The 70,523-nt window shown below is 37.3% G+C and overlaps 1 long non-coding RNA gene, 1 other non-coding gene and 1 pseudogene across 2 annotated transcripts; 1 reads left to right on the forward strand and 2 right to left on the reverse strand.

Annotated features, from left to right (window-relative positions):
• Nucleotides 1–5,682: 5,682 nt before the first annotated feature.
• LOC132529808 (uncharacterized) lies at nucleotides 5,683–33,772 on the reverse strand. Its single transcript, XR_009543579.1, has 6 exons — nucleotides 33,736–33,772; nucleotides 29,975–30,144; nucleotides 28,435–28,495; nucleotides 27,194–27,428; nucleotides 7,351–7,535; nucleotides 5,683–5,877 (listed from the first exon to the last, which is right to left on the reverse strand). It is a non-coding gene; the product is annotated as an uncharacterized LOC132529808 (long non-coding RNA).
• On the reverse strand, nucleotides 7,872–15,055 carry LOC132529210 (large ribosomal subunit protein eL43-like; annotated as a pseudogene).
• A 32,933-nt stretch (nucleotides 33,773–66,705) lies between the features above and the next one.
• LOC132530127 (small nucleolar RNA ACA64) lies at nucleotides 66,706–66,826 on the forward strand. Its single transcript, XR_009543684.1, has one exon. It is a non-coding gene; the product is annotated as a small nucleolar RNA ACA64 (small nucleolar RNA).
• Nucleotides 66,827–70,523: the final 3,697 nt, after the last annotated feature.

Below are 70,523 nucleotides of genomic sequence, written 5' to 3' on the forward strand. Positions count from 1 at the left end.
TAGATGTTAATAAGCAGTCGAGTGTGGAGCAGATTGGCAGATTGTCTATGGGTGAATTTCAGGGAGTTTGTAAAGCCTGAGAAAACAAATATAAAATGTAGTATACTTGTTGCCTAGTTGTCTTTTTTCTTCTTCTTCCTGGTGCTGATGTCTTTCATTAGACTCTGAGGGGCCTCTGGTAACTCTCTAGCAAAGTTTGGCTGGAGTTAAAGATTTGGGACTCATCCAGAAAATGGTTGAAATTATACTCTGGAATGTGTGTATGGTAAGAAGAGAAGAGAAGAGGGCTAAGAAGAAGTAATTGGAGAAATAAACACAAAATATTTTGGGGAGACAGAAACAGGAAAGTTTCAGAAAAGAATGCTAAACCTTCAGAGGAGTCAAGTAGATTAAGGCCTGAAACAAGGCCATTAAATTTGGTGACTGGTAATCTAAGCAGGTCTGGAAGCCAGGCTTCAGTGGGATTTAAAAAAAAAAAAAAAAGGAAGATTAGAAAGTGAGGGCAGCATGAGTGAGCTATTTTTGTGGGTTGTCTGAGTCTGAGGATTAGGATGAAAGATTGGATTTTAAGGAAATTTGGGGGAATTATTCAGGATGATAAGAGACTTGACTATGTTGGAAATTGAAAAGGAGATACCAGAGGAATAAGGTAATTAAAGATGTTATAATAAGGGCAAAAGTTATGAATGTGTGAGTATTCAGAGCATCTTTAAATTCCTTACTTCTCCCGACCCCAGGCCCCATGCCCTCATCTCCACCCTAGCCTTATCAGCCACATTGCGGGAATTGTTGGAGAGGAGAACCAGATAAGAGATTGAAGGGTAGGGAAAAAGAAAGAGAAAGGATAGAAATTTACTGGAGAGAGCATAGGATAAATTTGAAGGAAAAAAAAAAGTAGAAAAAGAAAAAGGCCGTCACCATAGGCAATTTATGATGGGAATTGAAAGTCTGGAGGTAGAGAGAAAGAGGTACCAAAGCAGCAAGTGAGAAAGTGGTAGAACAAGAGGAACAGTGGAAAGTGGATTTAAAGAGTGGAACTGTGTATTTTATTTATTTATCTGGCCATGCCATGCATCATGCAGGATCTTAGTTCTCGGACCAGGGATGGAACCCGTGTCCCCTGCAATGAAAGCATGGAGTCTTAACCACTGGACCACCAGGGAAGTCCCTCGATTTTTAAACAAGACTTCCTTTCACGATGTTTGAGAACTGAAAGTAAAGATCTGGATTCCTTTTCACTCCCATCGTTTGCTAGAGTGTGTTTCTTTGAGTATCGTGCAATATTTAGACTGGACTTCTTGGGGCTGTAATATTTATTTGGGTTACACAAAAAATGAGGAGGTTACTTAACAGTACAGCTCTGAGTAGGACCAGAATTTTCTCTTCCAGAAGGTACTTTGTACATTCAAGGCCCCAAATCCCAGCACAGTATAGCAGTAGTGTTTAGGCTGACAGGATGGACAATTATGAAGCCATTGGTAGAAAGGAGATACAAGTGTTGAAAAGAAATTTTACATGTTCTTTACTTCTCATTCTAAAGGCCAGGAGAGTTGAAGGAAAAGAAAGATGGCGGAATGATTGTCTTCTATGGATTACTACTTCTGACCCCTTCCACCCTAAGCTTGGGGAAAGAGAACAAAGATTGGAAATGGGGAGGTGGGTTGGGAGATGGGAACAGAACATCTATGAAGCAAAGCTAAGAATGAGGAGAAAAGTAGGAAAAATACCATTTGGCCAACTGTTCTTTCCTCTTTTCCTTCCCTGGAAACCAATCACATTGACATTCCTGTCCAACCCAAACTATTTTAGAGAGCGATAAGGAAAGAAGAAAAGAAAAGGGAAAAGAGAAGATAAAACCTAAAGGGTAAAAACACTTATTTAACTTCTCCTTCCATTTTCTTCTTCATTTTTACTTGGCACCATCCATGCCAACCTCAACCTGGAGCCTCCGTCCACCAAGACTCTGTTTGACTTGTGCCTATGTCTGCTGCTTAATGCCACACTGCTCTACTTCAAGATCCTAGAGCCAGCACCAGTGGCTTGAGAAAGTCCATCTTCCTCTGGCTGTCCCATAGGAAGTGTTCTATAATCTAGGACTAAGATTGCAACAGGCAAGACATGCTCCTGATACCTGGAACTTAAAGTACAGAATTCCTGTTCCCTTATTCACATTGTTTCTGCCCTAGATTCTTTCTGATTCAGACAATACCTAGTATAATATATGTGGGAGAGGGATAATCAAGAGAAGAGGGTGTTGTTTATATTTCAAAGGCCTCAGTTAGTTTTCTAACCATTTAGTAAAACACTTTGTTTGACCTCATTGCTTTTTTATATTTACTTAAAATTCAGCATTAGCGAAGTACCACTGTGAATTGTTTTATGTTTCCCTTTGTAATTTATCAACGACTGTTTTTAGTTGTATGAGGCTTTAGGGGCTACATGCAAGTACCTATTTTTCATTACATTTTAATTTATGCAAACACTACAGAAAATAGGAAGATATTATCTCAATAAACGGTAGCTATAAAAATTTGCGGGTTAAAACTCCACCATAGAAAAACATCTTTGAGGTTACTTTAAGCAAAAGGTATAATCCCACACAATTGCGCATATTCACTAAGTTTTGGGACAGATAATTTCAAGATTTTCAACTGAATTAAAACTTGGAGATTCATAGTTTGGTCTCAAGTCACCCTAAATACCTGAAAAGCTTACTAGCTTAATGGAATGAGTCTACATAAAAAAAAAAGTGGATCATAATTTTTTTGTCCTGGCATAAAATCTTTTTATAACCTACCAGAAAAGTTAAAAAGCCATATTCATAAAATATTTGCTATCATTTGCCTGTGTGTTTCTAATTATTTCCATATCTTGGAAGCAGTTTGTCTCCTGCAATCACATAAAATAAACAGCAAAACATGGTTTTTATTTGTTCAGATTTGAGCTGTAGACATTGCTTCTTAGTAATATTAAATAAGTTATTTAATTCGTTTCTGTTTAAATATTGATAAAGTTTATTATTTGTACTCCAGATTCTTCCACAACCTAGAATAATTTAGATAATTAATAGAATTTTTGATACATTTTAGAATAAGTTAAATTAATATTTAATTCACAGTTCTGTTTGATATCATAAAAAGTAATGATAAATATGAGTATTTTGGCAACCCGTAATTCTTTAATAGCATTCTCTTATGGAGATAAAATGTTTAAATATTAATTAATTTAGTACTATCAGAACTGCATAGTTATTAGGCATTTCCAAATTTGGAATTTTCATTACACAGGAACTGGGTAATGAAAAAAGAAAACTAAAAGTCCTCCTCTAGTCCTTATAGGGGACAGATCAAATGAAATTTTCTAATAATCTGGACATGTTTCATAATTGAACACTTAGTAGTCATTTCCAAAATAACAAATATAAGGCTTCATTATGGCCTAGGATTTTCAAGTATATCCACGTCTGTCTCTATACCAAATAGGTTTTCATTACTCAAGTAGCATATGGTAGTAAATGAACCAAAAAGGAACATGTTGCATTATTTTTCTGCATTAAGTGCCGACATTATCTTTTTCACACTGTGTGTGTGGTTTTATGTAATGAGAATCCTTTTAGAGACAGTTTGGAGGTACACGCTCTATTCTAGCTGATACCTTTTTGAAGGAGCCCATTTTCAAAGTAACAGACAGTGTGTGAATTATGCCCAATCTAATTATCATGCAGTACTTTGGGAATTTACTCCTAAATGGCTGCTATTAACATAAACAAGTCAATTTACATGTCACAGTGAGGTTCAGGTTAAAAGAAAATATATAATGGATTTCTGTTTAACTATGCTTTTATTTAAAAGAAAAAAAAAGAAGATAAATATACTGATTTTTCTCCATATAAACTTTGCTCTTATAATAGCCATATGAAGAGTTAGTGGTAGTTTTCACCATCAGTCACATATACTTTTTGAGTGCCTACTATGTGTAAACATTGTTCTGGACAAAGGCCTTCAAAGCAGATAGGTCTCTGCTCTGGTAACAACTACTCTGAACTAATTTTGCCTCAAATCTCTGCAATAACAACTTTAGAAATCTAGAGGAAAAAACACTACCGTCAAAGGGCAGGGATGACTGGCATACAAAGAGGGTATTTTTCCGTTTTGAAATGAGACCTTGTAATATGGAAGAAACCTTAAGTGTAAGGCAAGTTAAATTTTTTTAATAAATTCAAATTTAAAACATTGAAATTGGTTGAAATGTGTCGTTAAACTGATGAAGTCAGCAAGAAGATAGGCACTATGTAGTTAAAGGAGAAAAAATTTACAACATGGATATAGAATCATTAACCCAAATTTTCCTCGATCTTTTAAAATTAGGATGATTTACCAAGCTCAGGGAGGAAGGCCAGAAGGAGTTATAAACATACTTTTCAGAGTGGTAAATAAGTATCATGAAAAAATGTTAGATTAATCTTGATGAGTGAGTCAATTTGAACATTAAAGATATATGGTTATTCAGTTGTAATGTCTTTTTCCTGGCATTGCACCAGAGCATAGGCTATATTTTCAGGGAATTTAAGTTCTATGGAAGGAGGACATTTGACAAAGAAACATTTCCAAATAAGACAGTCGCAGGATCTCCTTTTCTGGAGGTATGTAGGGAAAAGCATTTTGGTTTTGGCTGTTTCTATAAAGCAGCCACATAAACTGAAAAATAAAACCTCATTCAAGCAAAAATTAGGGGTTCCTCATCTAATTCCAAATAACTGCAGTGGTTATTCTCTCTAGTTTTATCATTATTACATAGACATGTCTCTTGTTCTATCAAAAAGCCCAAGAATGGTTTTGGTTGGTGGCTTTCAAAATCAGAGAACCTTTATATGCACAAAAGCTGAACCTGACTATGACATCAACTTTTAATTATAATCTAAGGGAAAAAAATAAAAGAGAATGTATGTTGGTTGGAAGACCATGAGCTGTTATCAGGGGGTATGACATCTAATTGATTCATCCATTCAATCATTCATTCTTTCAACAAATACTCATCGTGCATTTACTAAGGTAGGTGGGCAACAAACAAACTTCTTCAAGAAGTCTAACTTACATTCTAGGGCAACAAAATGGAGAGCAAAATAAAGATATTCTCTGCTTCAGGGACTCCAGGTTTGATCATTACAATAATAGCAAGAGGGGGAGAAAGAGGAAGATGAGGCAGAGAAGGAAAAAAGGAAGGAAATATTAATCTTCGCATATACAGTAAGGCTGAGAACAGCACTTGTTACCATGAAAAACCTCTTCTTTTCTAGTTTATTGTTGCCTCTGAGTCATCTCAACCAAATATTTTATATTTTCCAACTATAGTGGTTACATTTTGCTTAATTTTCAGCACATTATTTTAATGGCACAACTTTGAATTTTGTTTTGAAACAAAAGCACTGCTACAGGATTAAGCTGCAAGTGTAGTTTTAAGATAGAAGGAGAGTGAACTCGATTTGGAAACAACTTTTCCAGCAACGGTATTTTTTTTTAATTATGAATTATTTAAGAATAAAGTCCAAACTCACTTCTGAAATTATCCCCTAGAATTCTAGCCTCCTTGAGATTTTCAGAATCTCCTTTGTAAAGATCCAAAATGACAATCAAACCCTTTTTACATCTATTCATACCTTTATTATTTAAAAAAAAAAAACCCTTTTAAACTTAACTGATTTATTTCAAACACTCGTACAACTGAACTAAGAGGGCGGGGAGGGGGGGAGGGAGTGTTTCTCCAGTAGCCTTAAAAAGAATGTAGCGCTATTGTGTTCATAGTTTAATCTGCTGGGATTCCATAACCGAGGAAAGATGGGTGTCAGATCTCCACGCATAATCTTCAGTACATCCGGACCTGAGAAACGGAGGTGGAGAAAACGAAAACAAGATAAAACTGAAGCAAGCTTGCCTTTAACTTTGTAAGAATGTGAATCAAATAGTGTAGGGAAAAAAAAAAAAAGGCGTCATCAGTTTCAGGATTGGGGCTGAGACACCGACTCTAACTGGGTTCCCTGTTTCTGCTCTGTGCAGATATAGCTAATGCACCACTGAAATGGGAGGCAGGTGGACGGCAAAGCCAGAGAAACTTTTTTTTGTCCTCCATCAGATTGAAGTGAGAACAGGAGCCATACTTCGACAAAAAAAATAGAGAAACAAATGGGGACAGAACACCCACAAGTGCAATGGAAGCCCTTCACCCAGTCCTGGTAGAATGTTCTGGATCTGATACCCTCATAGTTATCTCAGAGCAAGATAAGTGTCGCCTTCAAGATTAAATATTCTTTTATAGGGAAAAGATATGGCAACCAATACCCCTCACTTCATCCTGCTTGATTAAATGGAGACTAACGATTCAAAGTAAATCATTTTTAGGTATTTAGACGCCAAGTTAAATAAGTAAGTTTTTCATTAGCATAATAAAAACACATGAAAATGCTGTTGTTACTGTACCCAATTTGAAGAAAACACTTAAATGGGAGAGACAATATATCAAAAACTGAAAGTTCCTAAAAAATCACATTAAGAAGTAACTGAATTACTTTTTTGCAAAGTATCCAAAAGGCTCTCAGTAAATATAAATTTTAAGAGAATACTTTAAAATATTTTTAGATGTATTTTCACTGCAACTGTGAACTTTTTTTCTGATGACCCTTTAGATCTTAATACAATCCACGTCCTTATTTTCATCACCTGAGTCTCTCTTTTTTTTTTTTTTTTTTTTGCGTTATGTGGGCCTCTCACTGTCGTGGCCTCTCTCGTTGCGGAGCACAGGCTCCGGACATGCTGGCTCAGCGGCCATGGCTTATGGGCCTAGCCGCTCTGCGGCATGTGGGATCTTCCTGGACCAGGGCACGAACCCATGTCCCCTGCATCGGCAGGTGGACTCTCAACCACTGCGCCACCAGGGAAGCCCTGAGTCTCCTTTTTAAGTCAAACATTGGTTTCAGATTCTAAAAGTGCTGCTTTAATGTTCATAAATAGTGTAACACACTATCTGAAATAGAGATGGGCAGTTCGGTTTCTAGACTGTACAGATTTTGGCTTGTTTCTTTTTCTGTTTGTGTATGAGCTACCTGGCTTACCAGTTACTGGATAAAACTGGATTTTCAATTACTTGTATTAATACATTTCAATTTATTTTAATCTCATTTCATGTTTTATTTCATCATCCAATCAAACATTTTCTAACTACTTTCTGAATTTGTTACCAAACTTTGATACCAAACATCATTTCCAAACTTTGCTTTTCCTTTTCACTTTACCATATATACAGTGTGAAGGTGCTGTGGTCTTAATTCCATCCTTCTCTCTTGATTTCAGACCATACCTTTAAAGTGTCCTTATTACTTGCTTTTTGTTTCTTTTCCACTTGTTGCTGTTGCTTTCCTGGGTTTGGTCTTAGTTTTTGTTTTTTGATGCTTGTTAACACTGCCTCACTTCGCTGGTTCAAAAAGAACTATTATTTGCTCTATGAGTTTTCTGTTTCTCTTGGTGACTATCAGCTTCTGTTTCCTATTTTGGGGCAGAAAGGAAAAAGCCTGTGAATGATGGGCTCTGATTTCAAGACTAGCCCTTTAGAGCAACTTTCTAAAGTGCCAACCATTTAATTCAGAATCACTCAGAAATCTTTCAAGGAATGCAGATTCCTTGGATCTCACCTTTTCCTTCCTGGCATAAGATGGATTTTTTTTTTCTTCTAAGAAAACAAAGGTTATTCTTAGATAACAGCTCCCAGGTTAGTTCCTTTCTATAATCTATTTCTTTCTCTTTTAGCAGTCACTAAACTTTAGAAATCTCTGAGGATACTTATTGGGGGGGGGTTACATAAATGAATCCACTTATTACAGGCTAGCAGTGTTTCCCATGGTGGAGCTTCTGATCTTTCCATTCCTTCTGTCTTCTGAGGATGGACTTTTCTGTGACTGCAGAAGTGGTATTGTAGGGTCAGTACCACCGGCTACCATTTTCATGCAAGAACCACAGTGCCAGACGCCCACAGCTAGCTCTCCCTCTTGGCTTTGTGACAGAAGGAGCAAGCGTACTTGGTGTGCTGGCTCATTTCAATTTTCTTCACCATTTTCCTGAGGGAGACACCACAACAGGTCCTGTATTTACGGACAATTGCAACCTTCTTGGTGCATTTAGCCTTGTAGCCGTAAATTAGGTCCAAGATCAGAGATCTCTGAGGTTTTATCAGTGTTGTTGTTGATGTTGTTATTTTAACGAATAAAAACTATATGATCATCTCAATAGATACAGAAAAAGCGCTTTTGACAAAATTCAACATCATTTATGATAAAAACTCTCGAGAAAGTGGGCATAGAGGGAACCTACCTCAACATAATAAAGGTCATATATGACAAACCTACAGCTAACATCATACTTAATAGTGAAAAGCTGAAAGCATTTCCTCTAAGATCGGGGACAAGACAAGGATGATGACTCTCGCTACTTTTATTCAACATAGTTTTTTTTTTTGTTTTGTATTTTTTTTTTTTTTTTTCGCTGTACGCTGGCCTCTCACTGTTGCGGCCTCTCCCGCTGTGGAGCACAGGCTCCGGACGCGCAGGCTCAGCGGCCACGGCTCATGGGCCCAGCCGCTCTGCGGCATGTGGGATCTTCCCGGACCGGGGCACGAACCTGTGTCCCCTGCATTGGCAGGCGGACTCTCAACCACTGCGCCACCAGGGAAGCCCTTTTTGATGATAGCCATTCTGACAAATATGAAGACACCTGGCAACCAACCCGACCAGGGGCCAATCAGCTTACCAGACTGCCCACATAGTCAGTCTGCCACAACAGAAGGACTCACGCAGCCCTCCTAGGGGAAATCTCTGGAATGTAAAGCTTGGGTGATGAGAGGGAAGTGCACTGCAGGGACACAGAGGGCACTTCTCCAAGTTCGAGACATGTAACTAACCTACTACATACATAAAAATACCAGTAGCAAAGAATGAACTAATGCCATTTGCAGCAACATGGATGGACCTAGAGATTGTCATACTGAGTGAAGTAAGTCAGACAGAGAAAGACAAATATCACTTATTCATGTTCTCTAAAAAAATGGTACAAATGAACTTATTTACAAAACAGAAATAGAGTCACAGATGTAGAAAACAAACTTATGGTTACCAAGGGGGAAGGGAGGGAGGCATAAATTGGGACATTGGGATTGACATATTCACACTACTATATACAAAATAGATAACTAATAAGGATCTACTGCATAGCACAGGGAACTGTTCTCAATACTCTGTAATGACCTATATGGGAAAAGAATCTAAAAAAGAGTGGATATATGTATATGTATAACTGATTCACTTTGCTGTACAGCTGAAATTAACACAAAATTGTAAATCAACAATATTCCAATAAAAATTAAAAAAAATAAAATCCATGTTGTAAAAACAATAAATAAATAAAAATTTTAAATTCTTCCTGTTTAAAAAAAAATACCAATAGCAACTTAGACAAAATGAGGCAGCAGAGGAATGTGTTCCAGATGAAGGAACAAGGTAAAACCCTAGAAGAAGAACTGAGCAAAGCAGAGATAGGCAATCTACCTGAGAAAGAGTGGTCATCATCTTTATACATTAAGGAAACAAAGCCTTAGAAAAGTATATTTCCCAACACCATACAGCTAGTAAGTATTTGGTACAACCAGAATTTTAACAAATGTTTGTTTTATCTCAAAGTTAATGCTTGTTTGTTGTTGTTGTTGTTTTGTTTCCCTGGTCAAAAAGGTCATATAAATATAGACAAAGTAAGAATTGTTATGACTTGCCTATGGAACAAATGAATTCTATTTTAGTGAATTAGAAGCCAGTAAATAAGGACCAAAGGCAATCTGGCTTCTGTTTGACGATAATTTTCAACTACACTGTAAATTCTAGACACAGGTTTTTTTAAAATATTGACATGTGCCAATGGAATTTTAAAGCATACTTGGATGTCTGGAAAAGGAGACTCTATGTAATATACTAGTAAATGCTTCTAATGGGAAACTGGCTTATATTAATAGCCATCAAGGCCACCTCCCCTGTAAGGTCTCTGAGCGGTAGAGATGCATAACCTGTAAAGGTGATATCATATAATATAACCTCTAATTACAATTAAACATTAATTAAATATTTTTCCAATTTTGTCCATTTCCTTGCAAAGAATTTTATAGATTAGCCTCTTCCTGTTTTCATAGTCCAGCTCTTAAAATTAGTAAGTAATTGCTGTTAGTCTTGTTTAAACTTGTTTGAATACAAAGTGCACAGTGAGATATTATTTTTGTAGATATTATGCTTCAAATCAGATATCCTCTCAAAAGAAGGTATCATGAAAATTGAATCTACCAGACCATCAACATGCATTGCAGAGACATCTAATATTAAAAAATAACAATAAAGGAAATCCTGTGCTTTCCACATGACATATTCTGCATTCATAAGCGTGTAAAGGACAAGCTTCTTTTTTTGTGAGTAATACAATATTTCTTAAAAGCATGCATTTTTATATTCTTTATTGTTAATCAGAGAGCATACTGCTATGATACCATTAACTCACAAGAGATTTCTGACTATATTTCTATATTGATGACACAGTATCCAGCACTAAGCCAGTTGAAAACAACAGGCACCCTCTTATGTTAAAGTGAATTGGAATGATTTGGATCAAAGGCAGAGATATTTAGATCGAGGAACTAAATCCCCCCTTGAGACAATCTATAAAGGTTCCCTTCTAAACCTAGATATTGAAGCTAAAATTAAGCAGTTCTTTTAGCTTAAATAGAATGTGCTCAAGCTGACATAAAGTTTCAGAGACGACTCCTGTCTGTATCCCCCAAAGTTTGAAAATTCTCATGATCTGAAGTTCGAGATGGAACAGATTCTTCAATGTTTGTCTTCAAATGGCCTGTGACTACTTGAGGCTAAGTGGGTACAAAGCTAACCTGAGACAAGAGGTTCTAGGAATTTCCTGACAATATCCCTATTCAAAACTTTGGTCTCTGCCATGGCCAAGTGAGAAGAGTTTTTAAACCAAAATTCTTCTAATCCATTTTATAAAATTTCTTATTTGTCATTGCTATATCAGGACTTCACCAACTGAAGATGGCCAGAAGCTAAATTCAAAATAATTTAAACCAACACAAGATTGTAAGTCAACTATGCTTCAATTTTTTAAAAAATGGAGTTAAAAACACATTTTAAACCAGTTTCACAACCTTTACTCTATCAGAGTTACCTGGAGGGCCTGTTAAACTTTTGGACCTATCCCCAAATGTTCTGATGCAGAAATGAGCATTTCTAACAAGTTCTCAGATGAAGTTAATGCTGCTGCTCCTGGGGTCACTGACTTGAACAAGTAAATAAAAAACAAAAAAAGCTCATGTGATTTTTAAGTCCAGTGGTCGGAGTCCTATTGCTGCTTCAGGTCTGGGTGGCCCAAAGGGAGGAACTTAAATACTGTAACGAGAGCTCTAACTCTCCAATTATTAGTCAGATTCACTCTGTGTGAGCATTCAGTGGTCTCTAGCACACCCGTAATCATGGTATACAAGATAAGCAAATTCATCACAAAGAGACAGTCTTACCCAATTCTCTGTAAGGAAAGTTCTGGGGAAGGCTCTGTTTGGTCTTAGCTTATTCACATGCCTATTTCTGGGGGGAAAAAGATGACTGAGCCTAGGGTGAATTGTGATTGTGCAGGTCTAGGCCATGTGCATGGCCATGTGTCCAGAAGAAGTTCCTTCAATAGGCTTGGTCATTTCAATCCTATTTATTTATTTATTTTTTTTTAACATCTTTATTGGAGTATAATTGCTTTACAATGGTGTGTTAGTTTCTGCTTTATAACAAAATCAATCAGTTATACATATACATATATCCCTGTATCTCTTCCCTCTTGCGTCTCCCTCCCTCCCTCCCACCCTCCCTATCCCACCCCTCTAGGTGGTCACAAAGCACCGAGCTGATCTCCCTGTGCTATGCGGCTGCTTCCCACTAGCTATCTATTTTACGTTTGGTAGTGTATATATGTCCATGCCCCTCTCTCACTTTGTCACAGCTTACCCTTCCCCCTCCCCATATCCTCAAGTCCATTCTCTAGTAGGTCTGTGTCTTTATTCCCGTCTTACCCCTAGGTTCTTCATGACCTTTTTTTTTTTTTTTTTAGATTCCATATATATGTGTTAGCATACGGTACTTGTTTTTCTCTTTCTGACTTACTTCACTCTGTATGACAGACTCTGGGTCCATCCACCTCACTACACAAATCACTCTAAAAGAAAGAGGATAGCATGGAATCCTCTTTCTTTTAGAGGAATTCGTGTCCATAAAATTCCTCAGCCCTTCATGTGCGTATGCTTTGGCATGGCAGCTCCTTGGCAGGATGATGCCTGCAAACGTCCATATCTAGTTTGGAAAGACAGTCTTGACGCTATAGCCCTGGGACCTACACGTAAATATAGAGTTTAAATTACCTTAATGGCAATTTTTTAATCCTTAGTAATGTTCTAATTATGACAGTAGCAAATTTTAAACAGTCTCTGACGGTGTTATTACCAGTCCAGAGAAGAAAGAATTCAAACAGTATGAAAATTGGTGATGCAGATGAACACAGACTTGTAGTTCAACAGTTCGACTGATTTCTCTCCTAAGCATAAGGTAAATTCGTTCACATTCAGAGGCTCTTTAAATGACATGATTTAATGTGACTAAAAGATGTACAGATGGCACTACACTGCCTCTACTGGGAGGAGAGGTCAGACAGCAATTGGCTCTAACACAACCCATACTAATGTATAGCTACAAGCTGCCACATCAGGGTCCATCCTTCCAAGAGCCTGTTAGGTGAAATAATCGAGCACTGTGACAGTACTCCCCAGATGCAGGAAAACATGGTGACATTAACTACCCTGAGTAATGTCAGACACTCACAGAATGACTATTCAGGAGCAAGTTTTAAAAAATTGATTACCTATTTATTTGCCTAATAAGAAACCAAATATTATAGACTATAAAAAAGAATATATATAGGTATATATATAAAACAGAATCACTTTGCTGTACAGCAGAAATTAACACAACATTGTAAATCAACTATACTTCAATTAAAAAATAAATAATTTTTTAATTTAAAAAAGAAAGCAAATACTATAAATATTAGGTGAGAAATCTAATATGAATCCAGCATCCTACCGATCGTTGAATTTTTTCATAGGAGCACTGAAGGATGACATTTAAAATCACAGCAACATTGGTATTTATACTTTTAATACATATTATCAAATGTAATTTGTATACTACATACTTTAAATAATAAGAATGAGAGAATTAGACCAATCAAACAACACAAAATTCCATTGATATAGATAAAGGATAGTTGGTACTACCTTGATATTCTAAACTCAAACTTGGCCTCATAAACTAATGAGTGCCTTTTGGAAAATGACTATTGAAACACTGTGGCTTTCAAAATATTAAAGACCAGAAAAAGGTCATTGTCAAGAAGAAAAAGTTACTGATCATTTATTTCATGAAAGAATCTGTACAAAATACAGGTGTGCAAGGACCAAAGAGACACATTCATTAGGCAGAATATGACTAGATATAATTCCATCTAAAAGAAATGTTAAATTTGGTGATATGATTTGTGATGGAAGTAGCCCAACCTACAGTTGCATCTGAAAAGCAAAATGTAAAATACTTAAATTTTCCAGTTTAGAAGCAATGCCTCTTCCAACTAACAGGAGATAAGGGGCATGTTCTCCTACCTCCTCATTATTGAAGAGAGAAAAATGGACAATGAAAGGCAAAACGAGACATGGAAAGGACAAGTGACTACTGAGAATCGCCAAAGAAACTAGCAGTAGAATCAGAACAAGAATACAGGTCTTGTCTTCCAGATCTGTTCTCATTCTACCATAACGTTCTTCTATGTCTCAGCCATCTGCTTGTGGGCTAACTTAAAACAATTAATTACAGTACTTAGGATTATTAAGTACTGTGATCATTTACTTCCAGCTCCCAGTCAACAAGCTGTGATGTATTTTCAGTTCCATTTTGCACATAAGGTAATTGGGATCAGGTGATATGTCAAATACTAAACATCTGGTTGGTTATGAAAGGAAGACCGTAAGTCAGATCTCCTTTTTCTGCTGCAGTATGTTGTCTTTCAAAATAACTATGCCCCTAACTGGGCTTGAACCACCAACATAGCAATTAAAAGCAAAACATACAAATAATTGTAAAGAGATTTTGGTTAAAGCTCACATTACAGGAGATGTTCAACTTCATACTCTCTTAGAGCCACTCCCCTCATTCTTTTAAATTCTGTTGGTTACTGTGATATTGCTAAATAAATTGTTCAATCTCTCATTTCTTAATTCATTAGCAATAAAATATATTTTCAACTTCCTGGTACTGAAGGTGGGAATGTAAGTCACATTCTTTCATTTCTCTTTAGCCCATTCTCCAGGCAATTTAAAAATTATTAGTTAAATGCTTCCATCATTCCCATTGTAACTGTAAATAGTATATTTAAACCTCTAGTACTTGTTCCAGCAATTATAGATGGTATGACTCCAGTGGTGTCCCTGCTATATTAAGATGATGTTAATACACTTACTCTTTTCTTCCTGTCTCCTCTTTAGCCCCTTCATCATATCTATAATTACCCATTGCATCTCTGTGCTTCACTGAGATAGGCCATCATTGACTGTATTGTTTTCATCTAGTTTTGATATCAAAATATGCTAATCTGATAAAAGCTAGTTGGAAAGTCTCTCCTCCTTTTCTCTTCTCTGGAAGAGTATATGCAAGACTGAAATTATTTGTTCCTTGAATATTTGGTAGAATTCAACTATAAAATTATCTGGGTTTATTGCTTTTTTGTAAAAAAAAAATCTGATTTCTTTTATTGAAAAACCTGTTCTGGTTTACATGCTCAACTGAAGGTGAATATCCAGACCTCACACACAACTGGTCTTCTGGAACAGATTTTCCTGGGAAGACTTCACAGTAGCTAACCTGAGTTTCCACCATTGTTCTATGTAGTCTGGAGCAGTATACAGGATCTTGCAAGGCTATACATCAAATATCCATACGAGAAACCCCGGTCCCTAGGCTTCGAAGTTTTTAAGTTGCATGATTAGGGAAGAACCAGCCTCCTTGGTGAAAGCACAGAAGAGTCTATAACAGCAAAAAGATATGGTAGCTTCTTCAACATTCATGGTCTGGAAGAGATGTGATCAAGAGCTGGCATTCAAGCCCTGAAATTACAGCAGTGTGATCAAGCGGAACCTTTGTGCCCTGTACTTTATGACCACCTTAGCTTTTAAAGATTGGGGAGCACCAACTTTTTCCCTGGTCGGAATCCCAAAACTTGTGATTCAGCTACATGATATGATGAACCAGCATCCCGATCTACTCTGTCAGCATTCTTCCAGAACTGATTATATTAAGCACAAGGCTCTGATCAGTTTTCATGGAATTTTCCTTGAGACCAGACTCCTTTTCTGGGAAAGCCAGGCCGTAGGAAATGAGTCTTGGACAAGTTGACCCTTACCTCTTAGGTTTTCTGTTTTTTCTTAAATCACTTTTTCTAAATAGCTTTTTTTAAAGGAATTTATTTCATTGAGTTTATCAAATTTCTTAGGACAAAATTTTCATACTATTCACATTACTTTTTTTTTTTTTTTTTCGGTACGCGGCCCTCTCATTGCTGTGGCCTCTCCCGCTGCGGAGCACAGGCTCCAGACGCGCAGGCTCAGCAGCCATGGTCCACGGGCCCAGCCACTCCGCGGCATGTGGGATCCTCCCGGACCGGGGCACGAACCCGTATCCCCTGCATCGGCAGGCAGACTCTCAACCACTGCACCACCAGGGAAACCCTTCACATTACTTTTAAAATTTCTCCTTTTAAGAAAATGAATTTGCCAATTATTTATTTTATGTTTTTCAAAGAAGCAGATTTTTAACTTTGTTTTTCTATGACTGTAGCTTGTTTTTACATTCACTGATTTCATTTACCTAACAAATGTTGACTGAGTTCCAACTATTGGCTAAGCATTCTTCTAGGTACTGGGAAAAAATAGTTTAAAAATCCCTCATGTACGGGCTTCCCTGGTGGCGCAGTGGTTGAGAATCTGCCTGCTAATGCAAGGGACACGGGTTCGAGCCCTGGTCTGGGAGGATCCCACATGCCGCGGAGCAACTAGGCCTGTGAACCACAACTACTGAGCCTGCATGTCTGGAGCCTGTGCTCGGCAACAAGAGAGGCCGCGACAGTGAGAGGCCTGCGCACCGCGATGAAGAGTGGCCCCCACTCGCCACAACTAGAGAAAGCCCTCACACAGAAACGAAGACCCAACACAGCCAAAAATAAATTAATTAATTAATAAACTCCTACCCCCAACATCTTCTTAAAAGAAAAAAAATCCCTCATGTGATCAAATATGCCATTCTAATGTAAATGACACAAACATGTAAGGTATATTCTGTGTTAAATGGGATATATTCAATGGAGAAAAATATATCAGAGTAGAGGAGTTAAGAAGAATGAGAATAGAGGTGTAATTTTGTAAAAGGGAGTCGAGAAAGGCCTCATAGAGAAGATCACATTGGGGAAAGACCTGAAGAAGAGCAGGAAATGAACCATGTTTCTCTCAGAAAAGCATTGTATGTGGAAGTGTCAGCATGCTCCTGGTGTGAGAGCAATGTTCGGTGTTTTTGAGGTTCATCAGAATCCTTGTGTGACTGGTGTGGAGGAAGCAAAAGAGAAAGAAGGGAATGAGAGGGAGATGTTTGCTCTTACTTCATTATTCCTTTTCTTCTACTTTCTTTGGATTTAGTTTGATGATACTTTTTCTAATTTCTTTTTTGGGCCTCTCACTGTTGTGACCGCTCCCGTTGCAGAGCACAGGCTCCGGACGCGCAGGCTCAGCGGCCATGGCTCACGGGCCCAGCCGCTCCACGGCACGTGGGATCCTCCCGGACCGGGGCATGAACCCGCGTCCTCTGCATCAGCAGGCGGACTCTCAACCACTGCGCCACCAGGGAAGACCTAGTTTTTCTAATTTCTTGAGTTGAATACTTTGCACAATAATTTTTAGGTTTTTGTCTTTACTAATGTAAGTATTTGGGACTACACATTTTCCTCAAAATACATGACTTTTGCTACATTAGTTGCATTTTATATTTTATGCTTATTATTTTGTTACAATAATAGTCCAAGGTCATTCTGACAGGTGTGAGGTGATATCTCATTGTTGTTTTGATTTGAATTTCTCTGATGATTAGCAATGTTGAGCATCTTTTCATGAGCCTGTTGGCCATCTATATGTCTTCTTTTGCAAGATTTTTATTCAGGTCTTCTGCCTGTTTTTAAATCAAGCTGTTTGTTTTTTGAAACTGAGTTGTATGAGCCGTTTATGTATTTTGGGTATTAACCCCTTTTTGGACATACCATTTGCAAATATTTTCTCCCATTCAGAAGGCTGTCTTTTCATTTTGTCAATGGTCTCTTTTAATGTGCAAACATTTTCAAGTTTAATTAGGGCCCATTTGATTATTTTTGCTTTTGTTTTCTTTGCCTGAGGAGACAGATTCAAAAAAATACTGCTAAGACTTAAGTCACAGAATGTTCTGCCTATGTTTTCTTTTAAGAGTTTTATAGTTTTTGGTCTTTGATTTAGGTCTTTAATCCATTTTTAGTCTCTTTTTATATATAAAGTGAGAAAATGTTCTAATTTCATTCTTTTACATGTAGCTGTCCAGTTTTCCCAGCACCGCTTATTGAGGACACTGTCTTTTCCCCATTTTATATTTTGCCTCTTCTGTCATAGCTTAATGGACCATATGTGCATGGGTTTATTTCTGGGCTCTCTATTCTGTTCCATTGATCTCTGCATCTGTTTTTGTGCCAGTACCATACTGGTTTTCTTTTTTTAACTTTTTGTTTTATATTGGAGTATAGTTGATTAACAATGTTATATTAGTTTCAGTTGTACAGCAAAGTGATTCAGTTATACATATAGCTGTATCTATTCTTTTTCAAATTCTTTTCCCATTTAGGTTGTTACATAATATTGAGCAGAGTTTCCTGTGCTGTACATTATGTCCTTGTTAGTTAATCATTTTAAATATAGCAGTGTGTACATGTCAATCCCAAAGTACCATACTGTTTTGATTACTGTAGCTTTGTTGTATAGTCTGAAGTCAGGGAGCCTGATTGGCTCTTATTTTTGAAATTAAGCTTCCATGAATTTAAACTTGCTGCCATTACATGATTGCTTTTTCAATCTCTATGGCTGACTGGGGGTTCATGGAGACTAGAGCATCATCTTAATCACCTTGTTTCCAGAGTAAAATAAGATACCTAATGTATAGTAGATCCTCAAAATAGATATTTGTTGGGTGAGTAGAGTTTATTATTGCCACCACTGTTCTATTTATTGATTTTCTAGATTGCATTCTCTTTTTTTCTCTTGGCTATTTGTTTTTCTATTGTTGGTTTATTATGTGCTTCCCTGTCAGGAAAAACAAAACAATCTTATAAAAAGGTTTTGTGACTACTTAGAAATCAGATTTTTAGGTGTTTCTTTGTAAGTTTCTTCTATTTGTAGTATCTAACTGGACTGGGAATTCAGTTCTGCTTTATAAAAATGAGAAGATTTGTTTTAATTTTTTTTAATGTTGCGCTTTTAAGAGAATAAGAGGAGAAGTAAACCCCAAAAACACAGAAGGCTAAAGACTGATTTTCAGAAAACCCTTACAAATGAATATTTTTTAAAGAACTGGGATACTTAATATGAAATTTATATGTTTACAATGCTGCGTTGCTGATCCTGTCCATTTCCCCAAATACCACTAAACTTGGCTAACACCAAAAAGTCTTTTGTGAGAAGTTTATCTATGACAGCAGGTAAGCAAAATGAGTTCCATCTCTAGGACAATATGATGGAAGAGGGGCAGCTTGAACAGGGTACCAAAATGACTCATAAGCTGACCTACTTTGAAAGAGGCAAAAATCTCAAATAGGACATTCCTTCTTGCACTGGACTTTCCACTAAACATTAAATAAAGATTGAATCCAATCTTTCTTAGATTTTAAGAGGCAGTTGACAGTTGAGCATTAGTTAGCTGTAGAAAAGAATGAAGAAGTGTCTATGATTGTTCAAATGCAGTTGAGTAGTAGAGAAGTAAGTTAGTAGGTTTGCAACAAAACAAAACAAGACAACTAAAATATATACTTGGAAGACACTTGTTTGTATTAACCTTTTGGGAAGCCGCTAAAATTAACATTAAGAATGATTCAGTTTATACTGCACAGAAAGGAAAAAACAAATTTGGAACTAAAAACGGTTTCATGCATTTAACTTATCTTTAAATTTAAAAGTTTACATGTTATTTTTTAGGTTATATATGGATAAGACAGATGCTACTTGTGAGCTCTGGGTGTTCAAAGAAAATAGCTGGTAATCTACTTAGCTGAGGACAATAAGTTTTACCTTATGCTCAGAAAAAATCAGGAAGATACTTTTACCGATTTTACCAAAACAGCAGGATAAACTTCAAACTAATCTTTCTCTTTTAGAAAAACCACATATAAAAGTGAATGAATATAAAATCTTAATATAATTCCCTAGATTTGAAAAGCATCTTTCTTCCAAGAGCTTAAAGCAATTTGCTTTATGTTCTTATTCAGTCTAGAAACTCTTCTGTGACGAAGATATGCATTAGACAAATATATGCATAGACAAATATGTGTTTTTGCCCTCATTCTATGAATAGGAGAATTAATACTTGCTAGATTAAGACTGATTGGCTCAAGATTACAAAACTAAATCTAGATCTCCTGGTTTCGCGGCCAGATCTCTTTCCAAAGACTTTATTTATACTTTAAGCAATGCAGAAATCCCCTTTTCTCCCACTTGATTTCAGTGAATGACCTTGACTGCTTGTCAGGCAGATGCCATGCTGTCTTCTAAAAACTAGATCCTTTCTCCCTTCCATATTTCCATCCATGTGGAATGCCCTTTCTCCCTTTTATGTATTTAAATCCTTCCTTCAGGTCCCACCTCATCTAAAACTTATCCTCTGACTAAAGAGGCTCAACTTCTGTTGGTTCAACCAAAAAAATGACTACATTCAACCAATGTGTTTAACCAACCATAACCATGATTCTGGTATGGTAACAATATCAGCATATTTCAGAAGAAAGTACACCATTAACTTGTCTTCTTTGAGGACAGGGACCATGTCTTAGTCATTCCTGTTTATTCAGTCCCTACATAGGGCCAGAAATACAGTAGACAATGAGTGTAAATGCTTGCTGAGAGAAGGTTGTTGTATAGACAGTGTTGATATATTGTCCTTTCTGAATATTTACGGAATAGTTGAAATATATAGAACAACAACTATTATTATTCACTTATGTTAATATGTTTAAATCACAGAGCACAATATCAATTCAGTTGATGGTAAATAAAGCTGGCAACTACCTCACAACCACTGCTGGCTCCCTGCCCATCCTGCAATGTCTTTGATGTCTGTCAACTAGGTTATGATGGTTAAAGATGTGAGGAGTCTTTTTAGTTGTGCCCTCACCACATCACACCACTACTTAGTCTCTAGCTCCATTCCCTGGGGTTAACCCCCTTTCCACTCTTTTGGTTATTCTCCACCAGCTGCTTGTATATTACCAAGTCCTCACTGGATTTGGAGCAGGGATACAAGAGTGGAGGCATGTGGTGGTAGATTGTAAGATGGCAGTTGAGGTATCTGCTTCGTCTTTCTGGCCATGATCATTTTTTCCTCCCTTTTCCAATATCTTCAACTCTTCTGAACTGTCAGACAGGAATTAGAGTTTTCCAGGTGGTTATGGGTTTTCCGTTTTACTGTACCATTTGACCTGTGGCTCTCTATGTACCTAACAAGGAATCAGACACATAGTAGATGCTTGGTAAACACTAATTAATTCATCAGCCCCCTGGTAAGGGAGTTCAACAGAGGCACCTCTGAAATACCAGAAGGAAGAGCCAAGGTGACTGATGTTAATAAGAATTTTTTTCATCCCCCAAATCAGCAATAGAATTGCTATTTCCAAAATCAATTCTTAACCAACATAAACCCAATCTAGCAAGCCATATTTCTATTTAGTTCAATTGCTGTCTATTCTACTCCTCTTAGAAGCATAAAAAATGCTTTTTAGTAGGAATCACAGAACCATACACTTCCTACTTTTCCAGCTTCTTGGCTAACTGGAATAGGAAAACAGAAATGGTATTGCCATTAAAACTGAAGTTATGTAAGAGATACTGAGATCATCAAAAGCACTGGGATTCATTTATCTATGAATAATTAAGAATCAAGTTTAAAAAGTGTGTTTTAAAAGATGGCAGATCCCCAATAGCTTAGAAACTTCAGCAGTTGCATTTTTAAAATTACGTTCATCAGCTTTAATACGAAAGACAAAGCTTTCAAACAGAACTCATTGATTCTCTTACTCTTCCTTTTCACTGTTCATTAAAAAAAAATAGGTGTGGGAGTCTCTCACCCATTTTTATGAACATTCTTTAACATTCATTGAACAATTCATGTATATGCTAAGCCTTGTTAGGGAGATAGCATTGGTTTTGCATTTGCCACGGTCTTGCAAAGGCACCTTCTGAGACATTTGTTACTGTAATCCATAAATGGATCATGATTGTACCCTTTGTTTCACCTTAAGCCCAAAGCAGCTCAAGTTAAATGCCAAGCTTCTCTGAGTTACAAATTTAGGATCTTGCTAAAGATGCTTGCTCGCAGGGTGCATTAGCCCACTGCCCGGGTTGATTAGCACGCTCTCTCCAAGTAGTATAGTGACTACCATATGCGCTTATCATTTATCATACTTATATTCATTTTATTCTTATCCCAATAACGACAGCTTTCATGTAAAATGAAAGGAGAAAATGCGATTAATTTCTCAGTACACCTTTCACATCATGCACAAGCACACGGGCTTCTGAATCAAACACGTGTCTTCTCTGAATTTGGATTTTAGTCTCATTATTATTATTGCTCTCATTCAAAAATAATCTGAAGATAATCATTTGTTGTGTCTTCAGAAATGGTCAAGCAATAAAGCTGGCAGTGGGGTAGGGACAGAAAGGAAAGGGGATAGAGGTTTCTGATTTGTCAGTGAGGGGAAAAGCAATGACAATGGAAAATTAAGCCAGTCATCTGGCCTAAGACAATGCTTGTTTTCAAGCTTAATCATTGGAGAATATATCAGAGGTATATATTCAGCTTTGGGGTCAAGTAATTTTGAAAGTCCATTTTGGTGTGGATAGCCAAGAGCCTTAACAAGTTTGAATGAAATCCAACAAGGGCAAACTCTTTTAAGTATGTATTCTATTGGTTCAGAAATAACAGGGTGGATGGCAGGTGGTAATGCAACTCCCCTCTCAGGAAATCTCAAATTAGAAATCTTCCTTACAGTTCTTCACCTGGAGCTGCAAAGACACTTTTGCATGTCCTGTCAATTTAATGACATTTTTCCTTCTTGCTATGGGGCATACAATGGTTAAACAGAAAACAGTTTTTGAGCAGCTGCCGCAAGTAGGGTGGGAAGGATGAGAAGATGTTTACTGGTGTTACTCAAGGAATGTCATGGTGTTTATAGTTAACAGTCCGCGAAGGATGCCTTTCCAACTGGAACTTGCTCAGGAGGGATCCTTTCTGTGGAAGGTTGTGGAACAAATCTCTCACTCTGGTCCGGGAGGGCACAGAATGCTCAGGTTAGACACAGAGCTGCTGAGCACCTTATTTCCCTATAGAAATAAGACGACAGAGATTGCTACTTACAATTAACTTGAGGCCACTGCATTCTTCATGATTTGCTAATAGCAAATAGCAGCACAGACCATGAAGCAAGGACATGACCAGTCAAAACATACAGAACACAGTCGAGAATGTTGTAGGAGGAATGTCAGCGATGCCGGAAAACTGAGAAGCTAGCTAGAAATCCACAAAATGGCTCTCATCGGTTCTTAGGAATATGAAAAATTAGTATGAGAAGCCCAAAGTATTACTTTTATAATTGCATATATTTATGCTTAATTTAATTCACAGTATAGTGAATAGAATTCTCCTTCCAGAGTGTGTGGTCAGACATGCCAAAACTTTCTTTGGCTGTGTTCCTAATGCCCTCCATTTAGAGCAGGGTTTCTTAACCATAGCAGGATGGATATTTTGGACCAGAAAATTCTTTTTGTGGGTGGAATGCCCTGTACATTGTAGGACGTTTAGCAGCATCCTAGGCCTCTACCCACTTTATGTCAGCACTAACCCCATGGGAGTGACAATAAAAACATCTCTAGACATTGCCAAATGTCCTGGGGAGGGAGGGATGCAGAGACTAGATTGCTCCCTTTGAGAACCATTGATTTAGAGGGATATATAAGCCTTATCTTATACTAAAGTCAAGATTCTAGCTGACAGATTTGAAAATTGTCTAGTAGAAATATGGATGGAATCTCGGCAAGGTTTATTTCTGACTATACACGCTTCATGTAAAAGGCAGGGATTGATTTCAGCTAGAAGAAACATTTGTGCTAAGGAAGTTCTTTTTGCCTTCATGGAAAAACTAACCTACAAAATGTAAGGAGTTAAGGAACTGACTCAAGGATTTCCAGATGTCATCGGAGCTTGGCTCAAAGTAAACATTCCATCACTTATTTTCGGAAGGGATGAGTTTTTTTTTAGTTTGTTTTTGGCTTTTTTTTTTTTTTTTTTTGGCCTCTCCATTTGCTGCCAGTTCAGTACAAAGCCAATTGAAATAAACCATTTTCAACTGCTTACCTACTTAAAGAGCATTTTTAAAACTCATTAACCCTCTAAGCATCTCCATTTGGTTATTTTTAGTTATCCATGGCCATGTAGGATTTCACTATTCCCCAATAAGGATAAAAACAAATTAAAAAAAATATCTCCAAAGACACTAGCCACTTCAGGAAGAGTTTATTAAATTAGCAGTTGAGGGGGTTCCCTGGTGGCGCAGTGGTTGAGAGTCCGCCTGCCGATGCAGGGTATACGGGTTCGTGCCCCGGTCCGGGAGGGTCCCACATGCCGCGGAGCGGCTGGGCCCGTGAGCCATGGCCGCTGAGCCTGCGCGTCTGGAGCCTGTGCTCCGCAGCGGGAGAGGCCACAACAGTGAGAGGCCCGCGTACCGGAAAAAACAAAATTAGCAGTTAACACATCAGCACCTTGGAGGGTGGAAATGTCATGTGATAGATACCATCTGCAGCCTCTAAGACTCACCGTTTTTCAGCTCAGGTAAGTAATCAGTTGTGCAGGTATTTGCCCAAATTATTTAAAACTCTTGATTTCTAAATATTGAGAAGATCTAGTTCAAAACAGGTGGTCACATTGTTAGTGGTATTCATAGTTTGGGCAGTATTGCTAATTAACAGATTCATTTTGACCCTCAATTTTTTTCTTGGTTGTCAAGGAGGTAAGAGAAAAGCTGTTTTATAAGTACCTTTTATGGGCCAGGTGAGAAGTTGGCTGACAGAGTATACAGATTTTATGCACTTAGAATTACTCGAGGGATTAAAGTAGTCTTAGAGAAGAATGTGCATAATTTATATAATCTCAGAGGAAAGTCTTTTATATTTGCTTAGGGAGAGGCAAGGAACGGATGAACAGAGGAGATGGGCTTAGGGAACACCAGGAATTTGATATGACTGGAGCATTAGAGAGGTATGTGTGTGTGTGTGTGTGTGTGCATGTGTGTGTGTGAGTGTGTGTTCATTTGAGCTCTACACTTGGTAAGTATTCTGTTCATTGCATCTACCTATAACTTCAGAGATGTATCAAGGATGAATTTGTCTCTGTAATAGTTTTTCCACAACACTGGTGAGTTGTCAGGGAAGATACAAATTTGTAAGCCTATATTCTGGTCCACCCATTAATCACTCAGCATAGGATTATTCTGCTACCATCAATGGTAAATTTAGTATCAAATTAGATAGCGTTAGATTGTCTTCTGGACCTGTAAACTGAACTTTTGTAGTAAATACATTTTTATCTAGACTTTGAACTACAAGCCAAAATTAAAGGTTTGGATTTTTTTGTTTGGTTTGGTTTTCTGTTTTTTTGTTTTTTGCTGTACAGCCCAAATTTCTCCCTATTTTCCTCATATGTAAAAATCACAGCATTAAAAAACTGAGTGTTAGTTGCATAAGAAAATTTTGTATACAGAAATACCATAGATAATTATCATTCACTAAAATAATTTTAACAAAACTGGTTAGCTTATTGATTGATAAAAATATTAATAAAATAAACAGGTAAGGGTGACTCAATTTTAATACCCCGTAGTGTAAGATTACCAACTGAGAAAACAATTATTCCCCTAAATAATGGTTTGTGTTCATGTTGTATATTTCTGCTGTTCTCCAATGTCCTCAATATCGGTCACTGCCGGAGGCAAGTGTTAGACAAGACAGACAAATGGTCTGATCTAGAATGGCAAATTCTATGTTTCCTTAATACAGTCTCCTGGAATGACAGCAGTTATGTATTTTTAAGTCGGCTCTTCCATTATGGCGATAAATGGTTATTTAAATACAGTCAGGTTCAAATTACACTAGTGGAAAATGCAGCAGGAAAAAGTATCAAAGACAAAGAACTTTTAAATAAATCTCATTTCTCCTCCCGCCATATGAGGTAATTTCCATGCCAGACGGCAGATGTTTATGCTGGTACTTCAAAGAAGTAAAAATTAAATGGATCTCAAAACTTAATTGTTTTTAGTTTTAAAATGCTCTCCAAAAAATGGGAAGTTTAGAATGATCTCAAAAACTCAGGATCTTAATATATAATTTTAATTTGGGAAAAAATAGTCAACTCTTAAGTCATTCAATTTTTTTAGAGTCCATTACTGAATTTTGATATTATTTTTCAATCAATTTAAAAGATGCCATTTTTTCTAGAAGGGATGGCCAAAAATCTTCAAAGGACTATATTTTAATGTGTAATGATTCAATCGGCTCTTTAAAACTGAGCAACAGATGAGGTGTTTAGACACTGTTAATCATTGTCTATATCAGTATAAATCAGAAAATTACCTATACAAGACTGTTTTTTTTTTTTTTTTTTTTTGCGGTACGCGGGCCTCTCACTGCTGTGGCCTCTCCCGTTGCGGAGCACAGGCTCCGGACGCGCAGGCTTCAGCGGCCAAGGCTCACGGGCCCAGACGCTCCGCGGCATGCGGGATCCTCCCGGACCGGGGCACGAACCCGTGTTCCCTGCATCGGCAGGCGGACTCTCAACCACTGCGCCACCAGGGAAGCCCCAAGGCTGTTTTTTTATGATGAGGATCAACACAAGGCAAAAAACAGAGAATCTTCCCGAAACAAACAATTGCTACATGAGCAACTCCTGTTTACCCAGAGGAAACAAATCAACTTACCAATGAGAAACCTCTTCTTGCCTTGAAAGCTTAGTATGATGGAGAAAAATTTTATTAATATAACATGTAAATTAATTGGTCAAAGAAGCAAACTTGACCTGGTTGTTATACAGAGACTTTTAATGTAAATACATTAACACTGATCAGAAATAAATCCTGTTTTCTTGATCTAAAATGCAGGATAAACATTTTAGCAAATATTTCTGGAAATCCCAGCTGAAGGACAGCTCTAAGCCCAAATAACTCTAGCAGTCCTTTAAAACTTTTGTATTTGGAAAAATCCCCCAAACATTTCTTTTTGTACTATAAACAGTATAGAACAATGCCCAATTATGGGAAAATAATATTTAGATTAGTAAATTATAGTGAAACATTCTAATTATTAGTCGTAGGAACTAGAAAATCTGTAATATTCTTGAACTTCTGAATTCTGAACAATTAAGTCAACAAACCTCAACTGAGCCCCAGTGATGAGTTTCCTGTTTTACTATGTATAGAAATATAATTTCTGTGTAAGCAGAAACATGAAACAATCTCTATCCTCAATTTGTTTACAGTTTTTTTGGTGAAGACCTGGAGGCTTTTAGAAAAAGAAGATATTTTCATTAACCAAGGCTAGTTTCAGCTTCAGTTTTTGTTCTTTTACAAAGCCTAAAATACATTCCTGTTGAATTTATTTGAGGCAGAGTTACAAATTGCACAACCAACAAAGGGTAGCTTACTCTGATTATCTGTGAGATGCTGACTTCTGAGGGCACAGCGCCACTCTACAAAGAAGACTTAAGCCTTGACAAGTTTTGCCCATAATTTACTCAAGAGCAGGCATCCTTAACACATCCTTGATGTTCTCCACTCTTCAGTAGGCCACAGACGCTCTCACAGGTCAAGCCAAGCTGCTTAGATTATCACAGTCCTAGTGGAGGATAATAAGTGGGTCCATGGATTCTAGAATGGCAGCTATGGAAAAGAGCATTTTGCATTTTTGTGAGTTAGAGTGCTAACGAAGCTGCAGTAACAAAGCGACCACAAAATACAATCACTCAAATAAAATAGGACTCTAGCTTTCTCACATTTAACAGTGCAGAGATGGGGGAACTTACACACAGCTTTCCCCATCTAGATTCCTTCTGCTTTGTTTTCTACCATTTCTAAGTGTTGCTCATCTCGCATGGGTGAAGCAGGCTCACCACTACCCATGAAAATGTGAGAGAAGTAAAAGACAAGCAGTTTGATTGTTAAAGAAATGACCTAGACATTGAACATATTATCTAGCTGCTAGCAAGATTGAGAAATGTAGTCCCTAGCTAGACAGCCATGTGCCCTGCTAAAACTGGAACTGGGAGCTAGGGAGGATTCTGTTCTTACAAAAAAGAAGGGGTGAATAGACACTGGGAGGGGGCGGGGCAACTAGCAGTCTGTACCTTTAGCATTTAATAAATGGTTTATAAAATAATGCTTTTGATTAATCTAACTTCCAACAAATATTTCCTGAGTGCCTACTCTGTATACAGCACTGCACTAGGCTCCACAAAGGATTTTAACTATATACAGATTTTTACTCAAAAGAAACTCTTGATATTTGTAGAGACATAAGTTTTATACACTGAATACCACCAATAATGTTATCGATAATGTTGCTAATAACGTAATATCGTAGGCGCTCAATCAGTGGTGCAGAAAGTGTGTGATATTAGTGTTCAGTATTCCTTTCCTGAAAGGAAAACTAAAGGAAAAGGCAGCAGCCAGCTCATGGATGCCCATTCTTCTTTTGCACTTTTCACCTAATAATAACAAGGACCCAATACAAATAAGGTCATTTCAGTCTTCAAATAGTAAAATTATCTTTAAAAAATTATATATATATGAAGTTGTATATTTATGTATATATATATGTATATAAACTGACCGAGGACATGCTTATTTTTATTAATTTTGGCATAGAGATTACGCCTATACTACTCACCTTTTAGTTAAACAGCATCCATTCTTATTGTTAGTGAGGATGAATCAATCAACTGCATTCTCTAATGATGGAAGCAGATGGAAATAGAATGAGCTTCTGAATCTTCCTCAAGGGCATTGTAGAGAATGCTGCACCCTTAGCTGAAAATTGCTCAATTTCGCAATGGGGTTGGCCAATGTAGACATAGTCTTATATTTTCACTAATTTTGAATTAATACTCTAGAAACCAGCAGCTGACAATGAGCCTGAACAGTTGGTTTAACACCTGAGGCCTCTTTTAAGAGACCATTCTCATCACAGTCAAACAACAGGAGGATATATTAGAGGGGAAATGAGTGCATTTTCTCTAAGACCACTTAAGTAAGAGTTTCTCTTGAACTAATTAAGATTCAATTCTATTTCAGAAACTAATGTCTGAAGCAGACATTCTGTTTGGGAATAATTAATAAACGAAAGCAGAAGGTTCCAGATCACTCGAAATGGTACTTTTTTGCCTGGTGGATGTTCAATAAAAATGCTTGTTGAAAATAATTAAGTAGAGAATAATATTTTAGACATCATAGCAAACGTTCGAGGTGAATGATTATGGTATATAGAATTATTAATAAGATCTAATAACTTTTTTAAAGCGGAATAACGGACACCCTTGACCATTAAAAACATCCCTGATCCCTTCAACGTTAAGATTTCAGCCCTTACAGTTCTTAGGTATCTGAGGGGAACAAAAGACTGCAGGCTGACTGGTTTTATTTTTTCAGAATAGATTGTGTATAATATGAATTATCATTCCATTTCGAAAGGAAAAATATTTAAATATACATATAAAACTTACACTTTGGATGTGATGGTTCATGCAACCCAATTCAAAAAGATGAGCTGGTCTAAACCAGAAAAATGCTAATGTAGCATGGAGGGAGATATTTTTGCCTGGCAATTTCAATAAGCACTCAAAAGTTGTCTGAGTTGTACTTTGCAGTTCATGTAATAAATTTCTACACATGTAAGCAGTAGGCCAGGAAGCACTGTCTTGCCTTTCACGTAAAGCATCTTTCACAGAATCTTGAAGGGGGATGTTACATTTCTCTTCTAGTGATAATCATACCACGTGAGATTAGTGACTGCCAAAAGCCCTTAGATTTGTATTTTATATCATATGACAACCCCAAGTTTTTTTCAAATAAAGAACCCTCTCTGTGATGCTCCCTGTCATTTTATTTTAATAGCAGAAATAGTCATTCACCAAAGTCATCTGCCACCCACTATGACGTCTCAGTGTCACTCTGCCTTCTACAAGTTGCATAGAACTGGGATTATTGGGGGAGAAGTGGTAGTTATCAGTGCTACAAAATTGTGGGAAATGTGAAATCTTCAGGAAAAAAAGGGGAAACATCAAAATGTTCAAAATTCAAGATTTCAGGGTAAGCAGGTTTTTAATACCTGACACAAAAGAGAAGGTGTGTCAAGAGAAAGAAACATAGAGTTAATTGCTTAACTCCTCCTTTATCTCTGTTACCAGTGTCCATCCAGAGGAAACATATACCTAATTGGGATTCTTACAGTTTTGGGCAGTGGTTCATTCTGTCCCACGCTGATGTAAACAATATCCTCTGCTTTAACTGTCCTAGGAGACTCATTCTTCTTCTGTTCAAGTAGCTCACGTCTAATGACCTCAAAATAGCAATCTTTTCTTCTTCAGTGTAGTATCAAAACCTATCTTAAATCAAGGTTTATGAATTTAAGGTGCGATGACAAAAGTAAGCTATATTAGTCAAGTTTTAATGACGACATTCTCAAAAGTGTCAAAGTCCAATTACAAGTCAAATCATTATGCTGTATACTTCACCTTATACGTACTGTATGTCAATTATATCTCAATAAAACTGGGGAAAAAAATTTAAGTTCAATTACATACAGTCAAATCCTTCACTTTTCATCACACTCATTATGATTAACTTAGATAGCTATTTAAAGATGTCGGGTTTCTGTGAGAGGGATTGGGGGCAAATATCCTGAACCATTCATAAATCTCTTTTTTCTTTTTCCAGGGCACAAAATTACACTACAGTTGCCAGCCTCCTTTGAGGTTCAGTATGGCCTTGTAAATTCTGGTCAACACGTGTGAGCAGAAATCAGAAATGGTGCATGTCTTTTAAAAAATGTAATAACTAGGGCTTCCGTGGTGGCGCAGTGGTTGAGAGTCCACCTGCCGATGCAGGGGACACGGGTCCGTGCCCCGGTCCGGGAAGATCCCACATGCCGCGGAGCGGCTGGGCCCGTGAGCCATGGCCGCTGAGCCTGCGCGTCCGGAGCCTCTGCTCCGCAACGGGAGAGGCCACAGCGGTGAGAGGCCCGCGTACCGCAAAAAAAAAAAAAAGTAATAACTAGTAATCAGTTTATTATAATCATTCTTTTTCTTTTAAATTTTATTGAAGTATAGTTGATTTACAATATTGTGTTAGTTTCAAGTGTACAGCAAAGTGATTCTTTTACACACACATATGTATGTACTTTTTCAGATTCTTTTCTATTACACGTTATTACAAGATATTGAATATGGTTCCCTGTGCTATAAAGTAAAAGCCTTTTGTTTGTCTATTTTATATATAGTAGTGTGTATCTGTTAACCCCATTTTCCTAACTTATCGTTCTTAAACATAGAAGCAATTGTCTTTAAGTATACACAAATATCTCCATTAAAATGAATTTTCAATTACCAGGGGGGGAGGGGGGGAGGGATAAACTGGGAGATTGGGATTGACATATACACACTACTATGTATAAAATAGATAACTAATGAGGACCTACTGTATAGCACAGGGAACTCTACTCAATACTCTGTAATGGCCTATATGAGAAAAGAATCTAAAAAAGAGTGGATATATGTATATGTATAACAGATTCACTTTGCTGTACAGCAGAAACTAACACAACATTGTAAATCAACTATAGTCCAATAAAACTTTTTTTAAAAATGAATTTTCATCCTTATCCAGAGAGGCCTAAATAGTTTAAAAACTGAGAACACTTACAAACCAAAAGATACGAAAGAGAAAGGCTGAAAGGACTAAGGTTGAAGGGGTGAGGAGATGTAACATTGGGAGCAAAGCCCATCACACTTTATGGAGTAAGAGCTCCAATTCATTTAAATATTAACCAGTTAAATTTAGATCTTAAAATACAAGATGTGGATAGAGTTGAATCTAGTTGATCATACTTTCCCATCAACTGCAGTTCCTTCAGAGTAAAATGAATAGAGAAACAGCTCCATGTATTCACCTTGCCTCTTATAAATTTTGAGTTCAAAGGATTCTGCTTAAAAACAATCTCCTACTGGGTCAGTGGAGCTTTTCTTCCTTGTCTAAGCACACATCTTGTCACCACGCTCCACTTTGCCATTATCCAAATTAAAGTCCAATAAGGAAAGCTTCTAGTCATGCATCTAGGATACATCTGGAGTCCAGGTTGGTCACACATACGCTGCTCTGCTAAGAGGTCATGTTGATGCAGGAGTACAGTATTTTGAGTTTGTTTTTCCAAGTCTGTAGAACACAGAGCACTGCTGTATCAGGTAAACATGTGCACGGGAGAAAACGAGGCATGGGCTCAGAGAAAGCAGTCCAAGGGAAATCAAAAGGACTTTCTCTTTGAGAATTCCCCGGTCTTCGTTTGTAAGGTATCCAATAATTTAATTACATCACATATATAGCAGAGGACTGCTAAGATCTGGGCCGTGGAGGGGCCCCAAGATGGAAGGGTCCTTGGTGTCAGTGTCAGCACATAAAGCCTCATACCAGTCAGGAACGTTGAACTGACTGTCACTTGAGCAGAAAACACATAACTATCGTGTTCAGGGGCCGAAATGTTGAGGTTATTTGTCACAGTAATACCAATGAGTACCATTGTATAGGAATTCAGGGAAGACGGCCTGGTTCGTGAAGGCCTGCCTTCCCGTACTCTACGATGGAATTACAACAACTGATAGCTTGCTGATTGGGCGTTACACTTGCCCTTTAGCAAAACACACACAGCCCTTGCTTAATTATTTCACAGGGATCTTAGAGTTACATTTTTAATCATATAATTTTCTGAAACTGTATGACCATAAAGGTGAAAGAAATCACTCTTTCATCAGAAAAACTACCGATTTTTCCAAAGGAAGAAAAGCAACAGAAAAACTTTTCTCTAGTTGCTACCAGCCCGGGAGAAGAAGGAAGATAAATCATGGAAGCTTTTTCTATCCATGTCATTGGATGCATTAAAGTGGGGAAAATAAAACTGTAATAGGAGAAATGTTCATTTGTGTTTCGACTGCATTGTGTTTCATGATAATTACTGTTAAGCATTCACTATATGCCAGACAGTATAGGAAGTGCTTTTACATAGATTTTATTTTTATTTTTATTTTTTTGCTGTACGCGGGGCTCTCACTGTTGGGGCCTCTCCCGCTGCGGAGCACAGGCTCCGGACGCGCAGGCTCAGCGGCCATGACTTACAGGGCCAGCCGCTCCGCGACATGTGGGATCTTCCCGGACCAGGGCACGAACCCGTGTCCCCTGCATCGGCAGGTGGACTCTCAACCACTGCGCCACCAGGGAAGCCCTACATAGATTCTTTTCCATAAATCTCATGACCTATAAAGTTAGTAGTATTTTTATACCAACTTTACAGATGAAGCTTATAATAGTTAAGTAACTTGCTCACAATCCCATAGTCAGTGATGAAACTGACATTCGAACTTAAGCTAATTCATTGAAATAACTTATTATCCTCTTAGTTTCAGTTGTCCCCAAAGCAACCCCACTTTATTTTGTTTTTTTCTCCCTATTACTTGATCACTTCTATTTTGTTTCACTATTAATTATTCAATAGTCACTTGACCCATTTATCCTACATCATCTTCCTCTGAATATTCTCTTAAATCTCTTCCACTGTGCAAGTAGGTCAAATAATCACCAACGCCATGTGATTTAAGAGACACCAAGAAGGCTTCTTGTTTTATACTATCTCCATTAACAGCCTGACATAGAGCCTAAAAGTTACCTTTTCAGAGCGGTTTATTACGGTTAAGGGACTGCATCTATTAAAACACAAATGCCCCCATGAGTGTTCATTCATTTAATTATCCACTCAATAAAGACTTGTTTTTTAAAAAGCCATTGCAATTTAATCTGAAATTAGATATGAGATTATTTACCAACGACGGAGCTCAGAGAAGAGTGATTAGAAGTGATTAAGCTGGAGGTGATTAACAACAAAAACCACAACACCCAGAACATGAAGCATTGCTCCAAAAAAGCTGACCTGAATTAGACACCATCATGGGAAGCACTGAGCGAGCAGTCTCAAGCAGCCTGGGACTGAGGCACTCAGGATGAGAGTGCCTGGGAGGAAAAGGGATCACTGGAAGAGAGGACAGAGATCTAAAGGAAAGTAGGGGTATGTGAGAGAAAATGTTTAGCAACTTTCCTTTGGCTCTAGACCCATCTGTGTTCTGGGTACCCCCCCCCTCAGCTCGCCCTCCGTGAACTTTGACCCTCCAACCAAACACATGGCCTCTAGTGTTCCCTCAATTTCTGATTTCTTCAGCAGAAAATTGCCACGCCAGATTTTTCACTCACCATTTCACTGAACGATAAGAATAGCTCAAGTGGACGTTTAGTTTTTCATCCAGACCATTGCAAGGGGACACTATAAGAAACTGAGGCTATCCCAGGCAACCCAGATATATGTTGTCCTACGAACAACTAACTTTTATTGAGAGTTCCTTCTGTACCAGGCACTATGTTAAATTCCTTACGTGGACTATTTCATTTAATCCCCACATCAACCTTACATATGAAGCGTCTTCCACTACTATCCTTATACCACTGAGGAAACTGAGATCTAGAGAGATTTAGTAACATTTCCAATCCATCTAGACTTTTATTTCTATAACACAAGTGGTTAAAAACTGTAGCATTCAAATTCATAAACTATGCCTCTTCCATAGCCCCATGTGAATCATTATTCCTGTTTTAGATTGTTTAAGCAAAGCTCCCTTGTAGAATTTCCCCATAGAAAAGACATGACCCAAGGCCATATTCAAAGTATTTATGTATCTCATCAAGGTCCCCGAGGGCTAAAGACGTAGTTGAGAAGCTGAGTTCCAGAACTCTTTGAGATATTCTAGCAAAAACCTGCACCCCATTCTAAATCAGGTAAGATTCTTGATCTGACATTCTCTTCCCATTTCTCCACCATTTCGGAGCTCAGTCTAATTAGAGGTTACTCAGTAAGGAAAATCCAAAAATAAAACTTGGCTCTGTGTACTATGGTTAAATTAATGTTAAATAATAAAAATCGGACAGAAAGCTTTTAATTCCACTTTCTTCCTCCCTCTACCACATTGTGCCAAGTTAGAGGGTCCCGGGCAGCTGGTAATCCAAACACCCCAAAACTCACGGGATTAGCAGAAAGTTTCTTAGATGATGGTATTATTATCCTCACACTTCTTGAGGTGTAAAATTTCCAGGAGGTTGGGAATCCTCAAGAGTTTACTATTCATCATTTGATTAGGAAATGAATGGAAGAGACAAATAAGAACTGATTTCTTGAAGAATTGTCATAAAGTTTTAACAGACACAGTTTTAAGCATTTTATAATTTGATAATAATAGGTAGGCCAGAGTTGTTACCACAACTCAGTAGTGCTCTGGGTATAAAATACTATCCCAAATGTCTTGGAACTGTTTAGATTTCTGTTTGAATTCCCAACTCTCTCTCTCTGGCCCAGCAGGATGGGTTCTACAGCTTCCTTTAACAAGCCACTACTTACTACTGAACGTGGAGACTTCAAGATGTACTTAACCTTGATGGAGGGAAACACTGTATCTAATAAAAAGGAGTCAAAATTCTGAATTACTGCAAAGCACTGCAGCAGGCAAGCTGCAATTCCAGTCATATGAAACCTCTGTTTACAGTAAAAAGATGATATGAATCACAACGACTCTCACAGAAGGACTCAACTGCCTACCTAGTCACATTCCATATATTTATAATATATAATTTCATTTCCATACCAGCTTATTACACATATTAAAGCAATACTTTTCCCTGTACAGCCAAGATTCATTGATAAAACAATGAAGTGAACTAACACCCTTCCTAAATAAAGTTTCACCAATAGCACTGTATGTTAATGGACCTATTTCATTGTTAATGTGACTGACTGCTTATTGATTCTTGCAGGAATCCAGCAAGGGCTTCAGAGTACAATTTAGTTTGGAGAGCTCTGGGTCCAACATCTATGCTCAATTACAACTTTCAGAAGGCGAGATCAATAACATTTAAATTGCTTATGGTAATCACAACTTCAAATCATTGAGATCAGCATAAGCAATCTGCTGACCCCAGGCAAGCTCCTAAATGGAAACTTGTAATGAGTGGTCATTTAGTTTGGGTCCATTCATATTATTTTGGAGGCAGGTGATGAACAATTAAGGATCAGCCAGCACCTTCTCTGCACAACCTTCCCATCTTTATTCCCAAAGTATTAATATGCAGTAACCCTCGGGTTCATGTTTTGCACTTCTTTAATGGGTATTCTGTATGAATAAGCAATTATATTTTCTATTAAACAATTTCAATGTAATTGAATTAGCAGTTATAATATTGCTAGGGCAAGCAAAAGCTTTCCTAGGGAAAAATTAAGTGATACTGGGTAGTGCAAATTAATTTATAGAACTGAAAAATGCAACCAATTAAATAGAATTGCCTTTGCTTCCCCCCTCCTCCAAAATACAATTAAGCAGCACATTGTTTCAAAGAATATGTTTCAGAGCAATTTGTTTTCAATCATAATAGCTGTTTTTCATTCATTATGAAAAGCTGTCTATTATAATGAAAATTTCATAGGCAGTTTTCCTTGACAAAGCAGGTTGCAAGTTTAAACAAAGATAACCTGCAGATTACTTCCTTGATAAGGAGTCACCTTAGAATTACATTTTAATAAATCATGGAAAATAAATCTTCTGCATTACAGCATGAAGGTTTAAAGAAAGAAAAAGCAAGTAGAGAGAAACTAGTCAATGGAAATCTCCTGCTGCCAATATAATAATAGATGGACCAATGATAATACATAAAGCGTATTACACTCACACACACAGCCAAAAAGAAAAATGTAAGATAAATATCACGGAAGTCACAACTGTCACAAATGAGACTTGAGTAATAATCCCATCTTTACCATTCATCATTCCTACTGAGCCTCCTCCAAACATTTTGCTGAATTATAAACTAGGGTATTTAGGCCACATTTTTTGCAACCTAATGAGATGGCCGTCTTTAGATTACTACTAAGATTTAAAGCATCCTACCAAGTTTTTCCAAACGAAGTAAAATATAAATATATACATATATATGTAATGTGTATATATATATAACACATATAATATATGATAGGTATGTATACATTTAGAAAGGAAATTAAAACTATTGTTGGAACAATTGTAAATATTTAATAAATCTACATTAGTAAGAAAATTGTAGTAAAAATATTTAGTAATACCAATGTCATTTCTTTTATGAATGCCTGGATCTGAAAAGGCCATGGGTGTCTCCACGTGAATTCCATAAAAAGGATGGTTTAGATTCGTTAGCCTTGGATAGCCCTTAAAAGGCTTTTATGCAGGCAATGACGAGTCAGGTTCTAACTTGGGTGCCTCTAGGATTGACTGGAAGGCCAGAATGGGCCGGAGCGAGGGAGGGCGGGTAGTGACTCCTGCACTCGTCCAGGTTAGGAGGTGGGCATTTGAATTAAGTTAAGAAGTGGAGAAGGAAATGAAGTCATCAGTTTTCAGAAGCTGAATCGACAGAACTTCACCTTTGATTGGCTATGGAGAAGGAGAGGACGCGAGAATAGCTTGAAGGTTTCCGTTTTGGAAAAACTGGAAGGCTGATATCACTATTTATGAGTTAGAGAATGTAGATTAAGGAGTATGCAGGGGAGGTGACTAAGTTCATGTGTTCATTGAGAGTATTTCCGAAAGACTGAATTAGATTAATGTTATTTCTGGACCCTCTGCCTCTACTGAGACAGTAGTGATTGAAAAAGACATTTACTACAGAAACAACTACTGATGTTCCTTTGGTAAGTTTATCTTCACAGAATCCCATCTACCTATTAAATCAGTGTGAGTTAGGTCCATTGTCTGAGAGGGTATGGCTTCTGTACTTGGACAAAATTTTTGGCAATCTACTAAAATAGCATCTTTGGTTTAAAGGCATACTATTGATTTTCTCTAAAAAGATGGAGAATATATATTTCATTCAGCCTCTAAGTTTTAATGATAAACATAGTGAATAATGGTTTGAGCCTGTAAGAAATTTCATCTAACATTCAGAAAATATTTGGCAAAGATTTATATTCATTTAAAAGAAGTGGATATCAAAATTCTTCAATTGGGAGAAAATAGTGAAGCTAAGTGTTTCTAAGGTTTATAAAGTTTAACAAACTGTAACTAGAATGTTTTTAATTTTTTTTTAATTTTAAAAATACGAAGACATCATGGAGCCTGGCACAATATCTGGCACATAATAGAAACTCAATAAATGTGAAATAAATGTGTTTATATTTGAAATGTAAAGTGAACAGCTGCCCATACATTTTAACTTGTCCATATGTTAAGGCAGTTGTTTATGTATTTTACTATCAAACAAATGAAAATGTTTTGGCATTTAATAATTCAATATAACTCTCCACACACACACTATAGTAATTCACCCATCACCTACTCTGTTTTAATAACTTACTGCTGACATTTTTATGGTTATACAATATTAACAATAGAGTTCATATTTGAACTTTTTGGAAATAGACAATTGCGAAATATATAAACTTCATGGATAAGAAAAATGTACATGAGTTTCGTGACCATTACAAACTTAACTTTCTTACACATATTCCTGGCATTTAAGATCTGATGAGACAGAGCAATAGATGATGAAGGATTTCTCTTTTTACACAGTGACCTTATTTATCCATATGCTCATTCATAGACTGTTTTTTCACTTGATGAGGCTACTTGATTCTGCTGTTTCTTTCCATTCTGTAACGTCATCTGCTTTATCCCCTGAGGACTCCCCTATGCTATTCAGCATTTCCATGCACCCAATCCGTAATAAAACTTAAAACTTCCGTTCACTTTATATAACATTTATTAAATACCTACCATGTGCTGCAATAGGTGAAAAAAGAGCTAAATTAAATTCCTTCTTATATCATTTCTTCCTCCTTGATGATATCAGTGGCTATCATATGATCCAGCTATTCCACTTCTGAGTATTTATCTGAAGTTAATTTGAAAAGATTACATGCACCCCTGTGTTCACTGCATTATTCACAATAGCCAAGATATGAAAACAACCTAAGTGCCCATTTATGGATAAATGGATATAGAAGATGTGGAATATATGCAATGGAATACTACTCAGTCATGAAAAAGATGAAATTTTTGCCATTTGCAACAACATAGATGGACCTTGAGGGTATTATGCTAAGTGAACTAAGTCAGGCATAGAACGACAAATAATGTATTTCATTCATATGTGGAATATAAAAGAAGAAGAAGAATAAATGAACAAATACAATGAAAACAAACACATAGGTACAGAGAATAGTGGAGTAGTGGTTACCAGAGTGGAATGGGAGTGGGAGAGGGAAAAATGGGTCAAGTGTATGGTGACCAATAGAAATGAAATTAGTGGTAAGCACACTGTAGTGAACACAGAAGTCAAAATATGTTACAAACATGAAACTTATATAATACTATAAACTAATGTTACCTTGAAAAAAAGAAGAGTGACATTGCTCTGTATAATCCAGTGGACTCTTTACTGTATGACTTCTAAACCTCACTTTCCTCATTTATAAAATGGAGATCAAAAATAGTACACACTTGAAAAAGAATAGGTATATGTATATGTATTAACTGAACCACTTTACTGTACACCTGAAACTAACACAACATTGTTAATCAACTATACTCCAATATAAAATAAAAATTAAAAAATAGCACCCACATTATAAATTTGTTGAGGGAAAAAATGCAATGTTGTCTATAAACTCTTTAAAACAGTCCCTGAAACATAGAAGGTGTTCAGTTAATGTTGGCTTTCATTCTCCTTTGCATGGATCCATTTTTCAAACCAGCATGATAGATTATTATGGGACTATGTATGTTTACTTACATCTAATTATAGTCCCCAAAATTCTATGAAAATTACCTTCCTGTAGCCACTATCAAAGTTTTCATTCCATCATATTTATACCTACTTATTAATCATTTACTGCAGATTAAGGACTGGTGGTACGAATATGAGTAATCTTTGTTTCCATATAGACTTTTAGTTCAATAAATTCTCTGCCTTCACATTTTCCTAATGTGAGACATCTGACACCATCTTTTCCTGGTTCTCAAATCTCCCCACTCTTTCCTCTTTGTCTATTTAAATTTATTGACCATTTTTTTATATTAACTACAAGTTTTATCAATGAATCAACTTTGTTTCCCTGAATTTCTTCTTTACACACTCTTACCTAAGGTACATTTTCACTCACATGGGGCCATTTTTTTCCAATAGGAAAATTACATGTAAAATGATTTATCCCTCATCTCTTCTTCACTACATCTTTACAGGTTATTTTATGATATCAACAATCAAAACATGAGACAGCTTAGTCATAGTTGAAAAAGAAAGCACTTCAGGGTCAAGTAGACCTGTCTGATTCCTAGCTGTGTAACTTATCTGCTTGACTTTGGTCAACTTATTTGACTTCTTTCTCCTTTTCTCATCTTTACAATGAGAATAATTGCACCCAGCTTTTGGGGTTACAATGAAGATATTTTGAGAGAGTGAAGTAGAGAGTCTTGTACAATGCCCTTGTTATCTAAGTGTCATTGGAAATAGATGAATTGGAGAGAGATTAAATTATTGTTATTTAATTATTTAATATATTGTTCTTGTAAGCTTCCAGAATTTTCTACTTAAAGTATGTGAACTATGGAGTCCCAACTTTAAAAATGTTATTTAGCAATTTAATTTGCCTATTAGAAAAAAGTCAGTTTCTAAATGAAATAATTTATACCAGTGCAGTATTACCAGTAAGCTGCCGCCTGGGTAGGAGGGAGTGCATCGGCTCTGCCACTGGCTATGTGATTGGTAGGTGGAGAAATCACTTCATTTCTGAGCTCAGGTAATCTCATGTGGAAGATTAATACGGGTTTCTAAAGTTCCTTCCAATGCTAATATTTCATGATACTAAACATTCCTTTTTTTTTTTTTCCAAAGTTAAACTTATGGTCTGGGTTGAACAATGTCTCTTCCAAATGCCTGTGTTGAAATCTTAATTTCCAATTTCTCAGCGTGACCTTATCTGAAAACAGCATCATTGCAGATGTACTGTTATTGCAGGAGGATGGGCCCCTCATCCATGTGACTGATGTCCCTATAAAAGTGGAAAATTTGGAGATAGACATGCACACAGAGAGAATGTCATGTGAAGATGAAAGCAGAGATTGAGCTGATACTTCTAAAAGCCAAGGAACATCAACGAGAGCTAGCAAACTACCAGAAGTGAGAAGACAGGAACAAAAGAGATTTTTTTCTCACAGGACTCAGAAGGGACCAGTCTAGTTGACATCTTCTTTTTTTATTTTATTGAAGTATAGTTGATTTACAATGTTGTGTTAATTTCTTCTGTACAGCAAAGTGACTCAGTTATACATATATATTCTTTTTCATATGCGTTTCCTTTATGGTTTGTCACAGGATATTGAATATAGGTCCCTGCGCTATACAGTAGGACCTTGTTGTTTATCAGTTCTATTCAATATATACAATAGTTTTCATCTGCTAATCCCAAACTCCCATTCCTTCCATCAGACTTGTAGCCTTCATTCTGTGAGACTGTACATTTCTGTTGTTTAAGCCATCCATCTTATTGTACTTTGTTACAGCAGCCCTAGGAAACTGATTCTTCTTATTCCATAATTAACTAGAAAATGCTTAGCTTTAATTATAATACAAATACATTTATATGTATTTGTAGGTATGAAGAATATACACTACCAGAAAACTTATTTGATTGATTGATTGTTTGAAGTAGACTGTTGATTGAAATATTGAGCAATTAACCATGGAATTCAATGACTGAACATTAGCGTCTCCAATTGAGAAGAGTAAGGAAAACAAAGCTTCAAAATTATAATGGCTTTTTAACATCAGAAAGGTCCCTAAATATATTTCCTTCTCTTTGAAGTCTAAGAGGATGTTGCTATCTCTAGATTGCCCCTCTCAATTTTGAACTCCCTGAATGTGTTTCCTTAGCCCATGAGAAGTGCAGAAGAAACTTTCCCCATCAGCATTCTTGGTTCATATCACACTGGCTAGTTGCCTCTGTGGAATTTTGATTTTCTTATGAGACTGCTTTTCCCATTTGCCTTGCATTTCTTTTTGTTTCCCTTTCTGTGAACACTGTGAGGGTAAGGTTTAGAACAGTTTTGTTAAATTTAAGAAATATCTAGTTGACCAATGCCTACAAAATAGCGTAGTATGTATACTTTTGTCCTACAGAAAGACCATGATTGATCATTTAGGCACATCTTATCATAAATCCTTCCCCCCTAAAACTACTAGGGGACCACTTCTAGTTGAAAAGATCTAAGTTCAGGACCAGAACATTTTAATGCCCCGTCATTCACTGGAATGTAGTCGTAGCTGCTTCTGTTAGGAAAATATCTTAGGGATATTTTCGAAAAGATTTTTTAGCTTATATAAATATGCCATAGTGATGAAGAACACCAGCTCCAGAGTTAAACTAGACAGGGTTCAAATCCCAATTCTATGGCTTTAATAGCTGGGGTTCTGGGATTATTATGTAACCTCCATAAACAGAATCCTCATCTCTTCTAATAAAAATACAACCTTGCAAGGTTGTGGGGAGGATTAATGAGATAAGGTGTGTAAAGTACTTAACACAGCATTTGGAGCATAGTGTTGAGTATGAAGTGCTCAATAAAGGCATACTGTATTCTTCTTAGCAGTGGTAGTAATATTAATAGCATTTCCAGCTTTCAGAGTCATTATCAACAATGGAAAATTTCAGCTTGGCAGATTGAGTGCCTCCTAAGTGATCACAAGGCAATTAAACAGGCTTAATGTTATTTGGCCACTTCGTATCGACACAATCTAAGTTGGGCCTCTGAATATTAGGACGTGGAATTTGAGATCATTCACTAGTGTATGATGTGGCACTCTTGCTATCCATATAAACATAGGGTTCACTCAGGGAGAGTCCAATGTATGACACAGAGATACAATACAAAATAAAGATATAAACTGTAAATAACTACTTCTAATTGAGTAGTTCATCGTAAGACAAAGTAAAAACTTTTTGACTCTCTACAGTTTCCAGGATTTTGTACACTGCCCACGTTTAGTTCCTCTGTCAGACCTGCCATTTTGTGTGTAATATAATACTGCTTAAGGTTATCAATCTTTAAAAAAGTGTACCATTGCTTATAGCCACTCTTGCTTTGCAATACAAATGACATAATTACTTGTTCTGGCTGGAGGGGGTCCAGTTCCTCTAGTTCATTTTTTAAATGCAAATCTTATTAAGTATTTTATCCTAAAATGGCTAATGCAAAAAGGGCAGTGCTAGACTAAGATGGACAACATGCCTAAAAAATAAATACTAGGCAAGTAATGAAAACTGAATCAAATCAGCACACTGGAAACCAAATTGATGACTTATTGAAATATGTTAACATGGTGTAATGGGTAACAGCCAAAGTCAGATATAGAATAATATTACATGAATCATTGTCAGATAATCACAAAGGATTATAAGAGCAATAAGAAATTTTAAAACCTTTGCCACCAAAATCTAGATGCTCATAAAAATATTATAGGTAGTAATCTGCATATTATATAGTTCAGTGTAAGGACTCTTTTCTGTTTTACAGGTCCTCTTTTTTGTATTTCTCCAAAATTCATAGGTCTGTTGTCAAACAGAATAATGGGCAATTCTTCTACAAAATCTTGTAAGAAACTTTTATGAATGCTAAATGCATCATCTCTGCTCAATTCACTTTAACATTTCAGCTATGGAACAAAGTCTCTTTGAAAATTCCTTTTTATTTGGAAATGTATAATACATATAAAAAGTATATTTTGTATACTTTTACGTGTGTGCAGTTTAAAGAATAGAAAAATAAACACCCCTGTACTGTACACATCACTGTCCTAGCCTAAAAGACTGTCGTTTCTGTCTTCGGAGCTACCTGGGTGGAACAATGCCTTTTAAGAGACTGCTTTAATCTTGAAACTATACTGAAAATAATTAATTGTTCGGTTGCTTTAAATATATCCATTGGTTTCTAGAATGTATCCATTACCACTTAAAGTTAAAAAATAAATAAAAAAACAATTGTTTCGAAGTCCAGTTCAAATAACTTGCAATGTAATTTTGAAAACTGAAATGTTAATACCTCATATGTTTGTTCAGTGTTTAACAATTACAGAGCTCTTCACAGCTATTGTTCCTTTCCAAATTATCTGTAAACTTAAAAGACAGAATTCCTGAACAGCATTTATTTATTTCACAGCAGTTAAATAGCAGTAGGGAAAAGCTGGGACAGCACATCAATGCAAACTCTAATAATTATACTACTTTGAACTTTAGACTGGTCCTTTATGGCTCAGTTTCCCCATAGATATATTTGAAAAACATACTAACCACCCCTCGGGATTGACAAGATATTTGAGTATTTTGTAAGCCTGATCAAAGAGAGCTCAACAAAGAGGGAAAAGACCATTGACTCCTGCTGGGAAGAAAGTGACTTCATTAGCACATCCTAGGGGTGCCCTTTTGAAAGTGTGTTAAATTGTGTTAACAGTTTGGTTAAGAGGTGGGAGTGTGACTAGTTTAAACTTGTCTTATTAAAATACTAGTGTGATTCGGAGTTGTGTTTTGCAAGACCGTTACAGTATTTTCTCACTCCTCTCCCTAGAATTCCTTACACTTTCTACCTCTCAGCGGCTGACTGTTATCAAGGCTCCGTTCTTGAGTGATTTCTAGCCCTAGGACTCTTTCTTTGTTTCAGTCATCAAGAACTATTAGCAGCTCATTTTCCCAAGGAAGGGCCATTTCAATGTATTATTCTGTTGTTTCAGCAGCCCTTTGTCTTCCCCTTGAAGAAGAAATGAACCACCCTGCTTTGCAGAAAGGCCAGCACTGAGGGAAGCATATTGCTTTTTGTGAGACGTAGAGAGGAGAGACGTAGAAGGAGGCCCAAGTGACTGGACACACACACCCTAAGGGTTATCCGTGCAACCAGTAATTAAGTTTTTAGAGGCTGATTACTTTCTGTTGCTTAGATGCAAAGCAAACAGAAGTGTCGTACACAGGATAAAAGCCAAAGAGCTGAGTACGGGTAAACCTCTTCTGGAAGATTTATTACATGTCACAACGTGGCTATAACTTATTCTCATCTGTCCCTCTTGGCACTTACCAACAGTGATGAAAATGGAGAGTCTTTACTCAGGGAACTCTTGACTGCATTACTATTAAATTATTTGCATATTGGTAGCACAGAGGGATCCTAGGATGGCATTTTTCCAAGTTTCATTACCCTACCCCTCACCACTCAGTAAGAGTTCCCACAATTCCAGTGAGGTGGAGAGAAAACCATAGAGCTATTTGCCTTCCGAGTATTTTCACTGTTAACTAATGAAGAATGCAGGTGAATGACACTAAATGAAAGAATGGAAGGACGGAAGAAGAGATGGATGGATAGAAGAACTCAGTTGTTAATTAACAGAGAAAACTATGGGTCATGGGGACAGGGGAATTTAAATGAATGAGTACAGTTCTATTGCAATACCAACAGAGCCCCCTATTGGTAATACAATATAGTTTATCTTGCTTATTGCCATTCTATTTTGATGAACACTTCCATCATTGGAGCACTTGTTATGCCATAGACAGACAGATGGCCATAGGTCTTTCTCTGTCCAACTGTGTGCCTTTCACTACCTACAAAGTGTATCCACTTGGATATGCACTACAATATACTCACCTTAACAATCAGACTTAACACATTAATGCATTTTATTAGCAGAATCAGGATAGCTTGGGATGAAGTTGGAGAGAACTAAAGGTCTTCCAAATCCTTAGTAGCCTCCCAAAGTCATCTCAAGTTAAATAATTACTTAAATAATAAGAGAATCAGCAAATGTGTGTTTGAAATTTTCAACTTAATATTATGTTCACTGATCTACGTTATAGACTTAAAATGCAACCTCAAGGCAAGTCCTCTGAATCTGTTTTCAGCTACAGATTTGCCCCAAATCTCTATCAACACAAAATTTCGGGAGCCATTTCTCCTTTTCTTCCACCCTGATATTTTTCAGGTTGATTTCCTCGTGTGCATCCCAGCAGCAAAGCCTTAATCCTGCTCATGCTCAGCTGATGGCTGAATTAACCCTATTCTCCACATCTATCCCATTTCATAATGATTTAATCCAATTAGTCTTCAACTCAAAACTCTTACTCTTCTTAGAAATTCTTCCTCATTGAACCCTAATCCTTGATTCACCCACAAATCCATGCAATCCCTCTTTTGTTAGTCATACAAATTATTTTTAAAAATTCAATAAGTACTTAATTAATTTAAAGTGCAACAGAGTGCCTAAATAAAATATTTATGTTTCTGTCCCACTTTCAGCCTTTTCTAGATTCTCTTAATCTGGTATCCTTTAAATATTGTTGTTCCTTGATTTTGTTTTTAAATTTTTTTCTTTCTTTGGCCCTTGTATAATCTTCCTTGAAAATATCAACACCCTTATAGCTTCTTTTAATTACTACCAATATACAGATGACTCCCAATGCCTATTCAACATTTTTATCAGGATATACCAGAATTCCTTCCAACTCAACAAATCTATTTATTCAACAATCATTTACTAAGAGACTTCCAGTTCGGGCCATGATAGAGTACCTAGTCTTTTAATTAAATTCCTACCATAAACAAATAGAAAACCTAGAAAAAATTTATAAGGGAAAAAAATGTATACGGGAACTGTTTGTAAGTATTCAACAGTAACGGAGGCAAGGCTATAACCCATGAAAGAGAGGCCCGTGAGTGAGCACCACAATCACCTATCAGGACCTTGGATAACTCCTGGACCAACCATGCACTGAGGGAGCTTCCAGGATGCCTAGCTGAGAGCAACTGCTGGAAAGGAGTGTAGAGTGCTCAACTAAGTCAGTTCTGTTATGCCAATGTTAGGACCCTTGCTGGGGATGCCTGAGACCCTTAAACCAAAAATTTGATAGTCATGGAGTTGTTCCTCTCTGATCTCCCTTCAAGAAGGACTTGCCATTCAGTTGTGTTGAGTATAGTTAGCTGATAGCCTCCACCTGTGATGCTTTAAGGAAGCAACTCAGCTTTTGAGCCAAGGCCATGTTCTTTCCAGGCAGCACCAAACAAATGACTAAGCAAAGGAAAAAGGCACTTCAATGGAAAAAAAGAATGTCTTTCCAACATATGGTGCTGTAACAGCTGGATGTTCACATGCAAAAAGAAAAAAAAAGACAGGAAGAAAGAAAGAAAGAGAGAATCTAGATACAGATCTTATACCCTTCATAAAAATTAACTCAAAATGAATCATAGACTTAAGTGTAAAAATCCTGAAATATAACATAAGAGAAAATCTAAATGACCTTGGGTATGGTCATTTCAATAAGATTCTAAGAACTGACAAAACCAAATTTATCTAATTAATATATATAGAATATTATATGCAACAACCACAAAATGCATATTCTTTTCTAGTGCATGTAACACATTTACTAAAATAGACCATAATCTGTCCTTAAAATAAGCCTTGAAAAATTCCTAAGGATTTAAATCATAGTCTAATCATTTAAGTATTAAATTAGAACTGAATAACAGATAGATGACTAGAAAACCCTAAATATTTAGAAATTAAGCAACACACTTCTACATAAGCCTTGATTCAGAGAATAAATCACGAGATAAATTAGAAAATATGTTGAGCTAAATGATAATAAAAATACAACATGTCAAAATTTATGGGATACAGCTAAAGCAGGCTTAATAAGAATTATATGCATGTATCAGAAAAGAATTGTCTAAAATCAATAATTTAAGCTTCTACCTCAAAAATTTAGAAAAAGAACAGTAAACTAAATTGTAGTAGAAAGTAGAAGGAAGAAAATAATTAAGAGCAAACAATAGAGGCATACAATGGAGACAATCAACAAAGCCAAAAGTTGGTACTCCGAAAAGATTAATGCAATTCATTAACTACTAGTAAGATGGACAAAAAAAGGGGGTGAGAGTAAAAAACATAAATTATCACTGTCTAAAGTGAAAAAAGGAAAAAACTATACATTGCAAAGACATTAAAATGGGATAAAGTAACTTTTAAAGAAACTTCCATTCATGATTTTTTTTTTAAATCAATGAAATGGAAACAAACCCTTGAAAAACACAAATCATCAAAACCGACACAAGAAGAAATAGAAAATCTAAATAGTTCTATATATTTTAAAGTGTTTTTATCCAAACTAAAACCTATTGATTCACTATTATTCCAATGAAATTTAGAACTTTGTTGGGGAGGTGGGAATTGAAAACTTGATTCTAAAATTTACATGAAAAACTAGGGACCTAGAATATTCAAGATAATCTTAATAAAGTTCAAAGTTAGAAGACTTGCTCTACCAGATTTTAAAATACAGTAATTAAGACAAACTTACCGATGGTTTAGAATAGACAATCCCAAAGTAAACCAACACATATATGGTTGCCCAATTTACTACAAAGTTACCAACACAAGCTAGTGGGAGTAAAGATGATCTTTTCAATAAATGGTTCTGCAGCAGTTGCATATCTCTATGGGATATAAACAAACCTTGAACCTTTCCACACACCTTACAGAAAAATTAATTTGAGGTGGATATTAGACCTCAATTTGAAAATTAAACAATCAAATTTCTGTAAGAACACAAAACAATATCTTCATGAATTTGGATGAGACAGAGTTTTCTTAAAAGAACATGAAACGAACCAATAGATAAAGGAAAAATAATAAATTTGATTCAGTTAAGAACTTCTGTTCATCAAAAGAAAGGCAAACAGGGCTTCCCTGGTGGCGCACTGGTTGAGAGTCTGCCTGCCGATGCAGGGGATACGGGTTCGTGCCCCGGTCCGGGAAGATCCAACATGCTGCGGACCGGATGGGCCCGTGAGCCATGGCCGCTGAGCCTGTGTGTCCGGAGCCTGTGCTCCACAACGGGAGAGGCCACAGCGGTGAGAGGCCCGCATACCGCAAAAAAAAAAAAAAAAAAGAAAGGCAAACCACATCTGAGAAAATATATTTGCAATACCTCTGATAAAGGAATTGCATTCAGATATATAGAGAACTCTAAAAAATCAATAGAAAAAAGACAAACAACCCAACTAAAAATGTGCAAAAGAATTGAAGAGGCAGTTTACAAAAGATGATATTCAAATGGCCAATAAGTATATAAAAACTTGCTCACCATCATTGGTCATTAAGGACATAAATGTAAACTCTATCTACAAGGAGACACCACTATATTACCACCAGAATGGCTAAAATCAATGACTAACAATATTAACTGTTGGATATGGAGCAACTGGGACTCTTATATTTAACTTTGGAGTGTATAAATTGACCCAGCCATTTTTAGGAAGTAATAATATATTATAAAGCTAATCCTGTACCTATCAAATGACCCACCAATCTAATGCCTAAGTATATACTAAAAAAAAATGTGTAAATTTCCACATGAAATAATAGGTACAAAAATATTAATAGTAACTTTGTTCATAAGAATGAAAAACTATAAATAGTTCATATGTTCATGAAGAAGAGAGTGAAAAAATTCATGACATATTTATGCAATGGAATTCTACACCACAATACAAAAAAATGAACATGTAACAGCATGGTTGAGTCTCAAGAACATGTCTAATGAAAGAAGTCAGACTCCAAAAAAGTAAATACTAAGTGATTCGATTTATAGAGTCCATATGTAGTTGTAGATCAGCAAAATTAATTTACTGCATAAGTTAGAATAGAACTGGTTGTGCAGAGAAGGTGTTGACTAGGAAGGGGCAGGAGGGAATCTTTTGGGACGTTGGAAATGTTCTATGCCTTCATCTGAGTAGTACTTACATGGAGGTATATAATATAATTATTGACCTCTGCACTTAAGCTTTGTATATGTTACCATATCTATATACACAGATAAATAATTTATCAATAAATAAATGAAAAGTACACACATGTACAAGTAATCATTTATTCATCACCTGTAATGTAGCTGCCACTGTATTTAAAGTTAGGGCTTAAAAGATGAATAAATATCCTGGCCCACAATCTGGTGGTAGAGTTGGGAAGACAGCTATTTTAACAGATACATTAGAATAGAATAATTCATTTTCAGAGTCATTATCATGTTGCTGTGGAAATATCTAGGACAGGAACAACTAAGTCTTTCGGGGACCGATGGAGAAGTCTTCACTCAAGGACCAATTTCGAGCTTGGAATTTCAAAGGAAACAGAAATGTGCTGGGGAGAGAGAAAATAGGGTAGGTGGAGTTTGATATTCCCAAGAGATAGAATAATATATATAAGGTGAGATTCTGAAAATATGGAGTTCATAATTGCTGATGTAATTAATGAAATGCATTATAGCCAGATTATAAAGGGCTCAATAATTTAACACTAATGACTCCTAGGCATGAGTTAGAAAATTGTGGGCATGTCAAAACCATCTTGGAAGTTTCTTTATAACACACAGTTTACTCCAGAGATTCCCATGCACCTCCTGCACCTTCCACCCCTCTACCTGAGAAACACTCTCATAGGAGGCCACCGTAACCAGCAGCAGTATACTAAGTACCATCAGTATTTGAGAAAGAAAGATTGAGAAACTGCTTTAGGGCAAGGCTGTGGTGAGCCAAGAAAGGAAAGATGAGGGTCTCATCAAAGGCAAAGGCAGAATTTCAAGCTATTTCTGAATTAAACATAATTGGACTTATAGTCTGATTGGAGGGGCAAGATAAATTCACTCTTCCAATTGTGGAGAATATTATCCTTGGATATTTCTGGGTTTCTACCTTGCCACGACATTGGAATAGTTCTTACTAAACATACCTAGTTCTTGCTAAAACAATATTACATTAATTATAAATGTAATGAGAATCTTTCTCAAAGTGTATATTTTTAATGTTCACCATGTCCCTCTTTGCACCAGACAAACGCAACTCTGAAATAGCCCTCTGGTTTTGTGGCAGGATTTCATGCAGTCATAAGGGAATATAGATAGTTTTCTATCTGGCTTTTTTATGTCTTACTTTTTTCCATACAATTTATGTTACACTGAGAAGGTGGAGATTCCTCACCTTTCATCTATAAAAATATTCTGTGTTGTCAGACTCTCTGAGCAGTACATTTGACAAGCTTTCATGTTCCATCTTTCCCATTAAAAATCGGCACCATGAATAAACACTGCCCCCAGTACTTAGTTAAAATAGTTTCCCACCACCTTTCACCCCTTTTGCTCACAGAGTAATCTAAACCTAGCACATTAAGGGAGAGATCAAAGTGATGTTGCTGTTTTATGTACAGTAGGTGCAGCTGGCTTATTTGTGAGTTACCACTCTCTAAGGCAGAGATAAGGCATGCAAACCGTTAGTTGTGGCCTTTCACCTTCAAAATTGAGTTCATAGTGAAATATATGCGATGCACAAAAGAGATAAATAGGAGGAGATGTAGAAATCAACATAAAGAGGGAAGGGAGGCAGAAACTAGACACAATTTGAACATTTGCTCGATACTGAAATGTCACAGAATTTAGAATGAATAATTATGACAGAATTTAAATTTCTTTGTATGTGCTACCATGGGGAACAGGCCTTATTATCTCTGTCCAACAAACACAGGACAGACAGACCAGGCACCATGTAAGCTCCATTCATATGTTAACCCCTAAAACTACCCTGCTAAGCAATTTCTGAAAATTCTTTTCTAAATTTGAAACTGATTTATCTCCCAAGTTACAAGCTTCATCACCCGTCTAGTTCAAATATCAAACATTGTTCTTTGAAGGAAGAAAGTTACTCCCCCATTGTCAATGTAATTTTATGCCAGTGGCTAAGGATCACATTTTCCATTGTGGACCACATTTTGCTTTTTCTTTTGTCCTCCTCTCCTTTTATAGAAAAATCACTTTAATCCCAGCCAGTATGTGGAAGGCTGATGTCCAGCCACTTCAGGAAAATTCCGTAAGGAAAATGGCAGTTTTGACTAAAGCAGACAATGTACGTCTCTTGCCGTATTTCTTTTGAGGATGTCTTCAAGTTTGTGCCATGTAGCAGATTTTATGAGCTGAGAAGCATTGCACTATATTTAGCATAGTATTGTCTTCCAAGAGCAGGCAAAAGCTTTTTTTAAAAAAAATTTTACTGTACCACATAAGTAAGCCCAGGCATGCCAAATAGGTTTAAAACAATGTGAATGCTGGGAAGGCAACTGGGTCCTTCCGGAAAGGCAATCAGGGATACTTTAAGATATTTAATCTGGGTTTTTCACTTTCTCTGTGATAAACTACCAACAAGTAGCCCTCTGATAAAACTCATGAATAAATACATCTGTGAGGGGTTAATCTCTATTCTTTTTTTTTTCTAATTTAATTTTATTTATTTTTTTAAAAAGCAGGTTCTTACTAGTCATCCATTTTATACACATCAGTGTATACATGTCAATACCAATCGCCCGTTCATCCCACCACCACCACCACCACCCCGCCGCTTCCCCCCCTTTAGTGTCCATATGTTTGTTCTCTACATCTGTGTCTCAATTTCTGCCCTGCAAACCAGTTCATCTGTACCATTTTCTAGGTTCCACATATATGCGTTAATATACGATATCAGTTTTTCTCTTTCTGACTTACTTCACTCTATATGACAGTCTCTAGATCCATCCACGTCTCAACAAATGACCCAATTTCGATCCTTTTTATGGCTGAGTAATATTCCACTGTATATATGTACTACATCTTCTTTATCCATTCGTCTGTTGATGGGCATTTAGGTTGCTTCCATGAACTGGCTATTGTAAATAGTGCTGCAATGAACACTGGGGTGCATGTGTCTTTTTGAATTGCGGTTTTCTCGGGGTATATGCCCAGTAGTGGGATTGCTGGGTCATATGGTAATTCTATTTTTAGTTCTTTAAGGAACCTCCATACTGTTCTCCATAGTGGCTGTATCAATTTACATTCCCACTAACAGTGCAAGAGGGTTCCCTTTTCTCCATACCCTCACCAGCATTTGTTGCTTGTAGATTTTCTGATGATGCCCACTCTAACTGGTGTGAAGTGATATCTCATTGTAGTTTTGATTTGCATTTCTCTAATGATTAGTGATGTGAGCAGCTTTTCATGTGCTTCTTGGCCATCTGTATGTCTTCTTTGGAGAAATGTCTATTTAGGTCTTCTGCCCATTTTTGGATTGGACATTTAGCTATCAGTTGAAGAAAATCAAATTTAGAATACAATAAAATTAAGGGTGGAAGTTACTCTTAATTTGTACATTTAATTGGGACAAAGAAATAAAATCAGAATGAAATTAATGAATAACAAGACTATGCTGTGAAAATTTATGATGTCAGCTGTATCCCCTGGTCCTAGAATAGTGCCTGGCACATTGGCATATGCTAGGTGCTCAATAAATATGAAGTGAACTTTTTAAAAAGTGAACTTCTTAGTTAAGAGATGGACAGTCTTCTGTTAGATTTATTTAAAAGAGGATCTCAGATGAATTTAAAAATAAACAATACAAGAGTTATATAAATCTGCAGGGTTAAGCTAACTAAACATATCATTTATATTCTAACTTTCATTGCTTATGTTCTGTCAATTTCATAAAAAAATTGTTTTCTAAACCAAACTAATATCAAATGTGATCTTTGCTGTTGAGGAAACCACATAGTGAAGCTACCAAAGTGGGGTTAAATTTACATTCTGTCAAATCGTTTTACTATAAGAGTTCGTGGAAGTCAAGCATACTGGCTAATTCCCCAAGGAGAACTGAATGCTCCAAAAATAATTCAGAACTCCCACTCTTACCTACTAAAAGAAAAAAGAAGAATAGATGGAAAATATAGGAGGTGGGAGAAGAAAGAAAAAGTAAAAAAGAAGAATGGCTGTTCAATTAAGGTGACAATGAATCTTTGTATTACCTAGGGACTGAACAAGCCATGGAATAATTCTCTAAGAGTCTTTCCTAGTATCCAGCATATAGACACAAGCCAAATTTAGTTGAAGCATGTTAAAAATTGAACAGAAACACACACACACACACACGGACTGAAATAAAATAAATGGGAATAACTTGGAACTATAATAAGACATAACAAGTGATCACAAGAACCAGCAATTTCCGTTGTCTAATCTTGTGTTTTAAAACTAGAAAGTATTTTATAATTCTTCATAGCTCAACTATATGACTTTCTACCACCATTCATAAAATGCATTTCTTTCTCATTTGCATAACGTTTCATGATTTTTACATTAAAGATTTGTACTTGATGATAATTTCATTCATCCATTCATTATCCATTCATTTATCTGTTCATTCAATGAACATTTTGGGTGTGCCTATATGAGGAATATTCTTATTGGTCTAGATAGAGTAGAAATAAATACATGCTTATATATATATGTGTGTGTGTGTGTCTGTGTGTATATATATATATATATATATATATATATATATGCATACATACATACAAAGTACAGTTCCCTAATGGGTTAGTGAAATGGACAATATAATGGTAACTGGGGAAAGAGATGGAAACAGTAGAAGTTAGTTTTGAAAAAGAGAAGCAATTTTCTCTGATAAAGGGAAAAAAGTACTGGTGATAATATAAATAATTTAGGAATTGTGAATAGGAGATTCCTGACAATATGGAAAATTAGCATGCGCTACTGGCTTCCTCTACCAAAATTATCCCTGCAGATTTCAGAAAAGAAAGAAGAATAGACATAGGAAATCAATATAAAAACTAACAGAAAGCCTTGGGGACATTGAAGCCTGCCTTAAATTGGGGGGGGGGAGGTGTTTGATGGTTAATTTTTTTTTTTTTTTTTTGCGGTACACGGGCCTCTCACCACTGTGGCCTCTCCCGTTGCGGAGCACAGGCTCCGGACGCGCAGGCTCAGCGGCCATGGCTCACGGGCCCAGCTGCTCTGCGGCATGTGGGATCTTCCCGGACCGGGGCACGAACCCATGTCCCCTGCATCGGCAGGCGACTCTCAACCACTGCGCCACCAGGGAAGCCCTTGATGGTTAATTTTATGTGTCAGCTTGACTGAGTCATAGGGTGCACAGTTACTTGGTCAAACTTTATTCTGGATGTTTCTGTGAAGGTTTGTTTTCCTTTTTTTTGCGGTACACGGGCCTCTCACTGTTGCAGGCTCTCCCGTTGTGGAGCACAGGCTCCGGACGCACAGGTTCAGTGGCCATGGCTCACCGGCCCAGCCGCTCCGCGGCATGTGGGATCTTCCCGGACTGGGGCATGAACCCGTGTCCCCTGCATCGGCAGGTGGACTCTCAACCACTGCGCCACCAGGGAAGCTCTGTGAAGGTATTTTCTCAAAAAAGATTAACATTTAAATCTGTCCCAAGGACACAAGGATTCTTCAATATACACAAATCAATCAGTGTGATACACCATATTAACAAATTGAAGAATAAAAACCATATGACCATCTCAATAGATGCAGAAAAGGCTTTTGACAAAATTCCACGCCAATTTATGATAAAAACTCTTCAGAAAGTGAGCATAGAAGGAAGCTACCTCAACATAATAAAGGCCATATACAACAAACCCACAGCAGACATCATTCTCGATGGTGAAAAACTGAAAACATTTCCTCAAAGATCAGGAACAAGACAAGGATGCCCATTCTCGCCATTATTATTCAACATAGCTATGGAAGTCCTAGCCATGGCAATCAGAGAAGAAAAAGAAATAAAAGGAATACAAATTGGAAAAGAAGAAGTAAAACTGTCACTGTTTGCAGGTGACATGATACTATACATAGAGAATCCTAAAGATGTCACCAGAAAACTACTAGAGCTAATCAATGGACTTGATAAAGTTTCAGGATACAAAATTAATGCACAGAAATCTCTTGCATTCCTATACACTAACAACAAAAGATCAGAAAGAGAAATTAAAGAAACAATCCCATTCACCATTGCAACAAAAAGAATAAAATACCTAGGAATAAACCTACTTAAGGAGGCAAAAGATCTGTACTCAGAAAAACTATAAGGCACTGATGAAAGAAATCAAAGATGACACAAACAAATGGAGAGATATACCATGTTCTTGAGTTGGAAGAATCAATATTGTGAAAATGACTATATTATCCAAAGCAATCTACAGATCCAATGCAATCCCTATCAAATTACCAGTGGCGGGGCTTCCCTGGTGGCGCAGTGGTTGAGAGTCCGCCTGCCGATGCAGGGGACACGGGTTCGTGCCCTGGTCCGGGAAGATCCCACATGCCGCGGAGCGGCTGGGCCAGTGAGCCATGGCCGCTGAGCCTGCGCATCGGGAGAGGCCATAGCAGTGAGAGGCCAGCGTACCGCAAAAAGAAAAAAAAAGGGGGCAGAAGACCTAAATAGACATTTCTCCAAAGAAGACATACAGATGGCCAAGAGGCACGTGAAAATCTGCTCAACATCACTAATTATTAGAGAAATGCAAATTAAAAGTACAATGAGGTATCATCTCACACCAGTTAGAGTGGGCATCATCAGAAAATCTACAAGCAACAAAAGCTGGAGAGGATGTGGAGAAACGGGAACCCTTTTGCACTGTTGGTAGGAATGTAAATTGATACAGCCACTATGGAGAACAGTATGGAAGTTCCTTAAAAAACTAAAAATACAATTACCGTATGACACAGCAATCCCACTACTGGGCATATACCCAGAGAAAACAATAATTCAAAAAGACACTTGCACCCCAATGTTCATTGCAGCACTATTTACAATAGCCAGGTCATGGATGCAACCTAAGTGTCCATTGACAGACGAATGAATAAAGAAGATGTAGTACATATATACAATGGAATATTACTCAGCCATAAAGGGGAACGCAACTGAGTTATCTGTAGAGACGTGGATGGATCTAGAGACTGTCATATAGAGTGAAGTAAGTCAGAAAGAGAAAAACAAATATCGTATATTAACGCATATATGTGGAATCTAGAAAAATGGTACAGATGAACTGGTTTGTAAGGCAGAAATAGAGACACAGATGTAGAGAGCAAACATATGGACACCAAGTGGGGAGAATGGGGGGGGAGTGGCAGTGGTGGTGGTGGTGGGATGAATTGGGAGTTTGGGATTGACATATATATACTAATATGTATGAAATAGATAACTAATGAGAACCAGCTGTATAAAAAAATAAAATGAAGTTCAAAAAAAAATCTGTAGACTAAGTAAAGAAGATTTCCCTGCCTAATGTGGTTGGGTTTCATCCAATCATTTGAAGGACTGAATAGAACAGAAAGACTGATCCTTCCCTGTGTGAGAGAGAATTCATCCTACCTGACTGCCTTCAGACTCAGACATCAGCTTTTTCCTTCCTTTGGGCTCGAACTGAAACACCAGCTTTTCCTGGATTTCAGGACTGCTGGTTCTCAAACTAGGGCTAGACCAACCATTCTCTTGGTTCTCAGATTAAGGCTGGAACTATACCATCAACTCTTCTGGGTCTTCAGCTCACCAATTCTCCCTTCAGACCTTGGGTCTAGTCAGCCTCCATAATCATGAGAGCCAATTCCTTATTCCTCTGTCTCTCTCTCCTCATTCTGTTTCTCTGGAGAACCCTGATTATTATAGTGTGTGTGTGTGTGTGTGTCTGTGTGTGTGTGTGTGTGTGTGTGTGTCTGCGTGTGTGTGTGAGAGAGAGAGAGAGAGAAATTTAGGGGTGAAGTTGTAGTATAGGGGTGACAATATAAAGGGTGGGGCAACAAAAGCAAAAGTGGAAGTTAAGATGCTGAATCATTTTTAGGCTCTATTTTTGGTTTTCCCCCTTTTGTCCTTGAGAGAATCATTATTTGCTCCATCACAACCAGGAAGCAGAAATCAATAGGAAAAAACTCAACCACGCCATGTTGACTAGGTATTACGCAGGCTATCCTAGGCATTTACTCATTGACTACCACTACTCCACGTCCTAACTGAGCTAAGGGACGTGGGGGAGGGAAGAAGAGTGCCATTTAAGAATGTTATAGGAAGAAAAAGATTTGTAACTACATGTGGTGATGGATGTTAACTAAATTTATTGTGGTGATCATTTCATGATATTTACAAATATTGAATCATTATGTTGTACACCTGAAACTAATATATCTCAATTTTTAAAAAAGAATATCAAAAGAAAAATTATAAGAACAAAACTTCAACTAAAAAGCAATGAGTTTCAAATTTTCAACTGCAACACTAGAGTAATTATAAGAGAAATAGAAAATAGCTAAAAAAATCCAATATACATGTCTTTGAAGAAGAACAAATGTTAAAAACAATAAGTTTTGTAAATGTGAAATTAAAATACCAGTTGAAACTAGATATACAAAGAGCATAAAATGCTTAGGTAGGAAAAAATGAACTCTGAAGAGCCAATACCAAGCCATATTCTTTCTTTTTTTTTTTTTTGCGGTATGCAGGCCTCTCACTGTTGTGGCCTCTCCCATTGTGGAGCACAGGCTCCGGATGCGCAGGCTCAGCGGCCATGGCTCACGGGCCCAGCCGCTCCGTGGCATGTGGGATCTTCCCGGACCGGGGCACGAACCCGTGTCCCTGAATCGGCAGGCAGACTCTCAACCACTGCGCCACCAGGGAAGCCCCAAGCCATATTCTTTCAAACGCCACTCTTCTAATTTGGTTCTTCTGATTTCCTCTGGGCTAGGAAATCAAATCACAGAGATTATTAGAAGTTGTAAATTGAGTCAATATGGCCTGAGTGCAGGACTGGGTTTTCTTGCCTCTACTTCTATGTCTCTGCAAAATTCTCTGATTTTATATTTGTTGCTATTGTTAAGCTCACCTTCAATGTTTCTCTTTCTCCAGGTTCTTGGACATTTTCTCATTTAATTATATACCAGTGATTTTTAACTTTTGACACATTTGAGAACCTGATTTCTTAAACTGTGCTAAATATACCCCCCAAATATAAATACACACAACACTTTTCCTAGAATTTCAGGAAGTTCCTAAATCCTTGAACTCTTAGAAGAGTTCATAGAATTTGATATATGAACTATATATAAGATATATGGACTCTTAGGTTAAGAAATATATAAACTGTTAGGGTAAGGAGTATACAGAGCAAGGTCACAGCTCTGGTGTGAGACTAAAAACCTCTATTTAAACCTTTAGTTTAAAATCTTCAATATTTGGGGATGGGGATACTTGTGTTGAAGGAACCTAAGGCTCATATTTGTGATGAAGAAAGTTATATCTTGTAGGTGATTTGCACTTCTTTGAAGAAAGATATTCCAACCCGCTGAATGCAATCTTCTTTTTCAACACAGCTGGAAAAAGCATTCTCCCTAGCATAGAGAAGAATGGAATAGTCTAAAGGGCCATTTTCCATATTCATTTCCTTTTAACCTAGGGACTATAGTATCATGAAAACTCCTTACATTTGTGTTTTACTTCATTTTACCAGTAGGTAGCATAGGATTTGTTATTCAAACGAAGAGTGGTTGGGTAAATTGCTCAAAACCATGCAGTAAGATAGTGGTACCACCACTCCAAGACCTTCTAATTCTCTATCTAATATTCTTTCAGTTATACCATATGTCTGCCTGTATTCATTAATTCATTTCCTCACTCACCTAAGAAACATTTATTGAGTGATCAGTCTATATATGACTTCTTGACAATAAATCCAATTGCGTTACATGACATGCATTTGTCAAATGCTAAATCTATCAAATGCATAAAGCTTGGTCCTGTTGTAGTCATAAAAGTGAACAAAACAGAGTTAGTTTCATTCACTGAAAATATATTTATTGAATTATTTTTATATGCCAAACATTAGGCTGATTACAGGGAATACTGCAGTGAAGTAGGTAACTTACAGTCTGACAATGAAGATTTTAAACAATTAATCATGTATTGTATGCTATTAAGGAAAAGTTCATGTTACCATAAATGTTTTTTGGAAGATCAACATTTTCTAGGGACTCAGGGGAGACTCCGAATTACGGAGAGATACTTATACTGAGACCCAGGAGATGAGCAGGAATTATCTAGTTAAACAGGGGATTAAGGGCTGAGGGAGAGATAAAATAACCTGTATCTGGCCTGGCAAAGTTTATATGAATATAATAGAAGAAACATCCATAGGCATTTACATAATTATTAAACTTATTTGATGTAAGAGGGGGAAAAACAGTGAAAAGAACATAGAAGGAAGAATTGTCTAATTTCACCTGGGAGAATTTTTAAAAGAATGGTCATTTGAATTTTGCCAAGAAGAATAAATAGAATTTTTGACACAAAAGAGTAGAATGAATGAACATTCCAATCAAAATGAACAAGTGATACAAAGCCATGGAGACAGGGAATCATGGTGCATATTTAGGAAAGAACTCGTACAGCCAAAGCATAAAGTCAGCAGTACCTATAGTGAGTAGTAAGAGATAAAGGGGATATCAAGCAAATATATTATAGAATCTTGATAGCAGAAGGAAAATAATATTAAATGCTGTTCAACACTTATTTGATGATGGTTTTCAGATCAGAGCAAAGAACATCATGCTATTAAATTTAAATTGTGTCATAATGGCAATGAGGCATCAGGGTTTTTTGGATCAGAGAAGAAAGTGATCAGATATCCCTTTAAAAATACAAGTCTCTTGGCAACACGGCGGGCTACTGGTCAAGAGAAGAGACTGCAATCAAGGAGTCCATGAGGAGTCTACTGAAATCATCAAGGCAAGAGATATGAGATCACAATGTATTAGTGGCAGTAACAATGGAATGGGGGGAAAAATGAATGAAAGTATGTTTTTCAGAAATAAAATGGATGTAAATTAATTTACTGGGTTGAAAGAAAACGATTTGAAAATAAGTGCACATTTTTACACTTGAGTGACTAGAAAATAGGGAATCAAGACTGGGTTTATGGAAAATGAGGACTTAAGTATATACAGAAGGAACTGCCCAGTGAGCAGTTAGACACAAGGGCTTGAAGCACAGGGAGATTCTGAAGGATTGCAGTGCATTCTTGAGCGACTGACTTTCCTCTAGACTGTGCTTTATAGCTAGTTGTCATCAGGTAACTAGAAACATCTTTACTGGTGTGGTGTCCTGTAGTTTAAGAATTACTGATGACTTTTTAAAAATTTTTATTTTATATTGGAGTATAGTTGATTAACAATGTTGTGATAGTCTCAGGTGCACAGCAAAGTGATTCAGTTATACATATACATGTATCTATTCTTTTTCAAATTCTTTTCCCATTTAGGTTGTTACATAACATTGAGCAGAATTCCCTGTATTATACAGTAGGTCCTTAGATCAAAAGAATATTCCACTTAATAATCAAGAGTTCTGATAGAAAAATAAATGTTTATAAAAAATGAAACCAAAAAGTTAACTCATGTATATATATAAAGTAATAAACCACACAGTATGAAACAAACAAACAAAATGAAGATACAATGAGGTATCACCTCACACCAGTCAGAATGGCCATCATCAAAAAATCTACAAACAATAAATGCTGGAGAGGGTATGGAAAAAGGGAACTCTCCTACACTGTTGGTGGGAATGTAAATTGGTACAACCACTATGGAGAACAGTATGGAGATTCCTTAAAAAACTAGATATAGAACTACTGTATGATCCAGCAATACCACTCCTGGGCATATATCTGGAGAAAACCATAATTTGAAAAGAACATGCACCCCAATATTCATTGAAGCACTACTTACAATAGCCAAGACAGGGAAGCAACCTAAATGCCCATTGACAGAGGAATGGATGAAGAAGATGTGGTACATATATACAATGGAATATTGCTCAGCCATAAAAAGAACAAGATAATGTCATTTGCAGCAACATGAATAGACCTAGAGATTATCATAAGTGAAATAAATCAGAGAGGGAAAGACAAATATCATACAATATCACTTATATGTGGAATCTAATTAAAAATGATACAAATGAACTTATTTATAAAACAGAAACAGACTCACAGATCTCAAAATTGAACTTATGGTTCCCAAAGAGGAAAAGTAGGGGGAAGTGATAAATTAAGAGACTGGGATTAACATATAAATACTATTATATATAAAATAGATAACTAATAAGGACCTACTATATAGCACAGAGAACTCTACTCAATATTCTGTAATAACCTGTATGGGAAAAGAATCTGAAAAAGAATGAATATATGCATATATATAACTGATTCAATTTGTTGTACACCTGAAACTAATACAACATTGTAAATCAACTATACTCCAATAAAATTTTTTTAAAATGAAGAAAAAACAAATCTAGGTTTCAAAAATATATTGTGTCCCTTCTTAGTACTTTTTTTTACCTGTAGGATCTTGTGACTATCTTATTACCTTTAGAAGAATCCAACCATCTTTTTATGCTTAAGTGGATAAAATACAAAACAAATCGAAACTAAACTAAACCAGTCCATAATGGCCATAGATAAAAAAAAAAAAATTCATTCTGATCCTTTGTCCTTCCTACCTGAATCAAATCAATTCAGGGTTACAGCTAGAGATGTTAGGTTCCCAGAAATACCAATGAGAGATGGCTGTGTGAATCAGATTTTATTCCTTCCTATAGATTAACTCTACTAATTAGTTCCAAACATGTCTGATTTTGTTTCTTTTGTCGGCATATATATAGGTGAAGAGAGTTAAAGGAAAATACGCGGGCCTTTCCCTGTTGTGGCCTCTCCCGTTGCGGAGCACAGGCTCCGGACGCGCAGGCGCAGCAGCCATCGCTCACGGGCACAGCCGCTCCGCGGCACGTGGGATCTTCCTGGACCGGGGCACGAACCCGCGTCCCCTGCATTAGCAGGCGGACTCCCAACCACTGCGCCACCAGGGAAGTCCAGGAAAAAATTTACTTTGGGGAACTATGACTCGTAGACTTGATCTGTGAGAGTAGAGTAATAAAATAGAGGATATATCCCACTTTCTAAGTCTGGGGGCTGATGGTATTTTTAATGACGATGGGAAAAATGACAAGGTGACAGTTTAACAGGTGAAAAGTTCAATTTGTGCCAGATTTAGCTTGGATGGGTGGCAGCATGCGTATATGCCCACGCCACGCAGGCAAGAGTAGGTGTAAAACTGGAGCACAGCTGAGAAATTACGTGCTGAGATAAAGATTTGGAAAACATCTTCATGCATATGGTGGGGATAAGTAAAGAAATAAGTAACAGAGCACAGTTTTCAATCCTGGACCTCAGAGGAAGAAACAGTTAACTGGAAGAAAATACAAAAATAGCAAATCAATGCCCAGGCATGAAAAGGTGTCCATGAGAAAGGAGAGTTAGATGTTATTAATGGCAATTTATAGATTTGGGAGGTCATAGACTAGAGTTTGCAAAAATGGCTCGAGATTTTTGCAGTTGTACGCAAAGGACTTTACTCCATTCCTGTATACTTTCGGATAGGAAATGCACGTTTCCTATCCAAAAGTTCTCTCAGGAAGATAGGTCAAGGTGAGGTTGATTCTATGACTTCTGTTGGACTTAAAGACTGTGACACAGTCATGTATGTAAATAATATATCCTTCACAAGTAAGATGCTAAAAACATTTGATGATTGATTAAATTTAATGCACCATCTGTTTAGCATCTGCATCTCTTCTTGGTCCTCTAGAAGACAAGAAGATGAATAAATCATGGGTCTTGCTCTCCACTGTCTTACAATCTAGTTGCAGAGAGAAATGTACATAACCATAATACAAAGCTGGATAGGTCATTTATTGAATGTAAATAGAACTGTCCTCTGGATATGTTATGGAAAAGGAAATAAGTTGGATGGATTGGGGAGACTCTCAGAATTGATGGAAGACTGGAGAACCAAACTAGAGCACTGAGAGCCACCAAGACCAGACGGGAGGCTAAGATGCAGGACCACCATAGAGGAATGATAGCAGGAAGGATCTGGTGAGCTGTCCCTGCCCAGGTGGAATGACCATTTTCTGAGAACAGAATGGGAGCACAGGATTGGCCTCCCATGAATCAGGTGCCCTTGGATAGAGGAGTGAAATGGAGAAGCTATCATCCCAATAATAAAATTCAGAGGACCTTTAGGAAGGGACAATGGATATTGGGCAGCAAAATAACAAGTACCCAGGTAATTAGAGTCCAAATAAATGTACAAATGAAATACTTTCAGAGGGCAGATGACGAGTAACCTAATTCTAGGGATAAATAATAAACATATATACAACATGGATTTTCTGTGCATAGGCTATAGACATAAGGGACAAATAAAATATCTCAGAACTGGTTTTTTGTTTCACATTGAAATCAAAATGTTTGCTGTGACATATCCTTATGCCCAATCGCATATACTGGGAAAAGGGAATACCCAGATGATTATAGGATTATTGAATACCAGGTCTGAGCTGGCCTTAATACACAAGGACACAGGCCAGATTTATGCTTCCACATAAAACAACTAAATAAATGGAAGAAATGCATGAAACAATAGTTTTCAACATACTAGACATTAGGCAGTGGAAGACAGGGATCCCTGAGGGGATGAAAAAGTGAGCTGAACTCTGTGATTGCTCCAGGTTACTGTCCAGAGAGCTTACAAGCTCAAAGAGGGGAAACTGAAGCAGAGCTCAGCAGACTTGTTTAGTTGAGGAAACAAGAGAGTCTGGGGAAAACAAGGCAGCTAGAGTTTGCAGGGCAGAGTGCTACAGATCAGAGAGTGGGTACCGAGAGGAGGCAGAGGCTCCCTTAGACCATTCAGCTGAGTACTGAGCAGCACGTGATGTGAGAAAAATCACACAAGACTCAGGAAAGAATCACCCAAAAGGACTAGAGGAAACAATATCTGGGGCTCAGACATAGGAAAGGGGCCTTGTTCCCTGCAGCCAGACTGGAAAACCTCGTAATTCATGAGGCATGGGGCATGGAGTAGGGTACTCAGAAGAGTTTTATCTCAGTAATTAGCTCTAGGTTGAACTCTTTTCCTGCACTCACTAACAAATCTTAAAAGCAAGAACCAAAAGGATAAGGCCATTTCTAAATAACAAGAATATCAAGTGACTGTATGCCCAGAAATCCAAGGGAAGTGGTACATTTGGGATCAGACACATGCAAGTTCAGAGGCAATAGCACAAGACCATTACAGGCAGGTAGCCCATGTCAGCTACCACTGTTGCACCTCAGCTTACTCCTATGGCCTCATCTGGGTTCCCTTATGACCTGAGAATGCTGAAGGAAAAAATTGGTCTTGGTATATATGGCTCAGGCTGAAAATGGGTCATCTTGGTATGCGTGGAACCAGCTGAAACTGAATCCTTACTTAGAAGTGGCCCTGAAAGACAGTTGTGAGAGGAAATCCTCACAGTGAGCACAGATGTGGTTGGGATACCCGATGATCCACATTGTGTAAAAAGAGAGGTGTTTCAAGAGATATATATATATGAATCTATATACAGGTAGTGGAAAATGGATTGGCCAGTTGGTCAGAGGCTTGGAAGACAGCACTTGTCCCCCAGAAGAAGAACTCAATAAATATTAAGACAAAATGATTCAATCAGTTGAGGTTAGCCAGTCTTGGCCAATGGCCACTCCACTGTCAACACAACGGGTGCAATAGTGGAGTAGTTAAGATGGTGAAATGAAGACTATGCATGGGCTTAGCATGGACACTCACTCGTCAAGGTTGATCTAGTCACTGCTCCTGCTGCCAAATGTTCAACCAGCCAGCCACAGAGATTTAAAGTGATGGTAAGAGACGAATGCTGGGTCCAGATATGGCATCATTTCTCAGGGAGATCAAAACAGCCACTTAGTGTCAACTTAAATACATTTAACCCTTCTGCTCTGGAAGGGGCAGTTATCCATCTTGACCATAATGGGCACAGATTTCAAGCATGAGTTTGTCTTACTTCCCACGCTAAGGCTTAGAGAGTGTCTGACCCATCGGCATAAAATTCCATCTAACATTACTCCAGACTAAGAAACTCACTTTACAGAAAAGGAGGGATGGCAGTGGGTATATGACCGTAGACCTATCACATACGCACATACCATACCATCCAGAAACAATTGGTTTGTTGGAGTAAAGGAAGAGGTTTTTGAAAGCACAAGTGAGACAAAAATTAGAAGATGATTCCATACGTGAATAGGACAATATCCTTTACAAGCAGCATATATCCTAGGAAAGCAACCTTCAAATTGAGCTGTGCCCTCAATAAATAGAATACATGGATCTAGAAATAATGAACTACAGTAGAAGTGGGCCACTTGGGGAATTCATGCTACTCACTCTTGAAACTCTGGACTTCATAAGTTTAGTGGTCTAGCTCCCAGAAGGGAAATATTTTCACCAGGAAACCAAACAAGACTCTCATGAAACCTCACATCAGACTCCTTATTCCAAGAAACCAGTAGAGAAGGAAAAGAGTAGCCATATTGCTAGAAGCAATGCACCCTGATCAATCGGAAGTGATAAGGCTACCCTTAAACAAAGAAGGCATATGTGTAGTACTCAGGTGATCCACTGGAATGTCTTGTGTTTTCCCCTTGCCAATTTTATTGATAAATGGATATGTGCAATAGCCATGGATATAGTGACCAGGGATTTAGACTCCTTGGGACTGACATCTGGATTACCAGGTCAAGTAATCTAAACCAAGAGAGATGGTAGCCAAGAGTGGGAGAAATGGGTAGCAAAGGATAGTAGAGGAAGGAAAGAAGAGTATCTATTGCAGCCTTGAGATCAGTTGCAGAGATGGGCTGGTAATTCATCCCACTAACCTTTCTCAGGCAAGTGTTCCCCCAGAAAGAGACCAATCAGAATTCTAGAGAAATTGTTCCCAGAATTTATCCTGCAAAACAAATGGATCTCGGCGTTGGTTGAAAATCACCTGCAGCTTTGGCCGTGGCCGCAGGTGAGACTCGGCGCCCAGAGCCACCGGGGTCTCAGCTCACGGCCCGCTGTGCGGGGAGGTGAAACCCAGGCCCCGACACGTGCTACCGCTCCGGGCCCGGTTGCGGCCGCTCTCATGTTCCGGACTCTGGTACCTGATCCCTGATCTCGTCTTCTACCCTTAGGTTGCCTGGATGCTCAGAGCCTGAGGCCGATGCCGCCATGATCGGGGTGGGGGGAAGGGGGGCTCTGCTTTCGTTTTTCAATAAAGCTGTTGATCTGAAAAAAAAAAATGGATCTGAAAAACTCAAGGGGTAGACTGTAATGGATGCTAGGAGCCTCAGCTAATGTTTGAAGGTCCTCAGTTGAGTCCTTCACTGGCATTCGCCCACAACAGGAGAGGAGTCTCACTCAAGGTCACCTCCCCTTCTCATGGGCAGCCCAAATCCACTCATTGTTTGATGAATAAGAATAAAGGTCCAACTCTGAAGATGAATCCCAGTTTCAGAACTCCCTTTAGGATCCAATGAGGCTTTGGTGTGACTGCATCACAATTCAACCCTTCCCTCTGCCATCCTCCACCTTTCTCTCCATCACAGGTGTTGATCCCAAGAGCACTCCTCAGTTAACATCCTGCATGGAAACTTCTGGCTCAAATTTTATTGCCCAGGAAACCCAACTTAAGATAGTTTTCTATTTACTTTTAAAAACATGTAAAAAAAAAGATATATTCTGGAAAAGTTCATTATGAGAGTAAGTTCAGTGTCTTCAAATAACAAGCGATATAGATTTTCCTTAGATTATGAATGTGCTCAAGTTTGTAGAATCAAGATGCAATTGGTTTCCTGAACCAAAAGACATGAACCTGCAGTCAGGACGTTTTCCTCCCAGATCGTAGTGGGCATCCTGATGAGGTGGTCTGAGATATCAAAATGCTCCTGAGTGTGATTATTTTAACGAATTAATATTTTTAAACCACTGATGAAAGAGATGAGAAAAATTATTATCTTGCATGGTTCTTAAAGCTAATACATAAAGACAAACTTGAAAGAAAATTAAAATAGAAATGAATTGTTAGCATAAACATGTCCTTCTAAATCACCCTTAATCCTTACACTGGAATCAAACTGCTTTCAGCATTAATATACTTTGGGTTTTCACCAAAATCCCTCTAGAAAGCCTTCATCAGCTGCCAGTATGTCTTCATCACAGACCCAAGTAGTCTGTTCATTCTGATTAGACTGTTGGAGCTAATTTAAAGTATGGCCTTTGTTGTGTCTACAGAAGCCTACTCAGCTAGGAAGATTCTCTGTCGCCCTGGCATCCAATCCGTCTCCACGTCACTGAAGCAGGAAGACAAAGATTATGGCCATCAAAGGATATTTTCAGGCAGAGATGTGACCCTCCAAACTAGTGCTTAGTTAAAATTGTCATGTTTTAAAATCACTTCAAGGATATTCAGATTTTTGACAGAAGGAAGGTCAGAAGTGTCTCAGTTGTTTTATCTTGACTAGGTCTCACTTCCTAACTAGAGGGTAAGTTCCTTGCATTTCCTACAGTATCTTACAGATACACTGGTTTTATATATATAAAATGGTGTATATATATATGTATATATATTTATATATATAAGTGCATATATATGTATTTAACAAGGTAATTTATTGAGAAAGTTTCTTGTTACTTTGAGTTTTTTTCTGATGCCATCTCACCGGAAAATAATAAAGTTTCTCCTCTTCCGTCAGTAAGGATAAACCAGAATTGTGTTTCTAAAGTTCTGGGTTCTGCCTTACCACTACCCCCTGGTGAAGAAAGAAAGCCTTTTCTTCAGAGCCAGAGAAGAGAATATGCCAGGCAAATTTTGGCTCTTTGAAGGTGATAACTACAGAGGCTTGTGTGTTAAGGAGATGTAGGCTCAGGTATCTGAGAAGAGGTAGGAACAGAAGATATTGAAGAGGGAATGACTCAGACTCAAAATGCCTGGTTAGACCCCAAAGACTGGGAAAGAAGACCTTTGGATTTGGGTTTATGGGATTGGTGGTGACCTGGCCACAATCAAATGAGTGATAGAACCTTGGATAGAAATGACAACAAGTGCTTGGTGAAGAGGCCTGATTTGGGTAGTAGAGCCATCATCTCTGAATAGGGCACATAAGCCTGGACATCAACAATGATCTTCCTCCAATGAGACTCATAAACTCTAAACATATAGGCTCCAAAGGGTAGGAGTGAGATCTCCAAATTCATCAGGGGACTTTTTACTCATCCTTGAAATGTACCAAACTTTGTTTACAATATAAAGAGATGTGTCATTTCTTGCCTCTGAGTACAGAGAAGCAATTTATACCTATCATGCTTGTTTTGTTTTAAAATGGTAATAGGAAAATCAACATTTTTTGAACACTCACTTTGGACTAGACACCATATTAGATTCTTTTTACGTATCATCTTATTTACTCCCCATGAGTTTAGGAGTGAGGCTTTAGTATTATTATCCCCATTGAGACAACTCAAACACAAGAAAGTTAAAAAATCTGCCTACGTATATCTAGTTGGTGGCAAATGTGGTATTTAAACACAGGTTCTCTGCCTCCAGAGCACAGGATTTTATCTTTCTACTTCTTGATGAAGGCAGAATCTTTCAGAAATTCTCAATGAGTATGAAAGTTTGCTCCTGGGTACAGGACAAGTAAGGGAGGGACCTGAGCTTGGTTCCTGGCACCACGTGTAGAAAAGTGATGTTTGATTAGAGAATAACAAACATTATAAGCCCAGCCCTTCTGCTGGTATATCTGTTAATTAAAAAATATATCTAAATGTTAGCCCTTCCTTATTTATAATCTTCCCTACTTCATCTTTAGGGTTTTTTTCTCTCCTTTAAATTTTGTTCTTATCCCTGAAGGTGGCATGGTATGCTGCAAAGAACATGAACCTTGGAACTAAACCAGCCTAGTTTCATTTCTTTTTACCTTTTTTTTTTTGTTTTTTGGCCATGCCACACAGCATGCAGGATCTTAGTTCCCTGACCAGGGCTCCTGCTCCCTGCAATGGAAGCAGCAGAGTCTTAACCACTGGACTGCCGGGGAAGTCCCATCATTTCTGAGTCTACCATTTACAAACTGTGTCCTTGGGCATAGTATTTAAAATATTTGAATTTAGGAAATTCCCTGGCGGTCCAATGGTTAGGACTGCACTTTCACTGCTGAGAGCCCGGGTTCAATCCCTGGTTGGGGAACTAAGATCCTACAAGCCATGCAGCACGGTCAAAAAAAAAAATTGAATTTAGTTTTCAGTAAAATGAAGACAAAAATCCCTACCACATAAGACTGTTTTGTTGATTAAATGACACAACACGCATAAAACTCAGGGCACCTCAATGACACTCAAAAATTGTGAGTCCCCTTTGCCCTGCTTTGAGTGCTTTATTTTCCTGATGAAGAGGTACAAGTGCAATCAGCCACCAAGTCTTAAAAGTCTCTCTCTACAGCACGGAGTAAGGAAGAGCTGCTCAAGCTGGAAATTGAAGATATCCCATCTCCCACGTGTATAATCGCTTTAACTGAGTCATTAAGAAAGGACCTCAATTACGTTTAAATACTTGTCTTGATACTTTAAATACTTGCTTTTGTGCTTTTATATTTTAAAACCAATACCTTTGATGTTTTAGCACTTGTCTTTGGGGATGTTTCTTAGGTTTAGAATTGGATCTCTATTGTAGGGACTTTAGGGCCCCTTACCTCAGATTCCACAGGTTACTTTTAATAGTTCCAGAATACCGAGGCCCTTAGTAACCTACCATA

This window comes from Lagenorhynchus albirostris, chromosome 11 (genome assembly GCF_949774975.1).
Source record: "Lagenorhynchus albirostris chromosome 11, mLagAlb1.1, whole genome shotgun sequence".
NCBI lineage: Eukaryota > Metazoa > Chordata > Mammalia > Artiodactyla > Delphinidae > Lagenorhynchus > Lagenorhynchus albirostris.